Consider the following 71940-nt stretch of genomic DNA (forward strand, 5'->3'; position numbering starts at 1 on the left):
TGGTGGCCCCTAGAAGCTGTGTGGGTCCTGAAAACTTGGACAAGGTCTTAGTTGAAGCAGAAAATGAGCTAAGCAATCAGAGCAAGAACCTGTCCTTAGCTCCTGGTTAGGGGCTCCTGATGTCCATGCTCTGTCCCACCCTTACTTGGCTGTCCTCATTTGCACCCTCAGGCTCTTCCTGCACAGTCTCACCTCCTCTTCTACCCTGCTTGCACCCACCACCTCCACACGCACCCTCCACCCACACTCTCAGGCAAGCAGACAGGCCTCGGCCAGGAGCGTTGCCCAAAGAACCATAAAGGCATCTCTACACAATGTGGATCCACCTGTGAGATGCTGATCCTTGGCCCAAATCCAGCAGGGGATGGGGCAGACAGGGGCTATGTCTAAGACCCACTTCCCAGGCTCCTTGTTGCTGCTCTCCTGGCCTTGGGGGTTCAAGTGGCTTGGAGGACTCCTTTCCTTATTTCCAAAGGACATTTGCTGGACTGCTGTGTGCAGCTCAGTGTGCTATTTCCTTGTCTTTTATTCAGTTTTGTGTTCTCTGGGCTTTCCACCTTTGACCTGCAGAACTCTGGGAGCCTGATGAGAAAACCACATAGAAACAGGGTCTAAGCAAGGCCACCAGGCTTGGCACTTGACTGCATTTACTACCCCTCTTACTCCATGTCATGCACGTGTGACAGTCACCCTCCTCCTTATCATTCCCTGTGCCTCTCTCACTGCCCTTCTTCACACTGTCGTTAGATGGTTGCTGGCCATGTCCTCGTGCTGGGCAGCATCAGGAGAGCAGTGGGAGTCTCTGAACCATCTCTGAGAACTGGCAATCTCTGTCTCCTGCTTTGGCATTGAGAGAGGCAGAGCAGGATGGACCCTGCATGGGTGAAGAGAGGTTCATCTTGGGTTCTAGGTAAGGGTCTTGGCTTCTTGGTAGCCTGGAGCACGGTGGAGAGCCGACATATGAAAACGAGAGAAGAGGAGTTGAGAGAAAGAAGAGGGAGGCAGGAAGGAGGGGCTGGAAGATAGAGACAAGAGTCAGAAGTCTGAATAGGGATAATAGGAATGAGGTATTCTCGCTTGTTCTCTGTTTCATGGTCTTCAGCTTTAGTTACCTGTGGTCAATCAAGGTTACAGAATATTAAATGGAAAATTCTAGAGATAACCACTGTATGAGTTTTAAGTTGCATGCCATTCTGTATAGCGTGATGAGATAGCCCACTCTCCCACTCCATTGCACTCGGGTAGTAATTTTTCCTTGCCCAGTGTATACACACCGTATATACCACCTACCCACAGTCACTTAACATATATAGGACAAGGTAATAGCTGTGGCTCTAAGTATCTGATGGGGAGGGAAGGGTGACTTAGGATGGGCTCCCTGTGGAGAAAGGGGTACTCCTGGAGGGATGGCAGACAGACAGAAGCTCTGACCTCATCCCTAAACACCTCTGAAAAGCCAGTCTTTGCTTAAATATGTTTGGGTCTATCTCAGTACCCATGGTGACACCATATGATTTGCATAGCCTGCTCTCTGAGCTCTAGCTGGCCTCAGTGTCTGACTCCTGCCAGGGTCTGCCCTTATGTAGTGGAGCTTGGGAAGTGGCAATCCTCTTTTGAGGCTAGTCTAATTCTGGGATTCTTCCATCCTCCACCCCATGGACCTGCAGCATGCTGTGGGCTTGGTACCCCACAGCTCAAGCCCCCAGGGAACTTTATAAGAGGTGACAAATCATCACCCCGGGGAATTTTGTAAATTCCGGATGGCCAGCCTCTGGCCCTACCTTTCGTGGATGGCCTCCAGGCTTTTCTCAGGTACTGGGACCAAGGCTCTCTTGGTTTTCTACCTGTGAGAGATGAGGCCTGAGAGACTGCCTGGGTCCAGGTGGGAGTGAGGGCTTTTGGGAAGGAGCTTGATGCTTCCTTTGGCTCAGCCTGACTGTCAGTGAGCACCTGGGAAGGTTCTGATCCAACTCAATCCACTCTGCAGATATCCCCGGGCCCTTCCTTTTGCCTGGGTGGCAGGAGACCCCACCCAACCCTCTGGCCAGAGCTAAGACCTTCGCTAACTGCCAGAAGCCATCTCATGTACTCAACCAAGGATTGTAGCAGTATCAGCAAGTCCTTTTTTGTCCCCACAGCATGCACCCGCCCCAGGACAGAGGGGCCTTGGCAGCCTCCAGCCTGGTTATCTGATTTGGGGGCTGATGGGGTTTCTAATGGGAAAACAATATGTTAATTTCAGAATGTTCCTGATTAGATGAAAATGATACGGCATCAAAGTTACTTCCTTAATTTATTCAGAAAATAACAAGAGAGAATTCTCTGCTATGATCCTTAATTAAACCAGAGCCTCTACCTCCCAGGCAAAGCAGGCTGTGCACTCCAGGTGTGGGGAACAAAGGCGCCCCTGGCCTGAGTCTCCTAGTGGCTGCTCTGGGGTCTTCACCTGGTCAGGCTGACATTTTGCCTGCAGCAGTATTGGCTGAGGTGGGACTCCGCCCATTGCAGGGACCCCTCAAAGGTAGAGCCTTCCCAGAATCTCCTCAGTCTTCTATACCCTCATCCTGACAATGACCCAAATCCACAGACTTAGCAGGCAAGGGTTGTTTGAGGTGGAATCCCAGGGCATCTTTAAGTACAGAACAGCTGGAGAACATGAAAGGTACTGATGGGTCCAGGTTGGGGCTACACTGCAATCAGCGGATCAGCCGAAGAAAATGACTTTGGGGAGGACGAGACAGGGTTACTTCCTTAATCTATCCAGTGGGACGTTCGCATCAACGGAAAGAAAGCTGTGGTTACTTTTGGGTCCAAAAAAGCATGGGAAGTGGGTAGGGGAACTTCACAGCTGGGGTCACAAAGTCACAAATTAGAGAGGAAGCACAATTCCTCAGTTTCTCATTTCCTCCCTCCCTCCCTCCCTCCCTCCCTCCCTCCCTCCCTCCCTCCCTCCCTCCCTTCCTCCCTCTCCTGTAGGCACAAAACACAGTGGCCTGTCCTGGAAGCTAAAGCACAGAGTAGTCCACTTCAGAGATGAGGCTCCCGGGACACAGGCAGGACAAAAAATGAATGTTGGAATAGAGTAAATAGAGAACGGCAGCTTAAGATTATGGGAAACAGCCCCTACCCTTCTTCTGCTTCCAAACTGCTCATCTTTCTGGCCATTCCCACAACAGTCCTGGGTACCTAGACCTGTCTCTTAGAGGAGAAGTCCGAGAGGTCAAATGGTATCCACGATATTGCAGTAAGGACGCAATGGATTCAAATTTGGTTTTAACTCATTCCAACTTCTCCCTCCTCTGAGAAAGTCTTGGTGAAAGGGTTGGCCCGAGCGAGCGGGTGTGAGGAACTAAGTTCTCACTGAGCCTTGCCTGGGAGCTTCTACAGGGTTGCAAGGGAAGCCTTCTTGGTGCTACTGAGGGAATGCTATAGAATGCCCTGTGCACTCCACACACCAGACAAGAGTCATCTCCCAGGACCAGGAGCATTCACTTTCCCATTGTGGTTGCCATGGGTGATGCCTGCCCATCTCATTTCCCTTCCCAATCAGGACATGTCTTCTCTGCTGGGAAGTATAGACAAGGACTAGCCGAGGATGCACCGGGAGAAAGTTGGATGGGGCCCTCTGGGGATCTCCTGATTTAGAATGCTGATGTAGCAAAAGTTAGAGAGTTAGAGGCCTGGGCTTTGAGGCTACAGCTGAAGAGGACCCCAAAATGCAAAAAAAGTCATGTTGTGATGGGCAAGGAGGCTGGTGTTGGACAGGGGTTACCTGTGTGCATCTCTCTCTCTCTCTGTGTGTGTGTGTGTGTGTGTGTGTGTGTGGCAGGGGGGAGAGGAGAGGACTGTGAAGGAGATCTAGAGTCACAGTGATAGGAAATGGGGCATGGATTGGCCGAGGTGTATGGAGGCAACAACAGCAAGCAGCCAGCCAGCATTTACTTAACACTGGGTGCCAAGCCTGCTTCCCAAATTCCTTTTAAAAACTTTTGTTTTTATTTTCTGTGTATGCGTGTTTGGCCTGCATATAGGTATGTGTAACATGTATGTGCCTGGTGCCCACAGAGGTCAGAGGAAGGCATTGGATCGCTGGAGTCACAGATAGTTGTGAACGACCATGTAGATGTTGGGAATCGGCCCAGGTCCTTTGTAAGAGCAGAAAGTGTTCTTGGCTGCTTGACCCATCTCTCCAGCCTCGTGTCCCAAATTTGTCGTATGTATTAACTATTATAACCCTTGCAACTAACTTCAGACATTGTTAGAGCATTTTACATTCTCTGAAAATGAGACTCAGAGTACCAAAGACAGGACCAAATACTGGAAATAGGATTTGGGCTCAAGCTTAATTCTCTCTCTGTCTCTCTCTCTCTCTCTCTCTCTCTCTCTCTCTCTCTCTCTCTCTCTCTCTCTCTCTCTCTCTCTCTCTCAGACAGGGCCTCTTGTAGCTCAGTATGCCCTCAAACTCTCTCTATAGCTGAGGATGGCCTTGAACTTCTGATCCTTGTGCTGCTGAGTTTTTAAGTGTGTACCACATGTCTTAGCTTAAAAACTTGGGTCCTAGGCATCCAACCTAGGGCTTCATGTGTGCTTGATAACGTGGTTTGAATAAAAATGTCCCCCAAAGGCTCATATGTTTCAATGCTTAGTAAGCAGGGAGTGGAACTATTTGAAAGGATTAGAAGGGTTAGGAGGTGTGGCCTTGCTGAAGGAAATGTGTCACTGGGGGTGGGCTTTGAGGTTTCAAAATCCCATGTCAAGCCCAGTGTCTGTCTTTCTGCTTGCAGATCAGGATGTAGCTCTCAGACACTGCTCCATTGCCATCTGTGATATAGCCATGATGATAATGGGCTAAACTGTAAGCAAGCCCCCAGTTAAATGCTTTTTTTTTTATAAGTGTTGCATTGGTCATGGTGTTTTTACAGCAATAGAACAATGATTGAGGTACTTGACAAGTATGTTACTGACTGAGCCCCAAACACAGCCTGCCAATCTCAAATCATAACCACTGAGAAGCTCTGCCTCTTGGCTCCGGGGTGGAGTGTTTCTGGTGTCATGACTCTGGGTGGAGTGTTCTGGTGTCATGGCTGTGGTCCTTTGGCTCTGGGTGGGGTGTCTGTGGTCCCTAGGCTCTAGGTGTGATAGCTCTGTTCTCTTGGCTTTGTGTTGAATGTCTCTGGTTTCATGGCTCTGGTTTGAGTATCTCTGGTCTTATGACTCTGGGTGGGCTGGCCATGGTCTCTTGGCTCTGGGTTGGGTGTCTCTGGTCTCATGGCTCTGGTCTCTTGGCTCTGAGTTGAGTGTCGCTGGTCTATTGGCTCTGGATTGGGTGTTTCTGGCCTCTTGGCTCTGGGTGAGCTGACTGTGGTCTTGTACTCATGCTGGGTACCAAGTTCCTCCTGGAACCACACTTTCCGATCAGCTTCCTGTTGCTTGCTTTTCATTCTAAGTTGGTCTCTTGAGGGAATGTGAAACTGATTCCTGAAAGCCCAGGCACCAAGTAGGTTGTCCTGCCAGTGCCCAACCTTGGAGTCACTGAAGGAACCTGGGGTTGGGAGGGTTGCCCTTCCTTGTGGTTGATATATGGGATGATGGGATGAGACAGAGCACTATGAGGGGGTGGGGGGTCTGCAGGCTGAAGTCTCTAACTGATAGCACAAGAAAAAAAAAGGAACATCAAGAGTAGTATGATCTCAGCCGGGCGTGGTGGCGCACGCCTTTAATCCCAGCACTTGGGAGGCAGAGTCAGGCGGATTTCTGAGTTTGAGGCCAGCCTGGTCTACAGAGTGAGTTCCAGGACAGCCAGAGCTACACAGAGAAACTCTGCCTCAAAAAACCAAAAAAAAAAAAAAAAAGAGGAGTATGGTCTCCCTGGATGGTCCTCTGACTGCCTATGGACTGGAGTAGAAAGGCCAGTGTGAGGCAGGGCAGCGAGCAGAAAGATGCAGAAGGTGACTCAAGTGACATGACATGGCCGGGCTTGGTGGCTGAAGTGGGGAGGCAGTCCCAGAGACACAAGCCCTGGTATTCATGGTGGGCAGAGGGGAAGGAACACCAAAGGATGACTTCTGGAGGTTCAGGTAAGTGGGTAGATAACAGATGCCCATAGCCGTGGTACCCAGGGCATGGTTGTCTAGGCAACAACAGATAGATTGACACGAAGGTGAGATTTGTTTTCCTTTGATAGTTTCACTGTTTTAGGCTTCTTTCTTTTTGTGTAGGTGTGAATGTGCAAGTGCACATGTGTGCACATACATGTGCATACGTGGAGGCCAGAGGACAACCGTGAGTGTAGTTAGGTGTCACCTACATTTTTCTCTTTCTTTCTTTCTTTTCCTTCCTCCTCTTCCCTCTCCTCTTCCTCCTTTCCCCCCCCCCCTCTTCCTCTTCCTCTTCCTCCTCCCTCTTCTCTTTGGAGACAGGGTCTCTCACTGACTTGAAGTTTGCTGTAGACTAGACTGGCTGTCCACATTAGGGTCTGCCTGTCTCCATCTCCACCCCCTTTCCCTCCAGTGCTGGGGTTACAAGGGCAGACCACTGAGTCTGGGGTTCAGGTGGGTTCTAGGGATCACATTCAGGCCCTCCTATCTGTAGGGCAAAAAAACCTCAGCCCCTCTCACCTTTTGTAGTTTTGAGATCAGCTTTTACTCTGTAACCTAGGCAGACCAAAACTCACTATGTAGCTCAGGCTAGCCTCAAACTCATGGCAATTCTCCTGCCTTAGTGTCTTACTTGGTAGGGTGATGACAGGCTTTTATGTCATCAGGCTTGCTAGGAAAAATTCAGCCAGGGGCGTCTTTATTCTTTATGTTCAAATACCACAGAAGTTCTATTCTGCAATGAGAGTTCAAGTCCCCACACTGCCACTTTGTTAGCTGTGTGTTCTCCAGGAAAATCACGCTACATGCTGGATCTTAGTGTCGCTGACAGGGCTCACTGCAGCACACATGTCCTGTGCGGTGTAAATGGCCAGCAATGATGATCCCTGCAGGGGACAGGGGTGGCTCTGGCATGACTCTTTACTTGTGTCACCTGCCCCCATGGAGGTGACACAGCCAATCCTTTGGACTTAGAATTGTTAGAAAGGAGGCCTTTCTGGGCCAGGAAGGGGGTGTTGATAACCCTTCTGTATACCATGACCTTCTCTTCCCAATCCCTAAGGCCCTGCCTCTCCCCTGCAATTCCAGGACAAGACTGAAAAGAACCTATCACTCCCGCTGAGACAGGGGCTTTCCCAGATGGGAGCTACATTCCTCAGCCTTCCGCTTTGGCCAGGAAATGCCACCTCAGCCCTTGTTCTGCCAGGGCAGACCTCAGCATCGAGCTGCCTCTGGGCTTTCACCACATTCCAGTCTTTGCCTCCTCACCCTGCAAAGTCCCAGCAGGACGTCTGGAGAAGTGTGGGCAGTGCCCATGCTCAGGCCTGCCCTGGGTTGGAGCGGGGAGAAAGAGTTCTAAAGCCTTTCTGGGAGGTCAGGGGTCAGACCCCTGGCCTGAGTTTCCTCTTACCCCAACCCCGACTCTGAGTTTTCTGACAGCAGCGTGTCTGACTTTGGTGTAGTTTCTGTGGTTTAATAAGCTACAAAACCGACATTATTTTAAGCCAATCTGGATATAGCACAAAAACTCTCACCCCGTCTGTTCTGTGAAACTCAGATACCCTGACGAGAACACAGCTCACAACCAACTAATACAATATTCTACTGGGCGCGCTGTCAGCGAGCCCCACGCGGGCGCCGGCTCCCCGGAGGCCAGCCCAGCCGCCGCACCACAGGCCCGAGCGGGGAAACGCGGCCCGGGCGCCGCGCAGGAGAAGGACCCGGGTGGGTGCTTCTCCAGGGCGCCGCGGGTCCTCTCCGCGCGTGGCCGGGGACCGGCCGCACCAGCCCCTCGCTCCCCGCCCCCTGCCCGGGGATGCGGGAGGAGAAGAGAGAGGAGGGGAGGAGAGGCGCGTTCTGGCCTGCTGACAGCAGCTCTACTCCCACAACCCGCATATGTCTGATTCCGAAGCAGGGAAGTGTGTCCAACACACCCAATGCAAAGACAGGTTGTTGAATATTTTTTCTCTCATCACTAAAAAGGATTCCCTGCTGGGTGCAATCAAGATCCATAAACTCGCGGCTCGAGTCGGTGTGAAAGCAGCGCTCCAGCCCAGACTCCCTCGCTGGCGCTAAATGCAGGCTCCGGGCGGGCGGGCGGGCGGAGATGCGCAGACATCCGCTTGCAGTCTGGCCTTGCGACCGGCAGTTCCCGGCACATTAGGCAGTGCGCTTATTTTGGGCTACGCTTCAGTGGATTAACTTTACGACGTAAAGTTTCGCGGTGCGGGTATGGTCCCTGTGGCGCCCCCCACCCCCGGTGCCCCCTCCCCCGACCCTTTTCTGTGCAGAGCCAGGGGCAAGTGAAGCGTCCTGACAGGGTTGTCAGCAGCCCGAGGGTCAGGCAAACACGGTAGGTGGCTCCCTGCTGACCCCTGGTTCCCTTGGAGAGGTGAGCAGTTGCTGACCTAGCCTGCCTCTGGGCTTGCAAGATACTCAGTGTCCTCGTCCCCTGGCAGACACCAGCTTCCCGGCTTTGAAGATCTTGCATCCATCTCTGGTGAGGTTGAGGGGTCCCCACCCCTCATTGTCCTCCTAATGGGACAGGAGGCCGCTGCTGCTTGAATAGCAAGCTCACCATCCCGCCCCACCCCTCATTGTCCTCCTAATGGGACAGGAGGCCAGGACACATCTTGGAGACTGGAGTACTGCTGGCCATGTAAAGACATTAGACCAGGACACATCTTGGAGACTGGAGTACTGCTGGCTATGTAAAGACGTTGTGTCTTCTTTACCTTCTGGGCTGATCCCTGCCCCCAAGTTGGGAGACTGAGGCAGTAAGTGCAGAGGTCGCTGCTGGGCTATAGGAGAACACTGGGGCCATTGAACAGAGATGTGAAAGGTGTGGGTGTTAGAAGTAGCCTCTTCCATTTCTTTCTGATGTTTGGGGAGGGAAGAGCTCAGAGTTCTTGTGGAAAGACAGGCCTCCCCTTCGCTCTCTGCACACTCTCCATGACCATCCTCTGGCCTTAAAATTCTCATAGACTACTAAGGGAAGACGAAAAGGGTCATCTCAAAACCAACTCTGCTCTCCCTCGGCACCCCATGGGGGAGGGGAGGGCATCGCGCACGGTGTGATCTGATCGTTGAGCGCTTCAGTGGTAGCAGACAGAGGGAGGTGCTCTCTGTGTGTGCGATCGATTACATAGAACGTATTCATCCAAAAAGGACCAGTGGTGCTGCCGTGATACAAGTGGGGGGCGGGGACACGACCCAGAGGTGATAATAGTCCTCCATCCAGCCCTCCATTCGCTCCATTTGCTCGCTCCTTTCCTGGGACTGACTGTGGGCCAGGTGAAGTGGCAAGGGCTGGAGACTGGGGAGAGGCAATGGTCCTGTCTCTCTCTGAGCCAGTGCCGAGCCAGGGCCAGAAGGGCCATCCCCTCTTCTCAGCCTGTGTCCTACTGGTCACATTCGCTGCTTGCAAGAGACCCCAGGGAGAATTTTGCCTGGGACAGCATCGCACACCAGTGCAAATAAATAGATAAATAAATAAAGAGAAAGGAAGTATCAGAAGGTTTAGGGGAGCCCTGAACTGAAAAATCCTCTTCTCCTCACTCATGAATCATAAATCATTCTGGTCTCCCCCCTCCCACCCCCCACCCCACAGATCAGCACATTGCAAAGACAGGTTGTTGAATATTTCTCTCTCATCAGTAAGAAGGCCTCCCTGCTGAGTGTAATCAAGAGCCATAAACCCTCCTTGCAGACTTGCAGAGTTGGTGTGAATCCAGCCCCTCTCAGCTGCCCTTGATTCAGACAGCTCTGGCCGGGCTGACAGCGCTGGCTGCTCTTCCCAGTGCTGTTGGAAGAGTCCAGAGCAAGGAGTGGGGGCTGGGACTCCTCATGTCTCCACCTTCACTGCTCTCTAATGGCCTGGGGTGGAACTCGGGATGCCTCTCCACCAAGGTCAGGATGGAGGGAAATTGATCCCTTCGGAGGAATCTGGGCAGTGAGACACGCTGTGGGCAAGCCTTGGCCCTCTCTGTATGTCCTTAGGTTCCCAGTGAGAGGAGAGGAGTCGGGAGGACTTCTGAGACCTTGTGTCTTGCTTCTTAGTGGGCTTCCTGGTCAGGTGGCATGGCTTCATTCCAGTTTTCAGAATTGCTTGTTTCCAGATGGGAGGGTGTGGGTATCAGGACCTAGTATTGCCCCCGCCCTGGGCAGGGATGGAGATGGGGAGATTGGCAGGAGAAGACAGAGTTGGGGAATAGTCAGAAAAGGCATCCTTCTGCTCTTTGGAAACCCATTGGCAGAACTAGGTTAGTCTTCAGACCTAGTCAGCGCTGGGCGAGAGCCTGTCCTCTCCTCTCCTTGGCTTTCTACTTCCAATGTGACCCTGTCTGATGTCACCACCACTGCCTAGACCCTTGGCTCGGACCACTTTTCTTCTGTGACTCACGAATGGCCCCCAATAGTCCATTCTGAATTAGCCAACAATCCCATGAAGACTTGAGCAAGGTGGCAAATCTGCCATGCATCCCCTTACCTCAGGGGCCTTGGAGTTTACCACCCCCTGTTCCTTTTCCTCCTCTTTGTAACAAGCTCCTAGGCGCACTTCAGGAACTTGTGGAGAGCTTTTCTGATCAGGGCCGACTGTGTTCCCTGGGCAATTGTGCAGTCAGGCCTACTAGCCTGTATCATGACCCTCGTGCTAGTGAGTGTCCCCCTCCTGCTGGTCAGGTGATTCCCCCTTAGGGCTCCAACTGAACAATTCTGTTCTGTGTACCCAGAGCCCGGCACTTACATTGGGGGGATGAACAAAACCAGAATTTTCTTTTCTTTTCTCTCCTCTCCTCTCCTCTCCTCTCCTCTCCTCTCCTCTCCTCTCCTCTCCTCTCCTCTCCTCTCCTCTCCTCTCCTCTCCTCTCCTCTCCTCTCCTCTCCTCTCCTCTCCTCTCCTCTCCTCTCCTCTTCTTCTTTTTTTTTCTCCCTCAAGACAGGGTTTCTCTGTGTAGCTCTAGCTGCCCTAGGACTCTCTGTAGATCAGGCTGGCCTCTGCTTCCCACTGGGATTAAAGGTGTGGGTCACTACCACCTGGCCAAAATCTGAATTTTGATCACCAGGCTTCAGAACCTCTCTCTCCTGTCTGTACCTGTTTTCCTGGGTAGGTGAGTGTACCCTGGTTTCCACGTACCGATCGACTGTGGGCATGTCTTTTAAACTCTGAGGGGGGCAGGGTGTCTCTGCTTCCTTTCTGAAAATACAGATTCTAAGTGGGCGTTGCTGAAGCTTATCGGTACTGGATTTGGAATTTTTGGTGAGGTAGATGGATCATGGTGTCTCCAGGGTTGTGCTTGTAGCTTCCTAGGGAGCCGGGGGTGGGTGCAGAGGGAATGTTTTAAATGCTGTGCCTTCCTGGGGTCGTAGGGGCCTTTCTGCTTAAGTCTGGAAGGACAGATCCTGTAGTTTTGATCTCAGGGTTGGCACCCAGTGTAGGGCACAGAGCTGGTGGGGAGCTCAACAACTAATGTGTCAAATCCTGTAGGTCCCCAGGAGACAAAAGGGCAGCGTCGGGCTTGTGGCTGCCTCTTCTACCTCTCTGGGGAGGCCAGGAGCAGGAACTCAGCTAAAGCGGAGGGCTTCCTCTCAGGCAGAGAGCAAACTGCCCTCCGCCTCTGCAGGAGGGATATTGCCCAGCTTCAGGGCTCCCATAACTCTTTCAAGACAATCACTTTATTTATATGAGTTTGTTTTAAAAAAAAAACCCACAGACGATCCACCCAGGGACCCCTCCGACCGCCTTGGCTTGATTCTCTCCTCTCCTGTGAGTCCATAACTCTTAGTCTTTTGATTCTCCCAGTCCTCAAACTATAAAAATCTTATTTCTATAAGGTCTTTTATGGTTACCCAGATAGTCAATAGTGTCATTTTCATTCATATCATTCTGCAGGGAAGTTAGAGGAAACGAAGCAGACAGAGGAGAGCTATAAATAAGGTTCAGCTACACAGGGCCCCAAGCGGATCCCACTGCGTTCCTTTAAAACTACTCATGCACAGAATACACGCACTACATACACAAGCACACACAGATATGCCCATGGTGTCTACTCATGCCTGGAGACAGGTGCACACAGGTTCGGCCATGCACATACACAGGGGCTTTGCCCCTTGGGCAAGACCTGGGTGCTTGTATGCATACTGCTTGCATGTGTGCATGCATGCATGTGCTTGCTCGAGTGCACACACACACACACATACACACACACACACTACACACCCAAGACTTGGTAAGTATTAGAAAAATAAAAAACCCTTTCTGGAATTTGCCTGGCTTTGAAGAGCCGAGAGCAGACAGCAGCCCTTGCTGTGGCGAGATGGGGGGAGCAAGGCAGGCCAGCCTAGAAAACACATTCCAAAGCCGTGAAGCACAGGGCTGGGCACTCGGCCACGCATGAGCTCATGTACCGGGAGCTTCAGAATTCCCACTGACACCAGAGTCGGAGTCCCTCAGCAAGCTCTGGGAATGAATGGTGTGGTCGCTCCTCTGGGCCCCTTCTCACAGTGTTGGTGGTGTCTTCTGAAGACCAGACCCCTCCGTTCCTGGTGGATAGCTAAAGGAGCACATTGGCCTCTGATTGTGCCTAACTGCAGCTCCTCCATAGAAGCTGTCTACAGCCTTGGGCCTAATGGCTTTACCCAATAGAGAGAGGGGGTGGGGTGGGCATAAAGTACAGAAGGGGACACCTAGACTGAGTCAGACAAAGATATCGGGGACTGATCCAGGTCTGAGGATGACATTGAAGGTTTCCTCAGGGGAGCACAAGAGGCCCATGGGAGGAGGGTGTTGGGGGAGGGGAAGGGCTGAATGGCTCAGCAAATTATTCTTATTGTCATCTTTTATTGGTGGGCTGTGTTTGAGACAGGATTTATCTGCGTAGCCCTGGCTGTCCTGGGACTCACTCTGTAGTAGACGACAAGACTGGCCTTGAACTTGAGATCTGCCTGCCTCTGCCTCTTGAGTGCTGGGATTAAAGGCGTGCATCACTCACTACCTGGTTCTTTTTTTTTTTTTGTGGTTTTTCGAGACAGGGTTTCTCTGTGTAGCTCTGGCTGTCCTGGAACTCACTTTGTAGACCAGGCTGGCCTCGAACTCAGAAATCCGCCTGCCTCTGCCTCCCGAGTGCTGGGATTAAAGGCGTGCGCCACCACGCCCGGCTACTACCTGGTTCTTATTATCCTTTTTTATTTTCATTTTATTTTTGTAGTATTGGTGTTGGAACCTAGGCCCTTACAGATGTTAGGCACAGGCCTTATCACTGAGCTACACACCCCAACCCCAAATCTGGCTCATTGGTTAGGTGCTTAAAAAAAAGGACCGGCCAACAAGCAAGTGGGCTGAGTTCATCCTATGGTATGGAAGCAGACAGATACCCTTCCATCTCTGAACATGTTTACCCTAGGATATCGTGGGAGGAAGGAGCTCCCAGGACATTCCTAGTTTGGGAAATTGCAGGTAGACTAGCTATACTCCAGGGGTCTCCTTAGTTTCCCCATCTGCAAAATGGGGGCAGTGGGTTCTGGCTATTTGCAACATTGCAGGGTACTGTTGGGAGGGGCTCCACCGCTCAGGAGTACCCAGGAAATTCTTCCGAAAGCAGTATGTTTAGAGCTTGTAAGAAATATAACCCGGGCTGGCGAGATGGCTCAGTGGTTAAGAGCACCGACTGCTCTTCCGAAGGTCCCAAGTTCAAATCCCAGCAACCACATGGTGGCTCACAACCATCCGTAACGAAATCTGATACCCTTTTCTGGAGTATCTGAGGACAGCTACAGTGTACTTACATATAATAATAAATTAAAAAAAAGAAATATAACCCATCAGGGTTCCTGAGACCCCGAGAAAGCTACACTTTTAGTTTTCTCCTCTCTCTGTACTATTTAGCCACCCCCTCCCAACACTGAAGCGCTTAGATGGAGCCTGGGGCTCTGAGCTCAAGGGCCTCGAATTCCTCTATTCCCCCACCCCCACCTCTGCATCCCCCCTCCTACAAGGGAACTATTAATTGTAATTTAAGCCTCCCAAGTTAAAAGCAGCGTGTAGATTCAAAGATTCTTTCATGGCAATTACACATCGTTTCTGGCTGCACTTTAGTGCCGGGCTTTTATCTGTTGTTCTGGGGGAATCACTTACCGGCCAGAGCGCCAAGCTTCACACAGATTTCTCCCTGATTATGTTTAATGGCAAAAGGAGAGTTAACTCTCCGCCCTCCTGAGCAGTGACAGGAGTTCCCCCACTTGGGCAGATACAGCAGGGAAGAGCTGGGCACTTGGGAGTTTCAGGCACCTTCATGTTCTAGAGTCATTTGTACAAGACTTTAAGGGGACCCATGTGGTTCAGAGCAGGCAAGGAGCATTTGTTGATGTTTTAAATACCAACAGCAGCTAATTGCTTACTCTACACATTCCATAACAATGGGAGACTACTGGGTACCAGGCTCTGGGCTGGCATCATCTCCTTATTTACATTGCAAGGTGCTGGATTTTTATGGCCATATGGACAGACAGACAGACACACAACCTCCATATGCAGGGACACAGCATTTGAGCCCTCATCTGAGTCACAAATGTCCACTTGGACACTTTTCACACTGAACCTTCTCTGCGTATATGTTCGCCGGCCCCTGGCATAGTTGAGAGGTCACAGGAGCTTGTTGTGAGTCTTGGAACATCATGGGATGGAATTATAGAGCCGGGTCCCTGTGCCCACTTCCACTGTGCCTCTGACCCCCATCTGTCATTCCCATTTGGAACACTAGCCTTTGTCCCTCAGCTGGGTAGCATTCCTGTGCTATGGGTGTGACTCTGTCAATTTCAACTACAACAGCTTTCACATCAGGTCTCCTCTGAACCTTCTCCAGTGGGTTTTTCCTTGTCTGAGGTCTTGGTGAGACCTTCCATCTCAGGACAAGAAAAGGTCATGGTTATTCTTGGGTCCTGTGTTCTCTTCATTTCCTGCACCCAGTCATTGGCCAAACATGTAGGCTGCACTTTAAAAGCGTACCTCTGAGCCCCCTTTGCCACCGGTCACTGCCACCCTGGTGCGTCCTCCTCAGCTGGCTCTCTGCAGTGACTTCCAGGCAGGTGGCTCTGCTTCTGCTCTTGGTCTCTATAGAAGTCTGGGGAGGGTTCATTTCAGACCAGGTCCTCCGGAGGACCTTATAGTGGCCAGCAAGTTCTTATGTGCACTGTTCTGTGTCATCCCATCTCACCATGGTCATCCCGATGTTTTCCCACCTAGTTTCCACGTGGGTAACTCCCTTACAACCACCTTCAAGTCTTTGCTCAAATATCACTTCTTAATGAGGTTGTCTCAAGTATCTTCTTTGATTTCACAGCCTGCTGCCTTATGGGGCCCTGCCCTCTGATCCTTCTTCCTCTGCTGATTTTTGCTTCTTTTCTTGCCATCCTCTCCCTCCCCTAGAAGATACCCTTCCCATAGCAGGTTGAATACACAGAGAAAGAGACTGTGATAGAGAATTTCCCTTGGAGGGAGTGTACTAGGAAAGGCTCTCAGACCTGTGAAGGAAGCAGCCCAGGACAGAGGAAGGGCTGCCATCTGATGCAGTCACAGCAAAGGCTGGAGCTGATGTTCAGGGACCTGGGATCCAGGAGAGCTTTCAAAGCGGCTAGGCATTAAGACAGGGCATGGGCATTTGTGATTCTCTACTGACCAGACATGGGATGAAGGCTCTCCTAGGGAAGGGAGTAGCTGTAGGTGAAGCAGCTCCCTTTTCAGAGCAGTTTTGCAGAGAGACTGCTGAATGGCCATCCACCAACACTCCCATAACAAGGGAGAGGAGTCTCAGTTCCAAAGTGGGGAACTGGGGCAGACCAGAGAATCCATTATACATTTAAAATATTCAAATGAGTATTGACATATTATATTCATTATTTCTTTTTTCTTTCCCGCTCTATAGGGAGTTACATGAGGGAACGGCTGTCTGTGGCTACAGCTGCATGAGGTTTCTCAAGTGCTTGGGACAGTAGGTCCTCCATAAATGTTTCCTGAATGAATGAATGAATGAACGAATGAGCCAGTTCAATATTCTCTCTATGTCTCTCTGTGTCTCTGTGTCTCTCTCTGTCTCTCTGTCTCTGTTTTTTTTTTTTTAAGACAGGGTTTCTCTGTATAACAGCCTTGCCTATTCTGGCATTTGCTTTGTAGACCAAACTGACCTCAAACTCAGATATCCTCCTGCCTTTGCCTCCCGAGTGCTGGGTCTAAAGGCATGTGCCACTGTATCAGCTGCTGGTTCAATCCTCAGTGTCCTTATTTGCCTTGATCACCACCCTAACTGGAATTTTGGTTCCAGTTCTGACACCAACCAGTTGCACAAACCACAGACAAATGGTCTCACTCCTTGGAACCTTTGCTTCCTTCTCTGGGAAATGGGTAAATAGAGGCACCTGTCTCATGGGGTTAGGAGGAGGAATGAACAAACTTGTAAACGTAGCTAGCTGGTGATCAGTGAAGGCTGGTTGCTCTTGGTGACATCACTCTTGCTCCCAGGAGTCTGCATAGACTTGAACGTGGAGCTGGGACTCCAGCTGGTGCACTTGCGGTCAACAGGTGTGCAGGAAGACGTGGTTTCAGACAGAGATCTGCTTATTAGCAGCAGATAGCTGGAGTTCTTGCTTTGGGAGAACTGTGTGCATCTGTGTGTGTGTGTGTGTGTGTATGTGTGTGTACATGTATCTGTATACATTATCGCATATACAAGCAGTGCAAATGCAAGTAGTGTTCAAAGATGTAGACTCTCTTTGTTTTGAGACAGGGTCTCCCTTTGTAGTCCTGGCTGGTTTGGAACTCACTACATAGACCACCAGGCTGGCTTCAAACTCACAGAGATCTTCCAGCTTTTGCCTCTTGAGTGCCAACATTAGAGGTGTGTGTCTCTACCATGCCTGGCAAAGCTGTGCTTCTAAAAGACAACTTATCTTAGGCACTGTTTCCTTGAGTAGCCACCCATTCTGGAGAATTAGAATGACCCAGAGGCTCATCTTCCCTCCTGCTTCTCCTCCTCCTTTAGCTCTTGCATGAAACTCCTCCCACTACATCACTGAATGAACACCCCACTTCCGTAGTCTCTTGGGACTTCCTGTGGACAAGCCCAGTGGAGCACTTGACCTCAGGAACAATACCAACCACCATTCTCCTCTTGAGTTCCCTAATGCGGCTTGAGGAGGTTGCTATGGTTTAGTTCTCAGGGATAGTAGCATTGGTTGCCCATAGCATCCAATGGTCTCTCTCCCAGAACTGCCTTTTGATAAATGGAACCGCCTCTCCTAGAGTTTATATTCCTCCCAGGAGGCGGTTCCGACTCACCGACTGTTTACTATCACCTAATTTCGGTCTATCTCTAAAGTGTCATACCTGTTCTAGAACTTTCCAAGGGATTGCCGTTTGCGATGCATATGCACAGGGTTCAAGGATTCACTCAGCCCAGTCCGGCTTTCTTTCCTTTTGACTAATGTCCCTGCTTTCACTCTCCAGTAAATCCCCTGCATGCAAATCTCCATCTTTGATCTATTTCTAGGGAACCTGACCTACTACTACAGTTGGTGCTGGGAGTGGTTCCTAGGAAACAGACTCTAAAATGGGAATCTAGAGCTGGATTATCCACCGGCCTGTTGGTAACGAGAGCCCGTCTCTAGTGGTGGGTGGAGGCTCTAATGGCCTCTGAGTGGCTTGTTAAAACTTTTAGCAGTGGTGAAGTAGGGTGGGATACTGGTGGATGCGGATTTGCTGGTAGGCAGCCTCTCTGATATTTGAGAGGCTCGGAGGAGGTAGTGACGACAGTCTCTAGAATTAGATGATTGTGGCTGGGGCCAAAGACAATGAAAGGCTAAGGTGATCCATCACTACTTTTTAAAAATTAAAAGTTGTTCCTTTTATGCGTGTGGGTGTTTCGCCTGCATTTATATCTGTGTACCACGTGTGTACAGTGAACGTGGAGGCTGGAAGAAGGTGTTAGATTCCTAGGACTGGAGTTATAGACAATTGAGCCACCATGCCAGTGCTGGGAATCGAACCCAGATCCCTCTGGAAGGGCAACCAGTGCTCTCAACTGCTGAGCCATCTCTTTAGCCCCTCATCACTAATTCTATAATGAGCTGTGGAAATGGGAGGGTTTCCTGGCAAACAAACAACAACAACAAAAAAATTTCTCCTACAGCTGGAGGGTGGAAAAACAGCTGTAACCCAGGATCAGGGTAAAGGATTTCCAGAGAAAACAGAATTTTCAATAGAATTGTTTTGAATTGTCACGGTTTGGCTGGGGATCCTGATACCTGGGACACAGACATTTGGGTTGACACCCTAGGTCACCTAGGCAGCAGTTGACCTTCACTTTCTTCCTATTAAAGACTATAGGTGTCCTGTGTATGCAAATGGTGCAAGGACCTTTCAAGATACCATGCACTATGTAGCAACTGCAACACAGCCAGCCACCAGGCCAGTAACATGGACGAGACTGCAATATAACCTGATTGTCCATGAAGAAGAGGATGCGGGGCCCAGCTTGTGGGCAGGAGCAAGGGGTTAACTTAGATCCTCTGGTCTTACCTCACTGGTTTACCTTCCACCTTACTGTCAGAGGAAATCTTTTGAAAGAGATGGCTTACCAGTCTCTGCCTTACTTAGAACTCTTCGGTAAGTCCCTGTTGCCTCCGGGAAGACCCACATTTCTCGGCTCGATGTTGCTTCATCTCTTATCTCAGTTTCCGTGTGTTCTGCTGGCGGTGGCTTTGCTTATTCTCACACTGAAGCCTCTCTTTGCTCTCGATGTTCCCTTTGCCTGGAAGCTCTTCTTCCTCCCTTCACAGGGAGCCTCTCTAGTTCAGTTCAAGTGCCTTGGGCTCACCTCCAGAAGGGGTTGTGTTCTTATGCCTGCCTTCCTCTCCAGGGGATGCTACCTCTATCTTCAGCTGCTGAGAATGTCAGTTGCTGGGTGTGCCCAGCCACATCCCTCCATGGAGACCGGGAAACAGCAGGCAGTTACCTCCACTCAAGTGATGACCTCTCTTGGAATAGCCAGCAGCTAATGCTGGCTGATGAAGGCATAGTCTCCTTAACTCAGCTTAGGATAATGCTTTCCTTTGTGGCTGCAAAGTACTCAAAGGTCTGTCACTGGTCTTAGGTGCGGTTCTAGAGACTTTCTGTTGCTGTGAGGATACACTGTGGCTAAAAGCAACTTGGGGACAAAGGGGTTCATTTTATCTCTCACACGAGTGACAGTTCATCAACTTGAAGCAGAACCCACAGAGGAATACTGCTCACTGACCTGCTCTCATGTTCATGTTCAGCCACCCTTCTTGTGCAGCCCAGGCCCATCAGCCTAGGGAATGGTACTTCCCATAGTGGACTGGGCCCTCCTACAGAAGTTAGCAATCAAGAAAATGCCCCACACATAGAGCCCACAGGCCAATCTGATGGAGATGTTTTGTCAACTAGGGTTTCCTCTTCCCAGTTGACTAGTTTGTGCCAAGTTGACAACAACGAACCATCACGTGTGCAAGTCCAATCCCATCTTTCTCAATAAATAAATATGTTTGATTGACATCCAATGGTCGCACTTGCTTCCAGGCTACAGTTTGATGTTTGAGCACATATGCAATCGGTATACTGATGAAACCAGAGCAGTTAGCATTCTCATGTCTTTATCATTGCATCATGTTTGAGCTTTTGAGAGCCTCTCTTCTTAGCTCCCTCTAAAAGCATGTTACAATGAACTCCCCACACAGTGATTAGAATGCATTCCTTCTGTCTAACTGCGATTGGTACCTCCAATCTACTCTTCCACTCTCCTCCCCACCCTCCCCATCCTCTAGTGAGCACACTTGATGAACTTCGCTTTTGACTTTCTTCCTTTCCTTATAGGAATCTCCAGAGTGCAACTCCTGTCCAGTTGAACTCATTCTTTGAAACCCCCGTTTCAAAGGCTGCTCCAGAGAGCCCAGTTGTTGAACACCTTTTCATGTGTTCTTAGATATTCTTTCTCTGTATCTCCTCAGAATCAACATTAGTTAGTGAGTGTTTTTCAGTTGTCTGTGACTGTGTAACAAACTGTGCCTTGACAATAGCGACTTAAAATGACTGGAGTTCTCCTTTCTGTTTTATGGGTTGGTTGGGCTCTTCTAGTCAGTTCTGCATTATCTGTTGTGACTGGGCTGAGCTGGGGGCCCCTTTGAAGCTGGGATCAAGTGTTTCCCCACTCTCCAGGGCTCCCATCCACATGGTGTTTAATTACTTAATCTGGCTCTCTTACACTCAGTTCACTGGATTCCCAAAGGGAGGAAGTGGAAGTGACTGTCATCTTAAGTCTTGGTCTTCACTCCTGCCACACACTACTGATGAGAGCATGGTGACAGGCATGATTGTGAAGGAGGAGACTAGGTTCCACTGTGCAAGAGGAGTATCATGATGTCAGGGAAAGAGGCCGAGGCTGACCACTGGACACTGATTCCCACAGCATCATCGTGGGGGTTCCTTGAGAGCAAGGAATCAGTTGTATGACCATTGTCCTCAGCCAGGTACTTCCAGGGACTATCAGAGATCTTTGGTGACAGAGATCCAGTCTTACAACTTCTCATGTTAGAATCCTGGGTGCATGCATGAACACACACACACACACACACACACACACACACACACAGAGAGAGAGAGAGAGAGAGAGAGAGAGAGAGAGAGAGAGAGAGAGAGAGAGAGAGAGAGAGAGAGATATGCAGACAAGCCCTGGCTGTCAGCAGCCTTTAATGACTCCTCTTTAATTCCAAGATAGCACATCCAAATGCTGCCTGGGAATTTTTCTGGGCATGGGCTCTGCCCCCTGGGGCATGAACGGGCAAATTTTATTCAGCCACATGGTTACACAGGGTCCTGGATCCAAACACAGACTTAATAATTAAGGCTCGTCTCTCCTCTCTCTTGTCACTGTACATTTAGAGCATGTGGAAGTCATTAGTGTTGTTTGTCAAATATTTCTGGCTGTGCACCTGCTGAACACATGGAAGGATTGCACTTCTTGGCCCTCTTGTGGTTGGGTGAAGCCTTGTGATGAAGTCTGGCCAATGAGCTGCGCATGGAAGTGACTCTGTGCCATGCACGGGCATCTAATCGTGTTGTGAAGCCTGCAGAGAGAGCTCTTTCCCTCTGGCCTGGTGCTGGCAAGGCTTCAGATGGTGTCTGCTTCATCGGGCAGTGGACAAACAAGGGGCAGAGCCCCACCAACGCATGAGGAGCAGGTGACACAGGTATACGGTCTCAGCTGGGATGAACAGGGGGTTTGTCAGAGTCCTTTGTTCTTGACTTTTGTGCTGATAGAAGGGTCCCAGAGGATCTGAGCTGTCTGAGCTTAGACCTGGAGATGGAGATGAGCAGATGCTGGGATTCAGCTCCTACACCCAGGCCACACACTAATAGGTACTACAGTCACAAAGGCTCAGTGTTCAAACCAAGATGGTATGTTTTTCAGCTAAGGCAGGGCTTTAAGAAAATTCTTGCCACATCTCCTGTTTGGACCTCCCCCCTCCCCATTTCCTCATTCACTCCCTGGGATTTGAGTCCTTGTCTTAAAGGCAAGTGATTTGAATGCCCAGACATTTGCATATGGGTTTCCTTCTGTTGCTTTATTCTAGCTCAGCGGCTCTCTAACTTTAGTGTGCCTAAAAATTTCTGTTCATGGCTGTATAAACAAACTCATGGATACTGTACTTTGCGAGTGGCTTTAGTTTTCCAAGGGCACTTTTGACTTTATGCAATTCCCGTCTCAGGCACTTCCAAATCTGGGCCCCCAGCCCCCCACCCCACCCGTGTGAGATGGGATTCCATTGTTCAAAACCAAAAGAACCTTGCAAGTTTTATGAGATGCTGAGAGCACAAGATGCCAGCAGCAGCTGCTCTTAGCCTGTTATCCACCCATCACCCAGTCCTGTTGATTGTACACCCACAGTCTAAGCCTCCATCATCCTTCCCCGGATTCCCAGGGAGGGCCCCTAACTCACTTCTGCTTCTGTCCCTGCTCCTTTCAATCTATTGTCTGCACTGCAGACAGAGTGAGCCCCTCCAACCTCTGTCAGGTCACATAGCATCTCTGTGCAAACCCCCTCACCTGCCTCTCTTGGCTCTTAAAAGGAAGACTAGCATCTTTACAGTTTTTCTGAGGCCACAGTGCCTGTCTCTCCGGTCTTATGCCTCTGCAGGCTCCCGTTTGGTCCCTGTGGTCTGGGCTGACCTTTTACTTCATCAATATGTTCCTGTCCCTCCCCCAACGCCACAGCACCTGTGTTACCATCTGCGGGGACTGTGCCTTCTCCACCCTTCTGTTTTGTGCTTGGTTAACTCCTACTCATGCTTCAGATGTCAGTTCAAATGTTAAGCCTTCAGAGGCGCCTTCAAGTCAGCTCATTCTTCATTTGCTCTCCTAGAATGCGTGGCGAATATTCCCTTGGAATATTTCTCACAGTGTGCAATTATGCACTCATTTGTTTGGTTATCTGATGAGCACTTGTTTCTTCCATTAGACTGTAAGCTCTAGGCGAGCAGGGTTGGGACTGCCTAGCTCTACTTGGTTTAGCAGCCCGTGATGTATGCATCTGCTGCACAGATGATGGGCTGGTGCTAAGGCGGCAAAGCATCTGTGACAGCGGACCGCTGCTACACTGGTGTCGTCGGTGACAGCTCTCCTTTTCTGTGTGGCTCAGGCTGTGGTTTGCTCCAGTTTTTGTTTCTGAGTTTCTGAGGCCCGAGAAACTAGAAACTGTCCCCAGGTGCAAAAAACAAGCCCTAGAACAGCAGTTCTCAACCAGTGGGCCGTGACCCCTTTGTGTGTGGGGGTCTAAGGACCCTTTCATAGGGGTCACATATCAGATTTCCTGCATATCAAATATTTACATTACGATTCATAAAAGTAGCAAAATTATAGTTATGAAGTAGCCATAAAATTTTATGGCTGGGGGTCACCTCAGCATGAGGAAGTATATTGAAGGGTCGCCATGATGGGAACATTGAGAACACTGACCTAGAGAATAATTCGATAAGACTCACATCATGTTCCCCAGGTTCCAAGGGAGAACTTTTCTAAGAGTCCATAGTGCTCTCTGGCCTGCGCGCTGACAAGCTAGAAACCACCTGAAGTCTTCAGGGCGACAGAGCTGGACCTGAGAGAGTGCATTAACATCAGATTGTTGGCTTGTTGCGGCCTTAGCTCTGACCGCAGGTCTGTGAGGGGATGGGGCTTACCTTAGAAAGGAAGGACATTTCTACTTCCTATAGTTCAGGAGGTGGGCTAATTCTAGAGCGACAAAGGAAGAGGCCCGAATTATCTTCCACTTTCTGGAGGTTTGGACCAGCTTGTTCTGGAAACAGGAGTGACTGGAAGCATCAATAGTTACCGTAACAGAAAAATTTAAACGTTCTGTGGAGCTGAGGAGAAGTTTAGTTCTTGCTCCCATGAGTGTTGGTAAGTGGTGGCTTTCCTCCGGGTAGTAAAGGACCCGGCTCCCTCCATTTCAAGGTGGACTCATTTTAAATGTATGATATCCCCCTTCCCTCCTCTCCCCTCCACTCCCCCTTTCCCTTGTTCTCCCTTTCACATTTTCTTCCCTTCTTCCCTCCTTTCCTCTCTCTCTTCCTTCCTTTCTTTATTTTTTTGACCTGGTTTTACTATGTAATCCAGGCTAGTTTGAACTCACAATACCCCAGCCCCTGCCACTGTGATTACAGATGCCTGCTTACAACTTTGGATAACATATGATCCTTTCTTTCTTTCTTTCTTTCTTTCTTTCTTTCTTTCTTTCTTTCTTTCTTTCTTTCTTCCTTCCTTCCTTCCTTCCTTCCTTCCTTCCTTTCTTTCTTTCTTTCTTTCTTTCTTTCTTTCTTTTTTCCTTTCTTTCTTTCTTGTCAAGTTTCTCTCATGTATCCCAGGTGGGCCTTGAATTCACTTTGCAACCAAGGATGACCTTGAATTTCTGGTCCTTCTGCTTGCACCTCCTTAGAACTGGGGTCACAGGTATGGATCACTAGACCCAGAACTGTATCCTTGTACATATGACTCTGTGTTAATGGTTTTTCATTTTTGTGTGTGAGTGTGTGTGTTCATGTGTTTGTGGGCTCACACGTGTGTAGGTACGTGTGCACATAGGTGTGTAGGTACACGTGCACATAGCGCATATGTGGAGGCCTGAGGTTGGTGTTGGGTCACCCTCATCTGCTTTTCTGCTTTATTCATTGAGTCTGACCCAAGGCTCACTGCTAATGATCTCGCAAGCCACCTTGTTCTGGGAATTCTCCAGTCTCTGCCTTCCAAAGTTTTACAACTTCCAAGGGATTACAAGTTGGCTGCCATGCCCTTCCCGAATTTTACACGAATTCCTGACATCAAAATTCTACTTCCTTTGCTTTCTCCCATTTCCCCCAGCCCACATATGACTCTGTTTTGTTTTGATTTCTGAGACAGGGTTCCTTCGTATAACTGCCCCACTTGTCCTGGAACTTGCTTTGTAGACCAGGCTGGCTTTGAACTCACAGAGACCCATCTGCCTTTTGAGTGCTGGAATTAAAGCGGTGTACCATCACACCTGGCCACACATATAACTCTTAAGGTCAACGTAGAAATGGAGGAATAAATTTGAGTCAGGCCAGGAGTCAGCTTAGATTGCTCAAGGGAGTCCAGATTTGACTCCATGAAGAAATAGCTTATTCACATAAGAGCTACCTGTGCTGCAGCTCTGCAGCAGCGGGAGCCATGTGGGTGCAGCTGAAGGTGGGGGACTTGTGTGGGACTAGGGGTAGGAACCCAAGTATGGATCAGGGTGTCAGCTACTGACATAAGAATATTTTCCTGCCAGGCAGTGGTGGCTCATTGCCTTTAATCCTAGCACCCAGAGGCTGAAGAAGGTGGATATCTGTGAGTTTGAGGTCAGCCTGGTCTATAGAGTGAGTTCCAGGACATCCAGGGCTACACAGAGTAACCCTGTCTTGAAACAAAACAAAACAAAACAAAACAAAACAAAACAAAACAAAATATTTTCCTAAAAACTATAGAGTCCTTTGTTTATACAGACACTTGCTATCAGGGCTATAGTGCTATTGGGATGTCCCCATGGGGTTCACACCTGCAGTAAATAAAGGGTGGTGTTGAAATTGTCTTGGTAGAGTATTGATGACCCAATCAGAGGATCTGAGCTGTGGCATGAGACTGGACAGTCATGAACTATGTTTTCTTGAATGGTCCAGAGGACATTCTCATCCCTAAAGAAGCAAGGGGTGCTCTAACCAGGGGCATTCAGTTCTGAAGGGTTCTGCATGGCTACCTTCTCTGGACAAGGATGGGTGGTAAGAGATATTGGCAGGGAGCTGGGGTTCCTGATGAGCGGGGCAGTGATGGGCTTGAGAATAGCAGAGGCTAGCAGAGAACAGACAGAGGAAAGTGGACTTGGTCACCGCATCAAGCAGTAGAGCCAAGTAGCAGCCGAGAAACCTTAGTCCCAAGGGCCCCATGCTGATAGCTAAGGTGCTAGACATGAACAGCCAGTCTGGGCATTGCCTGACTTCAGTCATCATGAAGGAGCTAGATGGGTAAAAAGGCAGAGGCCCATAGCAGCCTTTCTCATAGAAAAATGGTGACTCTTGATTCGCTTTCCAGATCTGAGCTACCTTTTACACCGAGTCCTTTGATGGAAAGAGGAGGCCAAGTTCCCTTGAGCTAGCACTTAGAAATGGTGGTTGAAGTATCTACAGTAGGCTATCCCCCAGTCATTTTTCAGAGGGACTTCACATTCCACACCAGTCGTTGGCTGGACTCAAGAAACATTCAGATTGTTTTAAGTCTATGATGATGGGCTGTCTTCCTTAGGTTTTTTTCATTGTCATGATGAAACACCATAACCCACAGCAACTTGGGGAGGAAAGGGTTTATTTGGCTTACACTTTCAAGGTCACAGTCTATCACAGAGGGAAATCAAGGCAGGAGCTCAAACACGGGCAGGAACCTTGAAGCAGGAACTGATGCAGAGGCCATGGAGGGATGCTGCTTATTAGCTTGCTCATCATGGCTCTACTGAGACCGACAGCCCAGGGGGAGCGCTATCCACAGTCTTCTAGGCTCTCCCCCATTAAGAAAAGGCTTTACAGACTCGCCTACTGCTTGATCTTCTGGAGGCTGAAGTTCTCTCCTCTCAGATAACTGTAGCTTGTGTCAAGTCATCATAAAAGTAGCCAGCACACAGACTGTGGAAAACAGATGACATCTCCAGCTGTAGCTGCTCTCTGCTGGATTTGGTATCTTCACTAGAATAGATCACTGTTGCCTCCAGCATTTGATACACCACGTTTGATCTTTTCAGTTCACATCAGGAAAAAGGATTAGAAGCGGTTTGTATTCACATGGGAAAGACAGCAATATATATTCACTGTCTTGCCTCGGGGCTATGTTGATTCTTTTCTGTTACATTATAGTCTAAAGGGTCTTTGATTATCTTGACATTCCAGATCCACCATGCTGGTCCCCTCTGCTGATGGCATCATTTCCCTCAATCCCAGGAAGGATTGAGGAAGTGACAAGGACTTGGATGCCCTCATAGGAGATATGTACATCAAGACACAGGAAATAAACCCAGCAAAGATTCAGGAGCCGGCACACCTGTGACACGCTTAGAGGTCTTGCCCACTGAGTTTCCAACCATGGAGGAAGAAGTATCGTGCTTGGTAGGTCCTCTTGGGATTTATGAGGCACTAGATTCTCACTTGGGAATAATGGTGTTCTAATTGATTTGTTGACTAATAGCCTAGGAGGTTGCTAGTTTTGGGTGGGTCCAGGTGAAAAAGATGCAAGTCTGAGGTGCAATAACATCCCTGTCCCTCTTGGACCATATGACATGCAATCCAGTAGTGTTGGAGGGATCTGGAGTAGAGTCCGGCAACCTTCATTAGGAGACTCAGAGAAAATGCTTTGAGTTATGGGATAAGGCTATGGGCACACTTGCAAAGAACTACCTGATGCTTTCAGACCAGTTCCTGGAGTATTACTGGACTCCAGCAGAGACTGAGCACCTGACCATGGATGACCAAGTGACTGTATGGCCAGAGATTTCCACTTTGCGCTAGGTATTAGCATAACTAAGTCCTTGCTTGAGGGGATACATGTGCAGTCCTTTGAGGATGGAATGGTGTACTAGAATCAGATCTACTCAGGCTCAGAAGCTTAGGTACAAGCGGCTTAGTTGTCTGTGTCATCCAACTTGACAGAGCCAATACCTTCCTCTCAGTTCATATCTATTCCCTTGTCAGGAGATTCCTATGGCCTGAAGATGGAGGGAAACCCCCGAGTTAGTTCATGGATGGGTCTGCTCAATATATTAGTAGACCTAAAAGACTACATATCGAGGAGTCTTTCATAAGGAAATGGTTTAAGGTGTGAGGTTGGTTGTCAAGAAACAGTCAGAGATGAGTTTCTACAAAGACTTTTGGTTGGGGAATTGGTCAGAAGACTGGAAAAACCAAGATGGTGTGATCCGAGATAGGGAGTCTGGGGATAGGGTGTGGATGGTTCTGTGGGTGTTTTACTTGCCTTTTTCATTGCCGGGACGAAATACCTAACCAAAGCATCTTAAAGGAGGGATCAATTTTGCCTCAGTTCATCATGGTTGGGAAGTCACGGTGGTAGGAGTAGCAGGCTTGGTCATAATGCACCCACAGGATGTGTATGTACGCCATGATGCATCCACAGTCAGAAAGCAGAGGGGATGACCATGTGCGGTCAGCTTACTTTCTTCTATTTATTCGGTGCAGGTTCCCAGACCATGGCACGGAACCATCCACACTGGTGGTAAGTCCTCCCATCATAATTAAGGTAATCTAAATCCCTAAAGACCCTTAAGTGATAGTATGTCCCAAGGGACAGAATGCATGGATCTGGGAGCCAAGGGCTGAAAGTGGGTTTGGGTTCTCATCATCACTTTCAGGGACCAAATTGGGGAACTTTTGCTTCCTGCCTCGATTCTCAAGTTTCTGTGCAATTAAGAGATCCTAGTTCCAAGAGGTTGGGCCCTTCCACCAGGAGAGATAATAGGGCTTTCATTGCACCTCAAAGAGTTCTATGTTGTGTTGTTTGTGCAAGTCGACCAGTGCACAAAGAGGTAGGTGTGCCGCTGCATGATGGATGGGACAAAGAAAAAGATGTCTAGGACTCTCCTACTTCCCCTGGGAAGTGTTTGCGCACCCAGAGTGCATGCCTCAGGGATGTAACACAGTAAGGCAGTAGGATTGTGAATTTTGTCCTCTGCCAATGGAATTCACGTTAAGCTAGTGGGCTGCATGAGCCGATTTTAACAGATGGCCCTGTGGCGGGGTGAAGAGTAGATTAGCGGGGCTCAAGTGGATTTAGGGAGTTGAGAGGAAAGGTAATTATAATATCCAAGATAAGCAATGGTTATGAGTTGCTCTTGTGTGATACTGGCAGTAGAAATGGAGAGAGGCAGATGGAGACTTTGGGGGAATAGAATCAGCAAGACAGGGATTCCCTGTTTCCATTGAGATCTATCTGCTCAGGATTGCTTCGGCTCACTCAGTCACAGTCCCATGCAAGGCCAAGGCCAATCACTGGCTCCACAGCAAGCCCCACTTAGACCTCTTGCTGGTATATGTATGTATATATATATGTATGTATATATATATATGTATGTATATATATATATGTATGTATATATATATATATATATATATATATATATATATATAACTCAGAGAGCTTGCTTATTGGCCATTGAAGCTGCACAGTGCACTGAAGCCCTGGTGCAGGACCTCTCAAGATAAGTCCAACTAACTAACAGAGAGAGCTATTCTCTTTAGCAGAGCAAAGGAATTCTCCTTCTGTTTTGGACACTCAGTGTGGCACTTCTGCGAAACTCTGTCGCTGTGGTGTTTGGTTGATTGTCATTGTGTTGAGTAGTGGTCTCGTTGATTTGTGGGAATCATGTGGCAATCTTAAACCATCCAGAATTACCCAGTAGGGAGGTACATGGGAGTTGACTAGAAGGGAACTCTTTAAGAGGGGAATTCTTTTCACCAGTTAGCTGGAGGCCCAGGACCCTGGGGAAATGGGACTGTTATTTGCACTTGGGGACTGGTTAGGCCCAATGCATCGGGTTGTTATGTTTGTTGTATGATACAAAAGCTCTCTTGTATGATGCTTGCTGCTTCTTTAGAGCAATGGTTCTCAACCTTCCTAATGCTGCAACCCTTTAATACAGTTCTGCATCTTGTGGTGACCCCTAGCCATAAGCTCACTTTGTTGCTACTTCATAACTGAAATTTTGCTACTGTTACGAATCATAATGTAAATATCTGTTATGTGATCCCTGTGAAAGAGTCATTTGAATCCCTACAGGGGTTGTGACTCAGAGGTTGAGAACTACTGCTATAGAGACTTGTTTCCTAAGGTCCCTCTTATAGTTCGAATGTGAAATGTCCCCCACAGAACCATTTGTTCAGATATTTGTTCTCTAGCTCATAGTGCTATTGGGTGGAACCTTTAGGAGGTGGGGTCTAGCTAAAGGTGTATCTCTGGAGGGCTAAATTTGGAGTTGATAGCCTGTCCCCACTTCCTGTTCCAATTCTGTTTCCTGGTCTGCAGAGAGGTGAACACTGCTCCTACCGCCATGTCTTCCTCACCAGGAGGTACTGTCGCCTCCAACTATGAACCAAGGCAAATTCTTCCTTCCTTGCTTTTTTGTCTGCTTTTGGTTACAAGAAAATCAACTAATATAGTTGTTTAAAATGTAATAACCGCTAAAGGCAGTGCCAGTGGTGTTCCAGAATGACCTAGGCCTGAGGACTATTCTGCTGGACTTCCTAGGGACTTAGTGAATGTATGCTGGGTCTCATAAGAGGTAGATATTCTGAGGGATACTTAGGAGTATGTTCATGAGGCTGTTAAAAAGTGTGTGTGTGTATTTTTTTTTAAATAATGCCCATCATATTAGGATCTCAGTAAATAATTGTTCAGCTGTTTGAGTTAAGTTCTAATACCCATCCTAAATGCTGGTTCAGAATAGATGTTAACAGTTTTCTCTGTAGGGTAATTTAGTCTCCACATAGGGAATTAAGTTAGTTAAAGCTGAAGACCTCAGCCGGGCGTGGTGGCGCACGCCTTTAATCCCAGCACTTGGGAGGCAGAGGCAGGCGGATTTCTGAGTTCGAGGCCAGCCTGGTCTACAAAGTGAGTTCCAGGACAGCCAAGGCTACACAGAGAAACCCTGTCTCGAAAAACCAAAAAAAAAAAAAAAAAAAAAAAAAAAAAGCTGAAGACCTCTTACTGCTGAAGCATGTCTTTGGAGAGTCTTCAAAGGCTCTTCACTCATTGAAGCCGTCTTTGGATATTTAAGGCTATGGGACTCAGAGGTGAGAGATGAAGACCCAGAAGCCTGCTGGAGCCCTGCTTAGGATGTGTTGGGTTTGTGTGTGCTTGTGAATGTGTAGTGTGTATGTGTGTGAGTGTATGCATGTGAGCCTGTGTCATTGTGTGTTTCTGTGTGCATGTGAGTGTGTGTATGTGTGTGAGTGTGTGCATGTGAGCATGTGTCATTGTGTGTTTCTGTGTGCATGTGTGTGTGTATGTGAATCTATGCATATGAGTGTGTGTGTGTGTGTGTGAACGTGCACACACGTGGAGGCCTGAGGTTGACATCAGGTATCTTTCTCAGTCGTTTTTCATATAACTTTTGAGACAGTCTCTCTCTGAACCAGGAGCTCACCAGTCTGGCTACATGGGCTAGCCTACAAGCCCCAGGATCCTTCTGTCTTCACGGCCCCAGAATTGAAATTACAGGCACAGGCCACACATCCAGCTTTTATGTGGGTTGTGGGACCAATCTCAGGCTTTCCCACTAGTGAGACATGCGCTTTACCAACTGAGCTATATTCCTGTGCTGAGAGCCCATTTTTTATGCGTCAGGTGGTGATTGGTAGTGATTGGGTGGGCGTGGGTATGGATGGGGAAGGCCACTCTTTTCGGGTTAGGATAATTATAGTCTGATTGCCAAGGTTATCAGTACAGGCTTGGGAGTTAGATAATTTTGGATTTTAATCTTTGCCTTCTTTGGCTTTGTGACTCTGAATCTTTTAAAAAAAATCCTTAAGCCTATTTTCTTTCTTTTTAAAAATTAACTATTATTTTTGGTTACTTTGTTTTTCTTTGCCCTGCTTTATCCCCCTTTTCTGTTCTTCCTTCTCTTTTCTGCTCTTCTCTTTCCTCTTCTCAGATAGCCCCATTCTGCTTTTGTATAAAAGGCTAGATGCTGCCTATTAGAGGAAAATGTGATTTTTTTTTCTTTCTGCACCTGGCTTATTTCACTTAACATGATGATTTCTGGTTCCTCCCCCATCCCTCCAAATCATATACTGTTGATTTTCCTTATGCATAAATGATATTGCATTGTGTATATATGCCGTTCTCTCTCTCTCTCTCTCTCGTTTTTGCGTCTCTAGATTGGCTCCATCACTTGTCCAAGTGCCGTCTTTGATGTTTGTTAGGTGAATGTTTACGTCATCTGTCTCAGTGAGTTGCAGTGAGAGTCAAATTGATAAGACCTGCAGCATGCTTAGTTTAACGATCGGCATATCGAATGCATTCAGTCGATGCCAATAGTAATTCAGGCAATAGTAGTAACGGCTATGGCATCTCCCCAGCACTGTCACGATTGCCTTGCTTTCTGTGTACTCCAGGGGTAAGGTGTCAAGATTTTCCTCAGTCTTCCGAGAGGAGGAAGAAGCTTGGAGAGGTGAAAAAGACACCATCCAGCCGTGTAAATGGGGAGGTGGCCAACTGGTCAGTGACCTCTATGGCTCATGTCTCAGAAGGCTTAGAGATAGTTGAGTTCTCTAGCCTAAGCCAGGAACAGCATTCAAAATAAGACTCTAGGAGAGAGAAAGTGTGTGTGTGTGTGTGTATTAATCAAAAGGTGAGCTCTCTAAGCACCCAGCAATCTCCTAGTCACAGATGGCTCTTTTCCCTGCCATTTTAACACCAGTCTGAGACCACATTCTACGAGATCAGCCTCTTAGAAAATAAGTTCAACTAAAAGAGGCAAACGTCCCATTTCCCTGGGTCCCCATCCCAGCCTCCAACCCAACTCAAGACTTGGATGAACTCTAAGGTCAGAATGCTTGGCTTTTAGTTCCTTTTGTTTGTCTATTTTGTTTCTTTGAGATGGGGTCTCACCCTGCTGTCTTTGAACTCACTGTATCTCAGTGTTTGGGTACCAAGTGTGTGCTGGGATACTTGGCTCCATTTTCTGTCTCTTTGTGACAGAGTGATCCCTTCTACTCTCTGGTTTCCAAGTTCACTCAGTGCTGCACCCACATTTCCCACCTTTGGGAATGACTAGGGGCAGAAGCATCAATCTCCTGTCTGGGATGGCTCCTCTGAGTTCTATATTTCTTGCCTATAGTGACCAGGGAATTTTCCCTTATTGATTGCTTTCTGTAATCGAGCTTAACAAATAGAACTTCCCTCAAATGATTCTTCCAACTAAACTGATAGAAAGCTAACCTTGTTATATTTATTGACAGAACATTGAAATAAATATTATAGGTCTAGAGGGAATGTTTCAGCTCATTGATTTTTTTAAGGAAATAATAAATGGAGCCTATTCCCTTTGGCATATTATGCTGGGAATAATCTGAAAAAATGCTTAGCTTGTTCAACACAGAGCTTAGAAACCCTCCTTCCACTCCCGGCAGACCAGGGGCCCTTTGCATAAATCTGCTCTGGTCCAGACAATCAATTTTCAATTTTAATTATTTTTAAAACTCGTTTATTATTTGCTTGTTCAGTGAGTTGGGAGCTTTCCCTTTTAGTGAGTTTACAGGCACAGTGGTCAGGCCTCTGGCTTGAATCTGAATGCCCGGGATGGACTCCTTCCCTGTCCCTTGTGCCAGGGATTTTAGATCCAAAGCAGTGGTCTGCCAGCTCTGGACCACAAGCCAAAGCCAGCCTACTTCCTGTTCTTGTAAATAAAGTTTTATTGGAACTCATGTAAGAGCCAGGCACAGCAGAGTGCCATCCGTAAACTCAGTATTGAGAGTGTAAATAGATGGTGTCCAAGGGCTTGCTGGCCAGCTAGTCTAACTGAACTAACTAACTAGTCTAACTAGCTCTAGAGGTTCAGTAAAAGAAATGTGGGTCAAAGCAGAAGAAGACACTTGGTGTTGTCCTCTGACTTCCTCGCAGACATGCATGGGCAAGTGCTCCTACACATACATACACATACAACACACACCCATACACACACACACACACACACACACACACACATATCCACATACTACACACACATACACACACACACACACACACACACACACACACACACACACCACACCACACCACACACACCACACACACACCACACATACACTACACACACAGACTACAACACTACACACACACATACCACACACACACACATACCACACACACACACACACATACCACACACACACACATACCACACACACACACATACCACACACACACACATACCACACACACACACACCACACATACACTCCATACACAGACTACACACACTACACACACACATACACATACACACACACACACACACACCATACAAAGTAAAGCCTCGTGCTGCCCTATGACCATCTCTAGCCCTCCAGCACTCAGAGGGTTATAATCACCTCCTCCATCACTTGGTGTACTTCCCACAGTCATTTCTTCCCTTGTTCTTACATCCCAGTGGAGGATCTGGTACCTGGCTTAAGGGGTTGTTTACTTGGGTGGTATTCATACGTGCCTCAGACATGGCTGGGTACCTAGAATGACTTGCATGGCCATCAGCAGCCCTTTGGGGAAATGAGCTTAAGCCTTGTTATACTCACGTCCAATCAAAGGTTTGGGTTACGTGACATCATCATTCTTGACCTTTTGTCCTCTCTGGCTGTTACCATGTCTTTGGCCTTCCATCCAGACCAGATTGACTGAGTTTCTGCTCCACCATTGTGCTGGTGTCCACCCCCACCTCCATTTTCAGTCCACTCTAATCTGGTGTCTATCTGTCTAGAGTCGGTGACTGAGCTTAGGTCCGTGTGTCTCCAAACTGCAAGGGCAGTGCTTCCAGAGCTCCCATCTCCCTGAAAAGCTCCCCAACAACAGGGTTTCTCCTCCTTCCCCATCTCTCCAGACTCTTAGCTGCTATGATGGTTAGACACTGTCAGTGTGGCTACAATTGGAATCACTTTGAAGACACAACTCTTGGTGTTCCTGTGAGAGTGTTTCTGGAGAAGTTTAATTGAGGAGGGAAGGCCCATTCTGAATAGAGTTGGCAACATTCCTGGGCTAGATTAAAAAAAAGGATAAAAAGAGAAAGTGAGTTGAGCAGTAGTTTTTATTTCTCTTGGCTTCCTGACTGTGAATGTAATGCCCAGCCACTTTGTGTAGCCGCCATGTGTTCTTACCAGGAGGGCATGTGGACTGTATCCCCTCAAACTGTGAGCTTATGGATTGTATCCCTTCAAACTGCAAGCTTATGGACTGCATCCCCTCAGACTGTGAGCTTATGGACTGAATCCCCTCAAACTGTGAGCTTATGGACTGAATCCCCTCAAACTGTGAGCTTATGGATTGTATCCCCTCAAACTGCGAGCTTATGGACTGTATCCCCTCAAACTGTGAGTTTAGTTAAATTGCTCTTGTCAGGTGTTTGGTTACATAGGGTCCCTTTCTAGTCCTATTTTATCTGTCCAGCTAAATTTAGGGATGCTATGGCAGTCACCTGAGTCCCTCCTCTTATCACGGGTGGAGGAAAGTCACAGCTCCAAGCCCCATTTATTCTACATATTTTCCTCCAATATCAACCAGCAGCCCAAATCTCTTTCCTGAACTCCTAAATAGATGTATACCTGATACGTGTAGCTCCTCCTGTTCAGCCCCCAGGCTTCTGCTGTCTCCTCTGCTCTCTGTAACTGGCTTCTCGATTCCTGTTCTTGCACCACTTCTCAGATTTCCATTTCTCTCTTGATGCACATGCGTTCTTATGTGCCCAGATCATCTTTCGCTTGGATAACTGATTAATTAATTAATTTGACAACTATGTTACTCTGAGCTACTCACGGGGGAAAATAATATTGAACAAGGCAGAATGTGTCTGAGCTTGGACTCTCCATTGACAAGAAGGCAAATATTTAATTAAGATCACTTCAGATAGATTTGTGGAGAAACTAAACATGAATGACATGAGCATAAGGGACCAGAGATGAGCTCCTGGGCACTGGGAGGGACTCTGAGGAGGGGATATTTCAGCTTAGACCTGGATGACAAAAATAAGCAGCCACGCAGGATTTTTCAAGGGGAAAGGACATTTGGTGAGATCTGAGGTGGGAATGAGCTTGCTTGCTCAAGGAGTGTGAAGAGGTGGTTGGTTGCTGCTGGCCCATCATGTGCATGGGGGAGGGGAGGCCAGCAGATCATATATTTAAAGAGGTGAGGGCCAGTGGAGCTGCGGCGTGGAGCCGTAACACTTTATATTTGACTGTAAGGTGAAGAGACGCCTTTAGGAGCACGTCAAGTCATTTTCTTTGATGATTATATACAGGGCCTAATTTTGTAGCGCTAGTTGGTCTGGAACTTTCTATGTAGTCCGAAATTCACAGAGACCCACCTATCTCTGTCTCCCGAATGCTGCGATTAAAGGCATATATACCGCCATGCCCAACCACACAGTATGTTTTGAGTATATCCACCTCCAAAATTTCCAACTATGCCCCCCTGTATCATTCCAACATATCACCTTCCTACATTTGCACTACTTCCTTTAAAAACATTTAACAAAATGCAGCATCTCTGGTTAGTGCTGTGCACATTTGTGATCGTGTGTGTGTGTGTGTGTGTGGTGTGTCCGCTATAGCTGCAGTAGTTCCATGAGCGTAACCTCCAACTCACATCCAGAGGAGTGAGTTCCGATGCACAAGTTAGGGAGCTCACTGTGGCCGCTGTGTGGGGAACAGGTGTGAGACATCATTGTGGAGGCAGGGGACATGGGGTCCCATGCATCTGGTGGCTAAGATGGGGATGGTACAAAGGAGCAGGAAGGGTGTGGAGGGGCAGGACTTGTTAGGAGGTAGTCAGCTGGTTTGTTGGTAGAAAAAACAGGGATCAAAGATACAGGAAAAGGGGGTGGGGATTCAAGAAAAGCCTCTCTTTCCTCACTCTCCGTGCTCCCTTCCTAGACAAGAGAAGCTACTAGTCATGGGCTTCATCTCTCCTCATGGGCCTGTTCTGGCAGTCTGTTGTAGAGAGGTCTGAGGGGCTAAAGTGTTCCGGCCTAAAGGCAGCCTGGTCTGGGGTGAGCCAACTGGCTGGGCCCCATCAAGGATTGGGCAAACCTGGAGGGGGTCAAGTCACCTCTCGAGCCTTATGCCGTGTTTGCCCTCTGAGCCAGAACTCCCATCCCTGTTGACCTGTGATAACCAAGCAGTAAGTACTCCCTAAGAGCCTCCAAGGCTGAGAGACTACATGAAGTCCTCCAGACTTTCTCAGCCCAGCTGAGTTCCAGTCATCTCTAGGCAGGAAGAGCAGAGGCCTTGGGGCAGCCAGCTAAGCTGTGGGGCCTTGGGTGATTGATTTCATATCCTTCGACTTCACTTTCTTCTTTGTAAGTGGGCAAATTAGTTCTGGCTTTTACTTAAGTTTTGAAGATTTGGTACGAAGACCTACTGTTCAGGCCCCTGGGGACTGATGGTTGCGTTCCTCTGTAGGCCAACAGGGAAAAGAGTTCAGTTTTTACAGAAGAAGGCACATTCTCCATAGGTAGGTTGAAGGAGAGTGATTTTTCCAGAACCTTCTAGTTACTGTCCTCCTGTGACCCATTCAGCTACCTGCTGCTCCCAGTGGTCAAATTCAGTGAGCAGAGATCTAGAGGCGTTACAGCCTCAGGGGCCAGACAGAAAACCAGTGAGATAGGCCTTGTGGGGAAGATGGCTCCATAAAGGGCATGCATGTGTGTGTGGGGTGGGGTGGGGTAGGGGTGGGTGGGTATGTGTCTGTGTGTAAGCCATGGCAGTACCAGCCATGGTTTATAGACCATAGAAAGTTAAGCATGATATTGTTAGACCTCCTGAGTTTTCAAGAGAAGTCAGAAATCTGGAATTTTATGTGACATCTCTTGAATTTTGCATGCTGGCAACTAAAGTCAATTAAAACAAAAAATACCAGCTTGGGCCAAACAAAGCTGCAGGATGCATTTGGCCTGCGGGAGGCCAGTTTGGGATGCCTGATATAGAACCGCAGAGGGACCCAGGAATAGTCACGATCTAACAATAGCCAGGTGCTCAAGCCAATAAAACGGCACAAGGAAACATTGAGGTTTCACGCCCATGGAGTCGGACCAGGGCCCCCAGAGTCTCACATCTGCAGAGGATGCTCATGCTGGCAGCTCTGCATTTCCTCTGCAGATGCTGCATTCTATCCAGTGCCTCTTGCGAGGGTTAGCCCGCTGAGGGCTGAACATGGAGGGCGCTGCTATGCCTTCTGTCAATGTGTGTATACGACTATTTATTTCTTCATTTATTCTACAAGCTCTTCTCATTATCATATGGGGTGCAATCCTGGTTTTGTGTCATGTTAAAAATTATTTGTAGGGCTAGGGAAAGAATAGTTTGTAAAGTGTGTGATGTGCATGTACGAGGAAATGAGTCTGTGTCCTCACTACGGCCTGATTCCCGGGTCTCATTAGCCAGTCAGTCTAGCCAAGTTGGTGAGCCTTAGACGGGTGAGGCACCTTGTCTGAAAAAGCAAGGTAGGTAGCTTCTGGGCAAATGGCACCTGAGACTGATCTCTGGCCATTACATGCACACATGTGCAGGTGCACACACATGAACATGCATCCCCGGCTATGGCACAAATTATTTGCAATAATAACAACCAGAAATGGTAAAATACGTGCTATGAGTACAAGCAAAAGATCATGGGAATTCTGAGAGGAGGTAAAGGAAGACAATGTGTTACCTTTGGGGACCTGGGAAGGTTTCAGAGAGGGGGTGTTTCTGGGTCTCAAAATTGCAGATGGCAGACCATGGGAATTCTTAGTGTCTGTCCAGCCCTGACCAACACACTGATCCACAGGAGGCTGGATGCCAGGCTTGGAAGAGGCAGGGGCTTTGGGAGCCTTGAAAGTCTGAGCTGTAACTAAGCTCAGAAACCAGTTTTCAGCAGAAGCGTGTTAGAGGGGGACATGGCTACTATTAGCTGTGTCTGCCCCTGCTCCGGGTGGCCTCCAAGTGGTCCTGGAGTCCTTGTGATACTTGCTCAGGATACTGACTGACCAGCTGTAATTCACATCTTCCTGATCTCTGCAGACAGATGAAGGGCCTGATGTTTCTTCATGGGCTCGGTGAAGAGGAGCAGGATGTGGGAAGTTCCCTCCTGTTGGGGCTCTGCAAAGATGACTATTCACAACTAGGGCTGGCAACTGAGGGTTGTCTTGACTGCTGCAGACCTAGCCATTCCATGATGGGACAGTGCAAGAGGTCTCTGGGCTCTGTCCACTGAGGAAGGTGGTGTGGGGAGGTCTCCTGACCACAGGCATTCACCGCATGCAGTTTCTGCAAATCTCCCCATCCGGCCTCTGCTAAGTCATCTCCTGGTTAGGGATGTGGCAGCATCTGTTTGTTGTCTTATTAGACATGGCTTCTCATCCAAGTCTCAACTTTCATTCCTCCATCTGGAGAAAAGTTAAGCCTAATTTCTTGAAGGTACGCACTTTTCAGTTAGTTCCATTGATACAAAGAATAAAACTGAAGTTTTATTAGTATTAGAAACAAGTCATACACATGGTTAGAAGGAATTGCTAGAGTAGTGTTATCGTCTTCATTATCGTTCTATTGTCATGAGGAGAAACGATGACCAAGGCAACTTATAGAAGAAAGCATTTAGTTGGGGGCTTGCTTATAGTTTCAGAGGGTTAGTCGATGATCATCATGGCAGGAGCGTGGCATTAGGTGGGCATAGTGCTGGAGCAGTAACTGAGAACTTATATCTTATCCTCAAGCCGGATGCAGAGAGAGGGAGGGGGAGGGGCAATAGGAGGGGAAGAGAGGGATTGTGTAAGGGAGGGAGTGAAGGAGGGAGAGAGGGAGGGAAGGAAGAATGGAGGGAGTAAGGGAGAGAGAGAGAGAGAGAGAGAGAGAGAGAGAGAGAGAGAGAGAGAGTGATGTGGGCTTTGAACCCTCAAAGCCCACCCATGAGTGACATACCTTCTCCAACAAAGCCATACCTCCTAATATTTCCCAAAACAGTCCCACCATTCAGGAACTAAGCATCCAAATATATGAGCCAATGAGGACCACTCTCATTTTTAAAAAATTAAGTATATTTTGTTTTACTAATTTTGAAAAAAAATTACTTTATTATCTTATATGTATTACTGTTTTGCCTGCATGTATGTATGTGCATCATGTATGTACCTTGGAGGTCAAAGAGGACATTGGATGCTCTGAGACTGGAGTTACAGACAGTTGTGAGGCACCATGTGGGTGCTGGGATTTAAACCTGGATCCTCTGGAAGAGCAGCAAGTGCTCTTAGTTGTGGAGCCATCCCATCAGCCCTCAAGTATAGTTTTAGTACACATTGCAGAATTAATCTATTTAGACTGAAGGTCAGCCTGCCGACTTTGGTGCTATTAAAGAATTATATATCACACTCACACGTCTATCCACACACACACACAGACCCACAGAAAAACATCTGGGAGGATTCCCACCAAAATGCTGACCGCAATGGCTGTAAGTTGGGGTCAGGAGGTCTCCCAAAGCCCCTCAAAGTTGCTCTTCAGAGGCAAGCATGGTGCCACACGTCTGTAGTCCCAGCACCCTTGGCTACACAACAAGTTCTAAAACAGTTGGGGTTACCTGAATATCTCTGTCTCAAAAGAAATTCAAAGTTGCTCTTTGGCTTGTGCAAGGAGATGGGCAAGAGCTTCATGGTGGAGCCTGGCAGGAGCCTGTAAGTCACATGCCGCTGAAGGGGGAATGGACCCCAGCGGACTCCTCTTTTTGTTCCTAGCTTCTAGTTGAAGGGTTTTGCTCTGCCACAGGCTCCACATGGCTACTCTGTTCCCAAAGGGCTTCAACACGGGCCAAAAGCCACAAGGACCCCTGAGACTATCAAAACCATGGGCCGAAGGCTACCTGTCTGCTTTATGCATCAGTTCCCTCAGGGATTTGTTAAGCAAATCCAGGGACCAAAGACCAGGGACCAAGACTCTGTTGGTTTTATTTTCCTCCTGTTCCTTTATCTTCACCTCTCCGTAGTTTCTATGGATGTAAATATCAGGGGTTTCAAGAAGGAAAACATTATTTTAGAAATTAGAAAAAAAATGTTGATATTTTGTATTTGCAAGTTTTTTTTTTTAAAAATCATCACGTTAATTTTAAAAATTAAAGAAAGAGAAATTGGGGCGGTGGCAGCAGGGTGGCTCATTAGGCAGAGGTGCTTGCAGAACGAAGTCTGGTGAGCTGAGTTTGATCTCTAGAACCCACGTAAAGAAGGAAGAAGAGGACCAACTCCAGAGATATCTTCTGACCACCTCCGCGTGTGACCCCCATCTCAGCCACACACACAGACAGACAAAAATAAATGAGGCAAATACAAATTACTGTCAGAATAAACGCCTGTGTATCTGTCTGTCTGCCTGCTTGCCTACCTTCCTACCCATTTTTATGTTTAGAGCCCAGACCTTAGTACCTGTTAGACAAGCATCGTGGTATATACTGGATGTCTTCACCAGCCCCTAAGCTAGTATTTAAAGACTATGGCTGAGGAATGGGCTAATGGACATAGACATCGCTCCTAAATCACTTTTTTCCCTCTCTGACCCTCTCTACCTCTACAAAGGACAGCCATCTACCCCACAGCTCTTTGTCGTTACTGGGACATAGGGTTACAATCCAAGGCCCGTCTCCTTGTCTTACACAGTTAATTTACCCATGAGATTTAGGACACTTTTACCATAATATTTATTCCATTTTATGGCTTTAAATATAACACTAACTCCTAATAATCAATATTGATTTAACTATAATATCTTATTTATAGACAGTCCCCTGGTTTGCATATGGACTCAAGCTATAATAGAACAGAAATCAGCCGCTTACTCTCCTGGACCCTGGCCAGCACCATCAGACTCTAATGAATGGCTGTGAGGCCAAGATGGAGTTTGTAGTTTGTGATGTTCACTGATCTCCACCCCCACCAACATGGCTGCCTCCTGCCCGCTAATGGGTCACTGGGGGCCAGGCATGCCCATTCTGATGTCCTGCCATCAATCTTAGGCTACAAACACCCCAAATGTAGAGACAACCAGCTCTAGGCAGAAGTGTGAATGCAATGAGACTTCGGTGGGTAGAGGAATATCTAGATGTAGAAAGGCTAAGCTGGGACTTGGAAGGACAGAGATGTGTCCCTACCGCATCCCAAGAGGCTCTGGGGAGGATCTCTCACGATGTTATTAGTGTGGGTAATAGAAGTTTCTGGGCAGCAAAGGCTGCAGCCATCTCTTGTAGGGACGGACACTGGCCTGGTCACTGTGATCTGGTGTGGTACAGGTTTGTGTTGAAGGGTAGAAAAGAAAGGCTCTGGAGAAAAGATAGTAGAGAAGCTGGAGAAGTTAAGGAGTTAACTTGGATGCATTTGCCCAGTGACTGCCCTCTACTAACTAGGACTTAATGTCTATTGTCCAGAACATGGCCCCTCTCTCAGAAGCTTCTGGAATCTTCACTCTATTTGATGAGGATGGTATTTATATCCTGCAGACTCTCTGTGAACACACACACACACACACACACACACACACACACACACACACACAGATTGTTTATTCATGTACACGTCTGAGAACAGCTCAAGATTCCCCAAGGCTTCAGCCCCATAAATCATCTCTTGCCCTTGGTTACAAATTAGGGTGAACCCCAGGACTTCTGGGGGAGTCTGGCTATCTTTCAATTCATGTAACACAGAGGGTGTAGTAGTTGGAGCTAGTGATGATCTGTTTTAACTGACTACTTCCTACAACCTAGGAGAGCCAGTTGTCACGCAGCATGTCTGTCGGAGAGTGTCTTCATTGTTAATGAAGGTGGGAAGAGCCCAATGTGGGCAGCACCATTTCATGAGCTGGGCTCTGGACTGAGTAAGAGAAAACTAGCTGGGTAGCAACCGGGGGGGGGGGGAGGGAGAGACAGAGAGAGAGAGAGAGAGACAGAGAGAGAGAGACAGAGAGACAGAGAGACAGAGAGAGACAGAGAGAGAGCGTGCCAACAAGGACCCATGTCCCTTCTGTTCTTGTCTGTGGGTGGGAAGCTTCTCTGAAGTCATGGACTACCACCTGCGGTTATAAGACAAAATAGGTCCCCTGTCCCCTGTCCCCTGTGCTGCTTTCTGTCAGGATGTTTTGTTGTAGCAACAGGAAGGATACTAGGATAGAGCTCCTGTAGGTATTTTGGCACTGTGTGGCCCACGAAGAAAACCAAATCAAAATAGAAACCATGAGTAAAATGTGCCTTGCAAGAGCCCCTATTATTTTCTTCATGTCCCAAATCCTTTCTTAGAGAACCCTGCCATTCCTCCCCCCACCCCACACACACATTCCAACCTCCATACAGTCCTAGGCACCTGTGCCCTCCATTCCTGTTCCCAGGTAACTTTATCAAGTGTGAACATCTATCTAAGCGGACCAATCAGATCCTTTCTCCCAACACAGGAACTAAATGAGTCAGGTGGGGTGGGAACAGGGTCACACAGTGTTAGGGGCTGATGTGGATGCTCCATCCTATTCGCTGTTCTTGAGACACACTTCCAGTTGTAGCAAGCCAACGTGAGGAGGCCACAAGAAGCATAATGATAATATTGACAGTGAGTGGGTTACTTACTGCTCATAGGCCAACCCCAAGCTTAAGGCCTCGGACAAGTTGTTCATTGTTTTCTCTCCTGGTTCTGAGGGTAAGCTGGAGTTGGCGGGCTGATTCTCACTCGGGCTCTGTCCTGCTGTTGTACTCAGATCATGACTAGGCCTGGCGCTATCTGAACTTGCAGCTCTCCTGCTTGGGTGGTATCTAGCGCTCAGTCGGCACTATCTTGCAACTGATGCTTATTGGCCAATGGTGGCTCTGGGCAAGGACCTCTGCTAGAGCTATTTCCACAGCTATTTCCTGTGTGGCTTGGAGTCCTGTTGCTTGTGCCTGGGTTCTAAGCAGATTTGTTCCCAGAGCAAGTGACTGAGGAGAAGGAAGCAAAAATCACCAAGTCACCTCAAAGGCCAGATCTTGAGCTATCACCGTGTCACCTCTACCCTCCTGGGACAAGCAAATCACAGGTCAGTGTAGAGCTCACAGCCACTCACAGGTGATTGGACGAGAGGTGACAAACCAACCAATCTAGAACAGTCACAGAGTTCCATCTTTGGCCAGAAGGGGAGCACCAGTTGCTCCTCCCGTTCTTTGCTCTGTCAGGCTCCTCCTGACAGCTTTTCCTTTTTTCTGTCATTGCCGGACCTGGGCTAAAGTGATCGGGAAGAATGGTGGTTTGCAGGGAGAGAAGGAATTGGACAAACAGTAATGATTTCTAATCATAATGGTTGCCAACCATGTGCAGAGACAGCTTCTATCTCTTTTAGTCCCCGGAAGACTCCGTGACTCCCATTTATAGATGAGAACGCTGAGATGTGGAGAGAACAGATGAGGAAACATGCTTCATTTTCGAACAGTAGATGCTCAAACTAGAAGAGGTTGGAATGATAAACTCTCCTCTCGTGTAGCACCTCCTAGAAGAAGCCAAGGAGCTAAAGAACCCCCCGCCTGCAGGTGTCTTCCCAGGGGGCTGGTCTAATGACTCAGGTGGTGAAGGGATTGCTGTGTGGGCAGGTGGACCCAAGTTTGGATCACCAAGACTCATATGAAAGCCACACTGGTGACCTGTGTCTGTAACCCCAGCACTGTGGGGCCTGCACTTGCAAAGGACCTCTGGGGCTGGCTGACCAGTCAGTCTAGCTAAATCTGTGAGGTCCAAACCCTGTCTCAAAAAATAAAATGGAGGGCTGGTGAGATGGCTCAGTGGGTAAGAGCACCCGACTGCTCTTCCGAAGGTCCAGAGTTCAAATCCCAGCAACCACATGGTGGCTCAAAACCATCCGTAACGAGATCTGGCGCCCTCTTCCGGAGTGTCTGAAGACAGCTACAGTGTACTTACATATAATAAATAAATAAATCTTTAAAAAAAAATGGAAAGTGATTGAGGAAGACACCAAGTGTTTACCTGTGGTCTCTACATTCAGTGTCTACACATGTGTGTGCACATGCACACAGAGCGAGACAAACACATGCACACACACACACACACACACACACACACAGAGACAGAGACAGATTCTTTCCAGATTTTCACCCTCTTGCCTTCAGAAGGTGGGTGAGGTCTCCTTCTGTCTTTGTAAGGCGACAGTAGCAGGTTCCAGCCATTGGATCAATCATATGGCTACATCTAAAGCTTGAAGCATGAATCATCTGTTCATTTGTATCTGTTTTGTTTGTTTTGTTTTTGAGACAAGGCTCACTATGTAGTCCTGGCTGTCCTAGAACTCCCTATGTGTGATTAATCCCACGGATTGAGACTATGACCACTCCTACAGTTTTGAGTCAGATTTGAAGCAAGTTTAATTAAATGCTGGCCAGGATGACGGACTCTGTCTGGCAAGGTGCATTCTAGGGTCCCCAGAAAATGGCTATGAGTCATATTATGGAGAGGCTTAAAAGGACAAACCTGTAAGGCCACAGTATGTCCCATCATGCCCAGTCAGGGGCAAATGTACGTCCTGAGGTATTTCCTGCCCATGTACCTCCTGACTACACGTGGTCAAGCACATCCACTACAGTTGAGTCAAACACACTTGTTTCAGGAAGCAGAAGCACGCGGCTTGTTATCTGACATAAATAGCCTCCAGCATCTCAGGGAATATCTTTCTTCTGTAAGGGGCTTACAGCTAAGCAGCATTTTTGTTTTATGGATCTCTTAGGCAAAGTAATTAAAACTTAAAACTTTGGCTCAGGTTAGACCGGGCTGGCCTTGAACTCACAGAGACCTGCCTGCCCCTGCCTCCCGAGTGCTGGGATTAAATGTGTGCATCACCTCACCTCACTATTTCCTTTTTAAGTGTCATATAGACTTCCTTCTATGTCGGGCTGGGGATAAACCAAACCTGACATAGAAGCCTGAAAAGAACACTATCGTTACGACAGGTTTAGACTAGTCATAGGTAGCAAACAAGTGGTAGCTGTTACTGTCATGTCACATAGAGATGATGTTTCCTTGTGCTGATGTACAATCTCTGATGCCTTAGAGACTCACTCTACCTACTGAGTCCCAAGGCAGACAGACCTGAGGGGAGAAAGATGGTTTCTCCCACGACGACTGCACCAATCCACAGCCTGCTGTTCTGGGTGGATGCTGAGCAGATGCCACTATGTCCCCCATTGGAGATGGCAGTGGCAGATGGGGCACATTTGGACGACACTAGCCTTGACTTGTGCCAGTGAGGAGATGCTGTCCCATGAAGGGGGTGGGGGTCTCAGCAGCCTGAAGACCTAGCTTTGAGCTGTATTTCCCTGGACCACTGAAAGGCCGATGTAGGTAGAAGAGTGGACTCTTCATGGGGACCCTGAAGAGGAGGGGGGCCTTCATAGAAGACGGGAGCAGCGCAGTTTCTAGGGTTTACCACCCCCTTTGAAGCTTGAGGAGCTGGGCATACCTCCCTCCATGTTTTTTTAACCTTACCTCAGTGACTCTCAGTGTAGGGAATCAGCAGACTGCACAGGCAGCCTCCTAAAAATACCTGTTCCCTAAAACCCAGTCACAGGCAGCTCAGAGCATGGTAGGAGGCCCAGCCTCTTTCCCCAAACCCTCTTTTCCTTGAGTTCTATGAGTAGGGCTCCCCCCAACCTCTCCTTTTGAGACAGAGTCTCATATAGCCAAGACTGGCCTCGAATTCACTATGTAGCCTAGGGTAACCCTGGTGCCTATCATACAGGGCACTGGGATTATGAGTATACATAGCCACTTCCAGGTTTTGTGCCATTGAGCCCAAACTCAGGCTCTGTGCTTGCCCAGGAGGCATTCCACCAGTGGAGAAACAGCCTAGCCCTGGCTTTGCTCCCTTAACGAAGTGGCCCATACACTGAGGATGGCCTGGATGGCTTTAGCCCCATTGTGGGAATCTCAGGCTTTTCCCACACAGTGGCACTATGCCAGCTAGGAGTACATTGCAACCTTTGCTATGCCCCTAGTTCATGTGTGGCCCTGTTTATGCTAACCAGGCCCATCTGGCAAGGACAAAGGCCCTTGCCACTGTGTTGTAGTGTTTCTTGACGCTTAGATACTCAGTGCCAGGTGTCAGCCACACCCTTTCCTCTTGCTCCAGGGGCATCGAGAAGCTCACAGGGTTCCCAGCTGCCTCTGACAACCCATGAACAGGCCACGGAGTCAGTTCAGGACGAGCAAACCACTCACTAAGGACTCTGGACACTCTGGGTGGCATTTCTGACACCCAGGAGCTTTGGGAGGCTCTGACAGTTACTGGTGGGGGCTGGGAGACAGGTAGAAGGAGAGGGAAATACATTTTTAAAGATAACCTGGAGGCAAATATAATATTTATACTTATTTATCCTCAGAGCTCACGCGCAAGGCCCCAGACATGTCTAATGAGCAGGAATTGCAAAATGGCCATGGGTCCTACTTGTTTGCCTTTGCCAAGGCTCCTGGCAGTCACACGGACCCATATTTTTCAACTGTGCAACCGCTGCAGGCAAAACGGCTGTAAGGAACACCAGAGCTTGTAGCAAGTGTCTGACTCCCAGAGGCATGGAACCACAAACCTGCCAACCCAGGAAAATGAGGTGTTCACCTCCCTTCCCCTTCACAGAATACAGGGCTTCCACACATAGGCATGCCCGAGCTCAGGGAGCTGACATACATATGCACACATACATACGCACTGTGAAGTGCACTGAGATCTTCTGTAGCCTCATGCCTCTTTCAGAGGCCCGTGGGCACATCCTTGCTCAGTTCCATACACACTGTCTGACAGGTGCAGCATAGGGCACACTGGGGCAGGATGTTTGATCGCAACAGTCTTGTTCTGGTCAGGACTCATATGTGTTCTGGCTGTAGGTCATAAGTGTGATCTCCTGGGACATCAAGGTGGTTCAGTAGGTATGGGTGCTTGCCACCAAGCCTGAGTTCAGTCTTCAAAACTCAAGTGGTGGAAAGAGAAAGCCAAGTTCTGTAAGTTGTCTTCTGACCTCCTATGTGTCACATATGAACACACACACACACAGAAACACACACACATACAGAGAGAGAGAGAGAGAGTAAATATATGAATATAAAAATAAACATGATGCCTTATGTATATAATCATGATAAAGAGATTAAATGGAAGGGAATGACACTGAATTTCCTCTATGGTTAACTTTAACTCAAGTAGCCATGCAGAGCATCTATATGTATAACTATATAAATACATCTACGGATACATATGCATACATTCAAACAGAAAAATATATGGTTATAAATAAATGTGTGCATATGCAAATGCTGCACAATTAGACTGGGGTTGGCTTCTGGGCCATACTCTTGGGCACAGATGAAGCCCTTAGCTGTGGGGACTGCATCTGCCCTGGCCAGGTCCTGAGTCCTCAGGCTGGGTCAGGCTTACTGCTATGCCTGTTGAAATCATCATTACTCCCTTTGTAGCACTTAGCACAGTTGTTGTCTGAGCGTTGTCTGTGATGCTGCCTTTCCCAGGCTGCACAGAGCGAGGGCTCAGCATTTACTAAGGAGGTTCTCAGTAAAGAGGCAGGTGACTGAAGTCAGGACCCCTCTCTGCTGTTGTGTGTCCTTTCTGTGTCCTCTGACCATCAAGTGGGCACCAGGAGGTACGTTTCTTTCAACGCCAACAGCAGTGAAAGCCTCAGCTCTGTCTGAAATGTGCAGCAGAGAACACAAGACCTACTGCAGTTTGTAACAAGGTGATCTCAGACTCTGGGCTGCTGGCAGCCTGGGTACCTGGGAAATGGCATCTCTCCACACAGACTCATGTTTACTTTAACTGGTTGCTAGTTGGTAATGGTTGGTGCTGTTTAATGGTGGTGGTGGTGAACTGTAGAACTTTTAGGGGCCAAAGCCTAGCTGTAAGAAGCCAATCTTTTCAGAGCAGGCCTTGAGGGTGATAGCCTGGCCCTAAGTCTTGTCTCATCTCTGGCTTTCATGATGTGACCAGATACCTCAATGCTCCAGCCAACAGAGACAAAGTGGCTCTCACCACCATACCTTCTCCCCCGCCCCCCACCATGATGCACTACACTCCCTGAGCTGCTTCTAAAGAGAAAAGGAACTCACATACCCTGTCACATGAGGTGAATCACTTTCTTATGAGATTGGATGTTTATGCACACAGGGTCAGTCTATAGCTCTGCCTGGGCTCAGTGGGATGATTTTCTTGCATGTAGGACAGTCACCGGGAGTGGGGGATCCTGGCACAATCTCCCTTTTCCTTTTCTTTGGGAATTTTGGGAGAAAGACTCCCATCAAATCTCAAGAGTTGATGGGAAGCAAGGATCATAACAGCAAGGCCCAACACAGTGACCATTTACTCGCAGATGCAGGTATCGTTTTCCCCTCCCACATTTCCAGGGCTCAGTGCTCCTACAAGGAGACAGGAAGCAGAGATGGGAGAATCTCTATGAACTTGTGGTCCCTGATGTATGCTGTGGGAAACAAAAACAACCTAAAGGCTGGGTCTCAAGCAAGGTGGAAGGCAAGGACCAACACCTGAGAATGTCCTCCGACTTGCACCACTTACGCCATGTCATGTGTTTTGTATGCCTCCCCCATCATATCCCCCTCTTTCAATCTCTCAGTCCGTCTCTCTCCATCCCTCTCTCCTCTTCCCTTCCCCTCAATATTTTTCTCTTCCTCCCTCTCTCAATCTCTTTCTCTCATTCTCTCTCTCTCTCTCTCTCTCTCTCTCTCTCTCTCACACACACACACACACACACACACACACACACACAGGGGCCATTGAACTCTGTCTTCAGAACAATTGGTCCCACCACTGAATAGATCCTCAGACCTGCCACCTAGTCACCCCTGCCCTCTCACCTATTCCTACCTCAGCTTTTCTTATGCCTGTTATTTTGAGGGATGTGGAGGTAATGTCACGTCTGTATCTCACTGAATATGGGGCTAGCTCATGTAACAGGGAAGAATATAGGTAAGCGAGGTGCTACAATGGCTAAATTTGTTCCAGGAGCGCATGTTACTTTTGTGTCACTGTGACAAACACCTGGTGGAAATAACATTCATGAGGAAAAAGGAAAAATCCCTATCTTGGCTCAGGGATTCTGGAGAGTTCCATGCTTCCTCTCAGGGAAGGCAGGGCAGGGCAGCTCCATCTATGGTGGTAAGAGCGTGAAGTAGCTGGGGTTCCTGTGGTGGTAGACCAGAAAGCCGAGACAGCCAGCTGGGATAAGTGTCAGAGGCTTGTCTCTAGTGACAGTCATACTCCCACCAGCCAGGTTCCCCCTTCGAAAGGCTCCACTGCCCAAAAAAATAGGTCTACAAGCTGGGGACCAAGCACTTAAAACAAGAGTCTGTGGGAATGTTCTGGATTCAAACCATATCAAGCCAAAAGACAGCTTTTAGCAAAACTTCCTGAAGGCATCCTGACATTGTGTGACTGGAGCATTGTAGGGCTGCGAAAGAGAGTTTGGGAGTGGGGCAGTCAGTTGGAGAAATATCTGTTAAAAAAGGGCCATGAGTCTCTTTGACCTCAGCCCTGAGGTATTAATATCATTTGGGAGTCTCTGAAAGAGAGCTGAAGTCCATAGGTTTTTAGTTTGTTCCACTTGGGAACCCGGTCCAGCCCTTGCAGCCCAGATGTTGCTGTGATTTGAGCCCCGAGCACGCCATGGTCGGTTGGTCAGACAACTCTTCTCTTACCCTTCTGCAGGCAGCAGTGGGTGGTGGCTGCTTTGGAGCCTGTAGAAGAGGAACCGAAGGAAACTCTTGCACCAGGGACCTAAAGCTCATGCGGGGGGTGGGAGTGGGGGTGGGGGTGGGGGAACAAGAGTGGTTTGTCTCAAGGGGGCAAGTGTCCATGTGATCACCTCCCAGTGAGCCTCGCAGGCCGGTTTCTGGCTCCAGCTTTCCACAGGGACAGGGCTCCTTCTTGATGTCTGGGGACCTGACCTTTTCAAGAGGCCTACTAGGGGAAGTGGGTCTCCAGCTGGGCCCCTGACCCTCTGCCCTCTCCGGTTTGCAGCCCTTGGGGGAAGGACTCTTTGCAATGGTGACTCAGCCCTTGGCCATGGGTGGCCGGGCTGCATTGGCTAGGCGGGGTCCCTGCAGCTGGCAGAGCTCGCTTCCGGCCAGTCTGGGTCCTGCACTTTCTCCCTTCACCCTTGACTTTTAATTTTGGAAATCTTCAAACCTATGGACAAGTTTGGAAGAATAGTGACCCATGAAGCCTGTTTGCAGAGTCTGTTGAAACGTTGCTACATTGTTGCAGCCGGCTCTTTTTGATACAGTATTTCCAGGTGAGTTTGGATATTGTGGCTCTCATCTCCAAATACTCCTGATAACCTTAAGAATAAAAACATCCTTTACAGTTATAACGTCTCGTGTGAGAAGATCAATAGCAGTTCCAAAGGAACGCTTGAGTTCAGTCGTCTTTCTCAACTGTTCTAAAATAATGTTTTATATCTTTTGTTTAAAGTACATCATTTGCACTCTGGGCTGGGAGGATGGTTCCGTGCTTGTCATGCAAGCATGAGGACTTGAGTTTGACCCCAGAACCTATTTAATAAAAGGTGGGTATGGTGGTGACACTTTGTAATCCCAGGGTTGGGGAGGTGGTGACAGACAGCTCCCTGCTTGTGGGACAGCCAGTTTTAGCCTACTTGAGCTCCAGGCCAGTGAGAGAACCTGTCTGAAAAAATGGTGCCTGGGGCTGGAGAGATGGCTATGGCTTCAGAGTGTTTACTGCTCTTTTAGGGAACTTCCATTCAGCTCCCAGCACCCAAGGCAGGTAGCTCACAATCACATGTAATTGCAGCTCCAGGGGATAGACACCCTCTCTGGCCTCCACACATACCTGAACACATGCAGCATCCACACACAGACTTAAACATACACATGAATAAAAATAAAATAGAATAAAATAAAAAGTAAAAACAAAAATAAAATATATCTTTAGAAATTATTTTTAAAAGGTAGATGATACTTAAGGAATGGTTACACTTGAGGTTGTACTCTAGTCTCCTCACAACATGCATACACACATGCAGCCTTACATATGATCAACTGCATGTACATGTACAACCTCATACATATGGAATATCTGTGTGCATACATGCAACCTTACACATATAAACATGCGTGTGTATATGTGCAACCTCACACAAATGAATGTGTGCATGTATGTGCATAGCTTCATATATATGAACATGTATGTATACACATATGGCCTTGCACATATGAACATGTGTGTGCCTACATAGTAGCTTCTACATATGAATGCATGTGCCTACATGCAGCTTTATACATGCATGTATGCATGCACACGTGCAGCCTCACACATATGAATATGTGTATGCACACACATTTGAACTAGCATCTCCCCAGGTAATACTTCTTTATGGTTTACGTTTTATCTTTTAAGAATAACCCTCTTACCTTTTTTTTTTCTCTTACCATATTTAACTTTTGAAGACTGCAGGCCTTTTGGTTTGGTACAGATCTCCTGTTAAGTTTACTGACTTGTTTTCTCCTGGTATAATTTAACCCAGCCCCGATTTTGTCTTAAACTGGTTAGTCCTAGTTGTCAGCAGCTGGCTGCTGAGGCTGTGGGTGGACAAGCTTCACAAGGTCCCGGGCGTTTGGGTTGCTAATGTTGCTGTGCACCAGGACTGTGCCCAAACTTATTTGAACTTTTCCTTCCTTCCTTCCTTCCTTCCTTCCTTCCTTCCTTCCTTCCTTCCTTCCTTCCTTCCTTCCTCCCTCCCTCCCTCCCTCCCTCCCTCCCTCCCTCCCTCCCTCCCTCCCTTCCTCCCTTCCTTCCTTCCTTCCTTCCTTCCTTCTTTCCTTTTTTGAGACAGATTATGCTATGTAGCCCAGGCTAGGCTGCAGCACCTGCTCCTTCTGCCTCAGCCCCATACAGTCTTAGATTACAGCATGTGCTCCCAGGCCTTGATCTTTGAACTTCCTTGATGTACAACTTGAAAACATGGCAGAGATGTAATAAGATCACCTGCTCTATGCCAGCCCTTTGAGGAACTTCTTGGAAAAATATCACTTACTTGTGTGTGTGTGTGTGTGTGTGTGTGTGTGTGTGTGTGTGTGTGTGAGAGAGAGAGAGAGAGAGAGAGAGAGAGAGAGAGAGAGAGAGAGAGAGAGAGAGATATGTATGGGGGGTACACATGCCATGGCATGCATGTGGATGTCATGGGACAACTTTGTGGAGTCAGTTTTCTCCTTTTGCCTTTTTGTAGATTCCAGGTATTGAACTTAAGTCACCAGGCTTGCACGGCAAGCACCTCTACTTGCTAAGCCATCTCGCTGGCCCCCTTGGCAGAGTTTCTTTTTTTTTTTAATTTTTAATATTTTTATTACATATTTTCCTCAATTACATTTCCAATGCTATCCCAAAAGTCCCCCATAGCGCCCCCCACTTCCCTACCCACCCATTCCCATTCTTTTGGCCCTGGCATTCCCCTATATTGGGGCATATAAAGTTTGCAAGTCCAATGGGCCTCTCTTTCCATTGATGGCCGACTAGGCCATCTTTCGATACATATGCAGCTAGAGACAAGAGCTCCGGGGTTCTGGTTAGTACATCATGTTGTTCCAACAATAGGGTTGCAGATCCCTTTAGCTCCTTGGGTACTTTCTCTAGCTTCTCCATTGGGAGCCCTGTGATACATCCAATAGCTGACTGTGAACATCCACTCCTGTGTTTGCTAGGCCCCGGCATCGTCTCACAAGAGACAGCTATATTTGGGTCCTTTCAGCAAAATCTTGCTAGTGTATGCAATGGTGTCAGCGTTTAGAAGCTGATTATGGGATGGATCCCTGGATACGGCAGTCTCTAAATGGTCCATCCTTTCATCACAGCTACGAACTTTGTCTCTGTAACTCCTTCCCTGGGTGTTTTGTTCCCAATTCTAAGAAGGGGCACAGTGTCCACACTTTGGTCTTCATTCTTCTTGAGTTTCATGCGTTTAGCAAATTGTATCTTATATCTTGGGTATCCTAAGTTTTGGGCTAATATCCACTTATCAGTGAATACATATTGTGTGAGTTCTTTTGTGATTGTGTTACTTCACTCAAGATGATGCCCTCCAGGTCCATGGTTAGGAATTTCATAAATTCATTCTTTTTAATAGCTGAGTAGTACTCCATTGTGTAAATGTACCATAATTTCTGTATCCATTCCTCTGTTGAGGGACATCTGGGTTCTTTCCAGCTTCTGGCTATTACAAATAGGGCTGCTATGAACATAGTGGAGCATGTGTCCTTTTTACCGGTTGGGACATCTTCTGGATATATGCCCAGGAGAGGTATTGCTGGATCCTCCGGTAGTACTATGTCCAATTTTCTGAGGAACCGCCAGACTGATTTCCAGAGTGGTTGTACAAGCTTGCAATCCCACCAACAATGGAGGAGTGTTCCTCTTTCTCCACATCCTCGCCAGCATCTGCTGTCACCTGAATTTTTGATCTTAGCCATTCTGACTGGTGTGAGGTGGAATCTCAGGGTTGTTTTGATTTGCATTTCCCTGATGATTAAGGATGTTGAACATTTTTTCAGGTGCTTCTCTGCCATTCGGTATTCCTCAGGTGAGAATTCTTTGTTCAGTTCTGAGCCCCATTTTTTAATGGGGTTATTTGACTTTCTGGAGTCCACCTTCTTGAGTTCTTTATATCTATTGGATATTAGTCCCTTATCTGATTTAGGATAGGTGAAGATCCTTTCCCAATCTGTTGGTGGTTTTTTTTGTCTTATTGATGGTGTCTTTAGCCTTGCAGAAGCTTTGCAGTTTCATGAGGTCCCACTTGTCAATTCTCGATCTTACAGCACAAGCCATTACTGTTCTATTCAGGAATTTTTCCTCTGTGCCCATATCTTCAAGGCTTTTCCCCACTTTCTCCTCTATAAGTTTCAGTGTCTCTGGTTTTATGTGAAGTTCCTTGATCCACTTAGACCTGACCTTAGTACAAGGAGATAGGAATGGATCGATTTGCATTCTTCTACATGTTTTGGCAGAGTTTCTTATCTGGACCCACAAAAAACATTTTGAGGGAAGGGTATTTACTTGATAGCTGAAAAGCTGAGGTTCAGAGGTGGCAAGGTGGGGAAAGAAATTAATTTTTTTGTTGTTTATTTTTTGAGATAGGGACTCACTACATAACCCTGGCTGTCCTGGTACTTTCTGGATAGACCAGGCTGTCCTCAAACCCACAGAGACCTGCCCACTTCCATCTCCCACATGCTGGCTGTGTGAGCCCTCTACCACTCAGTTACATCTTGGCTCCTCGTAACCTTCCCCTGAGACCCTTTCCTCCCCAGATTTTACCTGTACATTCCCTTCCGGTGCCCCTCACCTTTGCACCCCGTACCTTTTGCTTCTTTGAGGTTGTTTAGCCTGGATGCCCAGCCCCTCGGCACCCCACGTTAATTTATTCCCAGATGCCCAGCTCCAGTGCGATCTTGCAGAACCTGCTCCCAGCTCCTCTCCATCCAAATGTAGCCTCACTGGCTTCAGGTCCTTTGCTTGCACCACCGTCTCAGTATTCGGTCCTGTGTGATGCACAAGCTTTGCTTGTAGCTGGTAGAGCAAGCTCGCAGGAGTCAAGGGCTCAAATCCCAGGCCCTTCATACCCCTCTGTGACCTTGCGTGTATCAATTCACCTGAAACGTCATTTCCTTCGTTTCTAAGGGCGAGACTGTTGGGAAGGTCAAGACGTCATGATGCTTCCGAATCCAGTGGTGCCACTGTAGAGCTCTCGGCAGAGCAAAGGGGAGCTCCTGGCAGACTCTGAAGCCCTGCTGTTGGATTTCCTTCCCAGACCCCATGTGCAACCTGACACAGAACAGCTGTGGATGTCCTCAGGGTCATTTCCCCCAAATACCAAACGGGTCCCTGCAGATGCCACAGACCTGGGGCTTGCCTGTGTTTTTTGGCATTTCTTCATCACCCCCTCGGTGTGGGGCAAGACTTGGCTGGGCCCACAGCCAGCAATAAAGCGGATGCTAATCATATCATTATATGCTGAATAATTAACTGTCATTTAAATATTCATATGTTGTTGGGGGCAAGGCCTTTTATCAGTATCTGGGGACATGTCAGCAGAGGAAAGAGATGGATGTCACCAAGGCTGACTCTGCCTGTGAAGGGCGACCTGGGGTCCAGGGAGAGCCATTGCAGTGGTCACCAGACAGTCAGCTAATATATAACTGCAATATTCTCACGTGATAAACGGCAACTTCATAAATGCTTGATGCATATGAGCAACCCTAAAACAATATTGGAAGCATTAATTTCATTTGACTAATGCTTATCTATATTTTATTCTGTTGCCATCTCTAAAGCCCCTCTTTCCTTCAGGGGAAGGGCGGTAGGGCTGGAGGGCCACTGATGGACGACAGCAGCCAAGGGGGGCACTTTCCGTTAGCCCTGCCTTTAAGATGACGAGATTTGGGACTGGCTCTGAGCTTTGAAGACCTGCCTGAGAGTCTGTATGAAGACCTGCTTGAGTCCCTGTCGGGGAACTCAGCTTCTCTGGTGGCATTACAGGAGAGTGGCATGGGTATCTCAGGCTTGGCCAGGTAAAGCAAAGTTGTATAGGTGCCCTCTTGCTGTCAGGGAGGAATCAAGAGGGGAGGCCTTGAAGACAGAAGTGCAGGCAGGTGGGGAGTATTATGAAGTGACTCTTCTATAGTGGGGTGTGGGTAGCTGTGGTGGTTTGAATATGCTTGGCCCAGGGAATGGGACTATTAGGAGATGTGACCTTGTTGGAGGAAGTCACTGTAGGAGTGGGCTTTGAGACCCTCCTTCCAACTATGTGGGAGTCAGTCTTCTCTTGGTTGCCATTGGAACAAGAGGTAGAACTCTCAGCATCTCCAGCGCCATGCCTGCCTGGATGCTGCCATGCTTCCTGCCATGATGATAACGGATTGAAGCTCTGAACCTGTAAGCCAGCACCAATTGAATGTTGTCCTTATAAGAGTTGCCTTGGTCATGGTTTCTGTTCACAGCAGTAAAACTCTAACTAAGACAAATGGGAAGGGACCCAGAGGAGAGAAAGGGAACAGAGGGAGGGTGTGAAGGAACACGAAAGCCAAGAGGGAGAGAACGGCACCTGGAGGTCTGGTGATGGGTGAGCTGGCTGTTCTGGAGGAGCGAAGCTGCTTGGTGGGGGGGTTAGTAACAATGGTTCTAGAATTGGATAGCCATGGCCTGGGCTCTAGCTGTGCCATTAACTAGCTGTAGGACTCCTGGATCCTCTTTTTTTAACCCTCAGTTTTCACTTGTGTAATAGGAGACACTGTGCTTAGGGGGTGGGTTGATGACTTATCGGGTTACTCTTCTGGGGTCTCACAGAGCTCCATCAAGTGTCATCGATTGGGAGGCTCAAATTGTGGGTGGTGGTAGCGGTGATGTCGGTGGCAATGTCAGTGGTGATGGTGGTAAAGTTGGGAGGCGATGGCAGTGGGAATGGTAGTGGTGACATTGTTGATGGCAGTGGTGATGGTTGTGGTGATGTTGGTGGCGATGGTGGTGGTGGTGGTGGGTGTCTGCTTTCAAGAACTCTCTGCAGTCTGCTGACTTTTGTTTCCTTTCAGGATCTGACGCTGGCTGGTTGTCTGCCAAGGAGACCCTCAATTCTGAGTGGCCCATGGTCACTGGCCCTGGGAATTACTTCAGCATGGCTGCTGGCTACATCAAGCAAGAACCTGTTCCTAAGACAGAGCTTATATGATACATAGTGATCATGAAGCATGGAGGGACACTGTCACCTTTCCAGGTTTACTAGTGAGTGACAGGTTCTGCTAACGTATATGGGAGGGAATAGTACAGGGGTATGAATACCAGGGGCCTGGGTTTCTGAGTGACCCTCAAGCCTTTACATCATATCTGACAAAGTTAGCAGGGAGTGCTCTCAGTACCACGTACTCACTGTCTCTGCGTTTTGTGAACTTTCTCACCTGATCCACAGAATAACCCAAGAAGAGCAGTAACTGCCATCACTGTACCAATGAAGGAATGTGGAGGTCAAGGAGCCTGGTAGGGTTCTACCAGGGGAAGGCAGGAGCACTGTGGAACTGGTCATAGACACCATGTGATCCAACACCCGGGGTTGCCAGTGAAGACAAACCTCAGAAGACTCTCAGGACATGCCCTGGTGAGCCACTAACCCCTGCCACCCTAAATAACCCATTTGGGACTTGTCTTCCTCTGGCAGCCTCTGTCTGTACCCTGTGCCCACAGGAAGGCCACCTTCACATACCCTGAATGTTCACACGCCCTTCATGTGGGTGCATGTAAACTGCAGCGAGGACCACGGAGGATGACCCTGGGTGTGGCTCTCTTTACCTGGCCTCTGCTTCAGTGAACACTCGTTTGTTGCTGCTGTCCTGGCTTCCTGTACTTGTCAGTCTCAGCACATATTCCCCATCTTATGGTCTGAGGATCAGATGTCTAAGTTTTCATTGGACTAAAATCAAGGTGTGGGTGGGGTTAAAAGGCGGAGGGGTGACTCTATCTCTTTTAGCCCTAGTTTCTTTGGCTCTGATCCCTTCCTACATCACATGTAGCCAGCCCTGACTGGTCACATCTGTCTCATGGGACATCACTCTGACTTGACTCATCTTCTTCCTTCCACTTTGCCAGGACACGTGACAACACTGGGTCATGCAGGTGACTCCAGGACAAGCTCTCTGTGGTAAAGCTAACAGGTTAGCAACTCACTTCACCCACAGCCTTAATTTCCCATGGGCCAAGTGATGTAGCAGATTCTCAGTGTCCAAGATAAGGATCTTAGCATCATCTGCCTAGTGTCTCCTGTCAGTTAGTTCTTCTGTCTGTCGTGCTACCAGGGGCTCATGGGTTGGATGCTATGGTTCCTGTCCCAGGCCACCCTTTACTTCCCCATTAGCCACCCTTAGCTCTCTCCAGGGTCTGGAGCTCACACTAGAGAGCCAAGCAAAATGTAAATTTATTCTCCAGATATGAAATAATGAAAAAGGATAATACGTGGAAAAGAAAGAAAGGAGAGGGAAGAAAAAGATAAGGGAGAGAAGATGCATGTTACATTTATACATTTTAAAGCTCTGTGCTGGCCCATAGGCTGTTAGTTTGTTCCAGGGGTTCCTATTAGACTGAGCTCCCGGACATGAGCCGAAGTTGAAGCTACAGAGATATCAGTCAACACGTTAGCATTGGGCCATCAGTGTCATGTCCCTGAGCATGCCGAACAGGTCCTCTCCAGGATGGAGTGTCTAGAACTGGAGCCTGTATCCTATGGCCCTTAGCAGTATGTCTTGTACAATACAAAAGTGACACACATTCTACGGCCCTGTCCTGCTGTCTCACACAGCCTGCGACACAAAGCACAAATCCAGGGAGCGTTGCTTGTTGAATGTATAATTGAATGAAACCCAGGGCCTTTCATTCACTCTGAGTCCTGCTCAGGGATCTGTGACCTCCTTCAGAGCGCTTGGCTCTTCGTAAAGGGCTCCGGCCACAGGCACAGTGGATGAGATATGCATGAGTGTGAGCATCAATTACGGGCTTCACTGACCTGGAACCCAAAGTGAGAGCCTGTGCAGGAAGTGACCATGGCCTGGGCTGGAAAGGCCGGGTCAGGGAGATGAACCATGGGACTTCTGGCCTGCCCTTGCAGCTGCCCCGGCTGCTTCCTCCCCAGTCTCTCCCCCCAACCCCCAGCCCCATGCATTCGAGATTCCCGGGAGGTCGAGCCTGGAGTAATTACAGGGTATCTGCTACCTCCCTATAAATCTAATAGACTTTTTGGCCTTGTCAGATTAAAACTTACCTATCAACCCGCCGCAGTCCTCTAGATCTCCCTAAATCTGTACTTGGGAGAGAATTTATGGCCAGGAATTGCATTTTGCAAAATGATTAAAGTTGCCAAACAGCCATAAAAAGTTGCAGGAGGAGATATGGTTTTTTTGAAAGTCTGCTTAATTTATAAGGGGTGGAAGGTTTATTGTCATTTAGAGTCCAAAGCCTGGCAGCGATGGAGCGTTTGGCGGCAGCTGTGCACAGCTGCTCTTGCTTTATGCCTTTTACATGTTTTTAAATTGCCCTGTTTGAATCTGCAGCCACTGAAGCATCCGGGTTTGCAGGAGGGTGGTTCCTCCTGCCCTCTGACGCTGGCAGGAGACTGCCCTACTCCCCAAATGACCCGACTCACCTTCCAGAAGTGTTCCTGACTGATCCAGTCTCACGCTGACTAGCTGACTACTCCGTGCCTTCCGGTCACCGGCCAGCCCCTGTGAAACACCAGCAAGCACTCACGTGTGCAAAGCTTTTAAGTTTATAGGCGGGTTTCGCATGCCGTGTCTTAACACTTGTCTCCCTGGATTAAATGATTAAACGAGATCAAACACTCGGGGCTCTAAACGCCTGGTGTTACCTCTTGAGCTGATAAATAGAATTAGGGCTCCCATTTATTGACCACATGTGAGATGCCAGGCCTCTCTGCTCCATGCTCCTAGCACATTAATTCATAGAATCTTGGCTGCCACTGTGGGAGAGAGCTGTCAGTTGTACCTGGGCTTTGGGAAGTGTGAAGAACTTAAAGCCAAGGTCATGCAGTCAACACTTGTGCACATTAGCTAACTGTTAGTAACGTCATTAGGGCAAGCGTCTCACTTGTCTATCTGGAGGGCTGGCACAGAGCAGGCCCTGGATGGATCCTGTTGAGGATGAGCCTGGATGCCTGCATGACCTGAGCTGTCCCAGTTGCTGTTTCTTATCCCCGCCCTCTTCCCTTTCTCCTTACAGGCATCAGACCCTGGATCATCCGAAGTCTAACTTAGCGCTCAGGCTGGTGTCTGACATATTCTTGATTCACTGGAAAGAGGACTGAATACCGTCAGTCCCAACAGTCCTCTGAGGATGGTTTTAGGAACTCCATCCTGCAGGAGGGAGGGGCCTGAGAGTGTGTGACACCTGCTCAAACAACAGTGTCAGAGCCAGGATTTTGGATTCTGAGGCCCGGAGTTTTTGTTTCGTTGTTTTGTTTTCTCACCAGCGGCCGCCCACCTAGCCACCTGGCAGGCATTTGGGGGAGATTCGGAAATGTTTCCTCTTTGCTGCCATCCTGTCTAGTATCTGTGAAACACCCATCACTCACCAGCTGCAGACATTCTCCAGAAAGCTTCAGAACACCCTCGCACAGGTGTCTGTTATTGCCCCCATTTTACAGATGTGGAAGCAGGTTGAAGGAGGCTTCCTAGTGACTGACTGAGCTGCTTCCCGAGGTAAGGGTCAGAGTGACTGGGATACAGGCTGGCGAGGGATGACCTGCAAACCCAGCTTGGCAAAGGTTGGCAGGAGCAGAGGAGGGTCAGGAGAAGCTCCTAGAAGTCTCTTTCCCCAGCTGGCCTTTGAGGGCAGAGTGGAGCTTTGGTAGACTCTTGATAGGAATTGTTCTCTGTGCAAGCAAGAACAGAGTTAGGTGGAGTGTAAGCATTTTAGCCTGGCCTGGGTTGTCCCGAGTCCCTTCTGGTTTCAGTCTTAAACTTGTCCTTCCCTGCAATGCAGAGATGCGCAGGTGGGAGGGGAAGATCTGTAGGCTGGTGTGTACAACTGGTCCTTAAGGTTTCTATCAACCCCATCCACAATTTTTCCCACTAGCCTCCTGCCAGCACCATGGAGTGAAGAGCAGTCTGGCCCAGGATGCTGAGTTGGATCCACTTAGACGTTCTCCAGCCCCCACACCCACCCCATGCATCCCTGTCCCTCTATCCTTGCTCTACAGTGGTCTGCCTTCCTGCTCATAACCAGGCTCAGCAGGGAAAGCAGCCGACTCCTCCAGTTTCCCTGCTTCCTAAACATTGCTGATGCCCGAAGGCTGCTCTCAGCTCTTCTCCTGGGTGGGTGTGTTTATTTCTCTTCTCATTCATTTGTTGATTCATTCAGCAAGTAGTTTCTGAGCTCTTAGGCTCTCCTAGTTTGGGAACACAGCAGTGACCCCAGCTGACCAGTCTGTCCTCTCTACAGAGGTTACCACACTGAATGGATAGACGTGCCGGCTTTTAGTGAGCAACACAGTCCTTGATGCCAGTAAAACACGAGGCACGATGGGAAGGGACTGGCCATTGCTGTGGTTTGCAGACAGAGATGCCATCTCCAGCACAAGAGGGGACATCTGCAGGAGGATTTGAGTGTGACGAAGCCATTCATAGGAAGATCTAGATGAAGAACATCCCATACTCAGTGAGCAGGAAGTGCAAAGGCCCTGAGGTTAGAGAGAACTTTTCCAACTCCAGGAACCAGAGGAGGCTGGGGCTTAGCGGTGACAACAGGCAGGATCTTGATGACACTTTTTATTTCCCCGTAAGTACAATAGCAGCTCTTGGGGGCGTGGGTCTAGGGAAAACTCTGACTTGATTTATATGTCTCTCTCTGCCTTTTGTACTGATAACAGAGAGACCATTAAGAGCTCTGAGGTCAGAAGATGGAGCAGTCATTATTTAAGTGCCTGCGTGTAAACATGAAGACCAGAGTTCAGTCAAACAAGCTGGGCATGGTGCCATGAGCTTGTAATCCTTAGGTTGGAGAGATGGAGACAAGAGACTTCTAGGGACGAGCTGGCTAGTCAGTCTAGGCAAATAAAGTGAACTTCAGGTTCAGGAGAGACTCCATCTCAAAGGAGGTGGATGCTGTTCTTGATGACATCACCTAAAGTTGTCTTTAGCTTTTCACACACTTTCGTGTGAGCATGTACGCACATACACACACATACACATGAAAAAAATAATTGCGCCAGTTACTAGTCCGACATCACAGGCTTCTACAGATATTCAATATCCCATCCTAGCTCCTTTAGGTCTTACACCGACACATCGCGTTCCAGGAATATCTTTACCCCAGACCTTTTGCAAAGTTCCTGTTCAGTCCTCAGAATCCAGCTCCTGGGGAGCCCTCCTCCCTCACCCGTGGCAGGATACATTCACATCCTCACTGCCATTACCAGTTCTAACAACAGGCTCACACAGTGTGTTTCTCATCCCTCTTTCCACTAGGTCAGGAGTCCTTCCAACATGAAGATCTAACTCTGATGGTCTTGGAGACCACAGACCTTCCCTAGCCTGGTCTGGGAGTGGCGCCTGGCAAATGCTTTCTGGGCTGACGTGAGTTATTTGAGCACGCGAGTCGCTAGCAGAAGCACTGCGTTAGCGAGTCCCCTTTGTTTGAACAAACAAGATTAGAAGCATCGCACTGTTTGTTCTTCCTGGTGAGGCTCTAGCAAATCCACACTTTGTGGGACTCCTGGCCTCTGGAGGGCCCCTCAGTGTTTTCTAAAAGCATAGCCCGTGAGAGTTAAAATTTGAATAGATATCTCTCAAGAGCCGGTCCTGTATTCCTGTATTACCTTGAGACAAGTGTTTGTTAAAAAAAAAAATATATATATATATGTATATATATATATATATATATATATATATATATATATATATATATATTCTGGTTGCTAGAATACATCTTGTAAATACTTGTGTTTGAAAATGTACACTTCCGGGATGCTTTGTGGGTTCCTGTGCATGTTCACTTACGACTAGAAATCTGTTTGTCACAGATGCTTCCCAGGTCTGGTGGTTGTTTTCTCTATCCTAATTAATCTATTGATGTAGAATTATGCATCTTTCCCCATAAGCCGGGAGTGTATTTAAAAGCTCATTTCCTTGCCTGAGATACATGCAAATAAAAGTTAAAGACAATTGAAACGATGTCTTGTCTCTTTATCCCACCTAAGGACCAACTGGCGTATCAGCGGTGGCGTGACCACACCCATAGCAGCTTATATCCGGTCACCTGCGAGCTTGCTGAGGCATCTGTGCTCTGAGTCTTGCCTGTTGCTTCAGCAAATGCTTGTTGATGGAGGGATAGTGAATTAGATGCCTAACTCAGCTGCCCCTCTTCTCACGGTGGCAAAGTCCAGCTTGGACTGAAGGCCACTGTTCACTCTGCAGGGGGTGTGCACCTCCTCCTGCCCAGGACACCCTGAGTGCCATGTGTGACCTGTTCTTACACTGGACTGCCTTGTGTGCATGGCACAGATTGGCTAGGGCTTCAAGGGCTTGGCAACCTCTGAGTGAATACTAGAAATGGCATCCTAAGATCTCCATATTTAACCACAGGAGTAGCCAGAATGGAGAAGGAGAAACAAGTAAATAACTGAAACCTCCATTTGGTAAAGATGTTAAGTTCCTGGGTAAGTGGTTCACTTCTTCAAGCCTCAGTTTACACACACACACACACACACACACACACACACACAAGTATCACAATGCATTTGGGAAGAGAACCCTCCATAGCTGAGAGGCTCATCAATACTGAGTTACAGACAGGATAACTCTCTTTTGGCTTCTGACATCAGAGTACAGGTCGAGACAAAGATCCTTGCCCCAACTCTAGTAAAAGCCACATCTGCTTTGCTCAAACATCTTGGAGCCCAGTGTGGTCGGGAGGTTCAAGACCGTCTAGATTCTGCCATGGCTAACCCCTGACACAGACAGCTGGCGTCTACTCTGACTTGACCAAGGCTGTCACTTGTCCTGTTCTTGCTACATCCTCCCAGACTGCAGGCATTGTGACAGGTGGCTCTGGGGTAATGGGTACCAGGTGGCCTGTTCCTCTCAAAAGACAATGGAAAATTTCACCCTTTAATGACTCGTTCACAGTATTCACTCATTCTACAAGTAGTTCTCAAGAAGCCTATTGTGTGCCAGAGCCAGGAGGGTCTAGAATCCATCAGAAATGGATCCATGGAGTGTGCGCTCTGGGGAAGGGTAGGGTAGAATTTGGGGGTAGCAGTGTGAGGTGAAACAGACTAGAATGTCTGCAGGCTCAGAGCACTCCCTCCTATATTCAAGTCTGACTCTAATATCTGCCCATCAAGTATCCAGGAGACTGCAGCTCCACGTTGTCTGGAAAAGCAGCAGGCTCATCTTGGGTGAGTGTAGGTGGGAGATCTAGTTCTCTCTTTTGGCACAGGGCTCTGTGTTCACCATCCCATCCCGTGTCCTCTTGATTTTCAGGCAGAGAAGGAGGTGAGCAATCTATTCTGTGTGCAGGGCTGAGGTTAAGCCGTGCAGTTTGGTTCTGGGGCAAAGCAGAGGAGGCAGGCAGGTGGAGGTTCCAATGCAAGGTTGGGGGCTTCTGGACTATGAGAGCTGCAGCAGAGGAGGAGGCAGGGCCATACGCGAGGGCTGCAGAGTACCACATAAGAATAGGATGATGGTTTGACCGGAGCAAGGGAGTTTGGGTAAGAGAGAGCAAGAAACATGGAGAACCTTCATACACAAGTTGCCAAGTTCTACCAAACTGTTATGGTCGCTCCCCCTGTCATCCAGCCTAGGGTCTGTTCCGGAACCAAGGAGGCCCCCCAACTCCGACCCCCCCCCAGCAGGCAGAGTGAAGGATGGCGTTGTTGTCCATCATAAAAATCAATGGTTCTTTTGCTAAGTGGTCAATATTTATTTGGCTTTAGCGTTGTTTAATTCAATGCATCAATTAAAGATAGTGTCATGTCTGCTCTGGTCCGCAGCCTAGGCCCTCTGTGTGTCGTTAGCTCATCGGTTTGAGATCACTCACATCCTTACGTCTCCGCTCCTTTGTCCCCTTGCATAACTCAAGGACAGGAGTAATTGACGTGAAACTTTTAAAAATTAATTTCGCTGCATATGCCATGGAGGGAGAGCGCAGGTCCTCCCAGCCATTTATAACGTAACGGTGATTGGTCCTGACAAAACAATACCTTAAAAACTCACCAAAGTAAATTATGGCCCGAGCAAATGGCTGCTCCGAGGCAGGGCCGGAGGCTTGGAGGGGAGCCAGGCAAAAACAAAGTAATGTGCTTTTGATATTAATAACAGAGATGATATCGATCTGCACACTAGTGTCACTTCTCCACTCCAGCGAGGAGATTGCTCCCGGCATTTAGTCCACTGAAAGCCACTTTCCATGCAGGCCATTTAATTTTGTGAGTCTTTAATTATGTGAAATGGAGTCTAGTTAAAGGGCCAGGTCCCAGTTTCGCCAGGCGGAGACGTGGGCTGTGATTCAGGAAGCTGTCAGAAATGCATATAACTCAATTCTTAGATCTGCAAATGCAGTTGTCTCTCTAAATGTTTATTTCATCCTTGCACTTCCCTGGCCTGGTGCCACCGTGCATCAGGACAGACACAGACTCTGATTACAGGACCACATTTTTCAAAGGACCTGAAGTTAATGTGCCTGTTTTCTGCATAATAAAAGTCATAACTCACAGGAGCCGCCAACGCCTCCCCCAGCCCCCTAAGAGGCTGTGGAAGGGACAGTGCATCCCAGCCCCTGTCATCTGACATCCCTGGGCCTGGCCTGATTCTGGACTCCTTGTCCGTATGTGGATCTGTGGCAGACCACATTGGGAGACCACAAATCAGACCACAGACTCATCCGTGGGTCAGAATACTTCAGAGGCTCATGAGCCAGGTAGGAGAGAAACCCACATGCCAGACCACAGTCACAGCCACAGCTTCTGTTCTAGACTTCAGGACAATGGCCCCATGGGGCTCTGCCACAGGGCTGTCCGCACCTTTCCTCAGTTCAGATCAGCCAGTCTGTTGCCCCCTTTCTCCTCTACACAGAGCCCTCTCTGTATGTCTTCCTGTGCTTCAAAAACCCACACTTCTATTTCCGTGTCTGTATATGTGCATATTCACACACACACACACACACACACACACACACACACACACACACACACACACACACAGTCACCTATGGCTCTGCTCTGCTCTGGAACCTCTCTTGGGCTCTGCTTTATAATATTTTTATGCTGATCTTTCTGTCACCTGACAGTTATAGCTGTCCCAGGTGTGACAGAGGACTTTCTTGTTGAACCACATCTGCAGTGCTTAAATCACAGCTTACCTGGGCTGTCCTGGGGAATTCTTGGTGCTGCCTGGGTGACCCATGGCAGGGACCACATGGAGAAGGGACCACAGACTGACCTGACTAGCTTCTGCCTTTCTGCTGACATGTAACAGAGAGAGATGAGTGCAGAATGGTATAGCATATGTCTAGAACTTGGCTCCTCTGGCAGCTCAAGTACCCTAGTCAAGGATGAAGAGCCAGGCTTATCAGCACCATCAAGATATAGTGCCATAGAACATGTGCGCGTTCCTCACGTGACGGTAGGTACCTATGAACACCCTCATTGACTTTGTGAGAAGTTTGGTTAGGTTCCATTATTGTTTGTCCAGCCCACAGGAGACTTGGGATTAGAACAAAGATGTGTAAAGTGGCTTGTGGGAGTACCCGAAATCAGGGAAGAGGACGATGTTACAAGCTGACAAAGGAGCCCCTGGTAGTGGTGGGAAAGTGAACTCTATAGCAGAGTGTGGAGGGAGAGGATTTGCAAACAAATACAGATGAGAGATGGGGGTTTGAAGAAAGCTAGATACAGCTGGGGAGATGCTCAGTGGGTAAGGTGCTTGCTGTGTAAGGGTGAAGACCTGAGTGTGAATCCCCCCCCAGCCACAGAGAAAGCCAGGGACAACAACATATACCTGTAACCCAATTACTGGGGAGGTGAAGACAGGGGCATCTCCAGGGCTCACTGGCCAAGTTAAATTGCTGAGCTCCAGGTTCAGTGAGAGATCCTCCCTTGAACAAAATGGACAGAGCTTGAAGAAGATTACTGATGGTAACCTCTGATGCGGTGTGCATGTATACATAGATGCATGACTATTCACATACATGTACACACACACACACACATACACACACACACCACACACACACACACACACAGGCGGGCCAAGGGGGCACATCCAAAAGGGTGTCTTACTGCAGCTCTAAGTGGCCCAGTATGCTAATATGCATAGGCCATCTCTGAGGGTAGAGATATAAGAGCCAATTGACGTCAAAATTGTCTGCCTGTGAATATCTTCTCTCCCTTATTCTCAGCTGCAGAGGATCCTGCAGGTCGGTATCTAGCTGTAGAGACAGTGGACGGCACTGTTTCTCCTCGCATTTGCAGGGCTCTTCTTCCTGCTTGGGTTTGCTACCATTTGGATGCTGCAAGTATCTCCTAAAGCCTTATAGGCTGGAAGCTTGGCTCCCAGGTTACAGTGTTGAAGGATAAGACCTTTACAAGGAGCAGCCTGGTGACTGGTGGCTGGATGGAGTTCTGATGGACTCCACTTAGTTCCTGTGAGAAGGGATTGCTATAAAAGGATCTCCGTTGCTTCCAGTCCTGCCATGTGGCTGTTTTCTCCACTCGCACATATTCTTGTCGTGAAGCCACCTGTTACATTGCGATGCAGCCAGAAGGCCTTCAATAGGGCTGAGCAGAAGGCAGCGCTGTGTTCTTGGACCTCTAAAACTGTGAGCTAAATCGACTTCTTTACTTCACAAATTATCCAGCCTTGGGCATTTTGTTCCAGCAACGGAAAAAGACTAACACAAGAGTCTACCCATTAGCTCCAGAAGTGAGCACAGAGGCTGTGCATGCTGTTGACACAATGAATGGGTTCAGGAAAGGCTTATGGGCTGACTGGAGCTACTGATGCACCATGGTATTTTTGCAGAGATTTTAGGATAAGAGACTGTTGGACTGGAAGGCAGAGAGGCTGTGAAGCTAGGAATGGTGGCAGAGTTCACTACTATGTGGGGCCTAGGAAGAAATCTCAATGAAAAGACCAGGGCTGAGTGGTGGAGAGCAACCAAGTCTTTAAAAGATCAGTGTCACCAGGTAGTGGTGGTGCATGCCTTTAATCCCAGCACTTGGGAGGCAGAGACAGGCGGATTTCTGAGTTCAAGGCCAGCCTGGTCTACAGAGTGAGTTCCAGGACAGCCAGGGCTATACAGAGAAACCCTGTCTCAAACACAAAACAAACAAAACAAAACAAAACAAAACAAAACAAAACAAAACAAAACAGAACAGATCAGTGTTGATGCTAGGTGGAAATTAGTGTCAGGAAGGGTCTAGCTTGGAGACTGGGAAAAAGTGAGCAGCATAGTTGCTTAGATTAGATTAGAGAGGAGCACATGAGAGAGTGGGGAGGATAAGGGGGATGGAAGACAGAGGGGGAGGGAGGGAGAAGCAGGATAGGGAAGGAGGGAGGGAGGGAGAGAGAGAGATCAGAGGACAACTTGTGGGAGTCAGTATTCTCCTCCCACCATTTGAGCTCTAGAGTCCAAACTCAGGCTGTCAGGTTTGGTGACCAGTGACTCCCCCCCCCCCCCGCCCCTTTGGCCCACGTGGAGCCATCTCAGCAGCCCTTAACTCAGCAGCCCTTAAGGCTGGCTCTTGACACACCTCAGTGCAATGCTGAGTAGAATATTAATGTAAAGCCACAGGAGAGCATTTGCTTGGACATAGTTGTAGAGAGTCTTAGCCAGGTTTCAATCACTGTTACAGAATATTATAAAGGGGGGAAAAGAGAAGGATTCTGGCTTACAGTTTTGCTGGTTCCAGTCAAATCTAAGGTACAGTGATGGTTGTGAGTCTCTGAGGGCAGGGTTAGATGACCGTGGTCCAGGAGTACGCGCTGGAACCAACCATGCACGTGTAGCCAAGAAGCAAGAGAGTACGTGAACAGGCCAGAGTCCCCAAATCACCTCACAAGATGTCACTAGTGGCCTTGGTGCCTCTCACAGGGTCCATCCTATAGACCCTGTCACTTGAGTACTGTCACGCTGGGGAGAGATCCCATGCCATATGTTATTGTCCAAGGCATATCACAAGAGCAGTGGCTCATGGCAGGTATGAGCCGTCCATGGTGAAGTTTCACCTCCAGGTCTGAGGCAGAAGGATAAAACCCCCAATAAACCAGAAAGGATCACTCCAAGAGGTAGAAGGAAAAGCAAACTTAAGGTCGAAATGAACGGAAATATTCACAGCATCAGTAAATGACAGCCAATAGTGGTGACCCCAGGTATACCCTTACTGCAAGTGGGCTCTGTTCTATGCACTGCCTGTGTGTAACTCCTTACAAGGACTCTGGGGAAGAGAGAAGAGAAACAGCTAAGAGAGGTTAGTAGTCTGCCTGGGGTCACACACCTGGTAAGAAAGGGAGCTAGAATTCAAACTTGGTTCAAATTCAAACTATGATTCCAGTGTGCACAATTCTGACTCTTACCTTATACTAAAGATACCAGTAAAGACAACTCTTGGGAAAGTTTGGCTGTGGAGGAGAGAGAGAGAGAGAGAGAGAGAGAGAGAGAGAGAGAGAGAGAGAGAGAGAGAGAGAGAGAGCACCAACTGTATAATAGTGGGGGGATGTGGCTTACAAGAGGGCTTGTTCTGCCATGGAGTCTTGAATGTCTAAACATCATTAGAGGACGAAGATAAAGACAGGAGGGAGCCTGCACAGTATGGAGTAAGTGGTTCTGAGCAGGTGGGAGAGGAGGGGCTGCAAAGCCCAGGGGGGCTGGGAGGAAGGACCCATCTGTGGTACCCGGGGATGGATATGGTATAGGCAGGTTGTAGGTGGGATTCTTTTCAGATGACTTCCATTTCTCTGTGAAATGGGGCGCGAGGTCATCAGGTAAAGGAGAGAGGGATGGAAACAACTCAGTTTGTGGAGCTGGGAAATCTGAGTAGAAGAGAGGCAGTTGATAGGAAGGAATGCTGGTGAATCATGAGACATTAGTAGTGTTGGACTTGTATGTTTTTGTGTAGCATGCAGAAAGCAGTGTTGGCATCAGGACCAGGACTTTGATAAATGGGTAGGAAGGGATGGGGGACTGGGAAGAGTCAGGGGAGGTGGCATGAGTTCAGATAAGATACTTAACCACAGACTCAATGGACCCACTGAAAGCTAAAGACGCTGGCAGAGATCTTGGTCCTGATGCTAGCTTTTAGGGATGGAGAAGTGGTGGCAGGCAGCATGAATTTGGTGTGAGGGGGAACAGTTTAGGGTAACAGCAAGGGTTTTGGTGAGACAGAGACTGAGGCTGGGAGGATAAAGTCATTAGGAATGAGGTCAAAGGCTTGGGAAGCTTGGGTGTTATGTGGGTGGTTCCCATGGATGCTGAATTTACCCAGGGGAAGGGAAGACCTGAGCCAGATAGCAGGTCTCCAGCAACTGGACTGAAGGTGCTGGTAAGTATTGTAGCATGCACATCTCTCCTGTCTACAGTGAGGCTGAGGAGAGGAGCAGAGCTGAGGGACTTGGCTTTCCCTAGTGTACCAGGTCTTGAGACAGAGAAGAGGACAACACTATAGAAAGACAGACAGCTTGGGAACATGGGAGGAGAGGAGAAAGAACAAAGGGTACCATTAAGTTGGGGTCACTTGGGAGCTAATGCTCTAGGGACCATTGGTTACCAACACAGGGTTGTAGAGGTTGAAGGCTGGAGCCAATGTTCTCTGAAGATGGTTGGCTCCAAGCTCCATCGCTGGAGGACATGGCTTGGCTTGGGGGAACAGCTGTCACTCAGGGTTCTCCAATGCTTCTATAGAATCAAAGTGGTTGGAAGGAGTTACAGAGACAAAGTTTGGAGCTGAGACAAAAGGATGGACCATCTAGAGACTGCCATATCCAGGGATCCATCCCATAATCAGCCTCCAAACGCTGACACCATTGCATACACTAGCAAGATTTTGCTGAAAGAACCCAGATATAGCTGTCTCTAGTGAGACTATGCCGGGGCCTAGCAAACACAGAAGTGGATGCTCACAGTCAGCTAGTGGATGGATCACAGGGCCCCCAATGGAGGAGCTAGAGAAAGTACCCAAGGAGCTAAAGGGATCTGCAACCCTATAGGTGGAACAACAATATGAACTAACCAGTATCCCCCGGAGCTCTTGTCTCTAGCTGCATATGTATCAAAAGATGGCCTAGTTGGCCATCTCTGGAAAGAGAAGCCCATTAGACTTGCAAACTTTATATGCCCCAGTACAGGGGAACGCCAGGGCCAAAAAGTGGGAGTGGGTGGGTAGGGGAGTGGGGGGAGGGTATGGGGGACTTTTGGGATAGATTGGAAATGTATGAGGAAAATACCTAATTAAAAATAAAAAGAATCAAAGTGGTCCAGTCCTTTAAAGGCCCCTGAATTTGTTGAGGTCAAACCCAGGCAGTCTTCAGCCTCCACCATCGTGCCTTACGACTTCTCTCTGTGCTGTGACTGTTAGTGTCCATTCCCACTACCATTCTGCCTGAGGTTTTGCTCTTTGCTGGGTCCTGTTGGCATTTTGACCATCAAATTAGGAACCCAAATCCTTATTGGATTTGGCGACAGGAGCCTGTAACTCCCAGCACTAGAGAGGGATGCAGAGGCAGGTGGATGACTGCAAATTTGGTCTATATAACAAGACCCCATGCTAAAACACAAAAGCAAACAAAGGCAAGAGAGTTTATACTCCAGTCAGGTAGTTCTGAATTTCAGTCCAGCCACAGAAGAGCTGAGGGATTCAGGCAGACTTCAGTCTTCTCTCCCCGTCAAATCAGGAGGCAGAGGCAGAAAGAGACAGAGTCGAGG

General features: G+C 48.2%; 1 long non-coding RNA gene across 2 annotated transcripts; it reads left to right on the forward strand.

Annotated features, from left to right (window-relative positions):
- Positions 1 to 8720: 8720 nt before the first annotated feature.
- On the forward strand, positions 8721 to 55456 carry LOC110293669 (uncharacterized). Of its 2 annotated transcripts, none has more exons than XR_002377832.2 (4): positions 8721 to 8872; positions 26587 to 26802; positions 27886 to 27922; positions 55150 to 55456. It is a non-coding gene; the product is annotated as an uncharacterized LOC110293669 (long non-coding RNA). The 2 variants fall into 2 exon arrangements; XR_002377833.2 differs by lacking the exon at positions 55150 to 55456 and adding an exon at positions 29729 to 29800.
- The last annotated feature ends 16484 nt before the right edge of the window (positions 55457 to 71940 follow it).

This window comes from Mus caroli, unplaced genomic scaffold (assembly GCF_978045245.1).
Source record: "Mus caroli unplaced genomic scaffold, Mus_caroli_1 scaffold_6, whole genome shotgun sequence".
Classification (NCBI taxonomy): Eukaryota; Metazoa; Chordata; class Mammalia; order Rodentia; family Muridae; genus Mus; species Mus caroli.